The sequence below is a fragment of the Lacerta agilis genome, chromosome 5 (genome assembly GCF_009819535.1).
Source record: "Lacerta agilis isolate rLacAgi1 chromosome 5, rLacAgi1.pri, whole genome shotgun sequence".
NCBI lineage: Eukaryota > Metazoa > Chordata > Lepidosauria > Squamata > Lacertidae > Lacerta > Lacerta agilis.
The window spans coordinates 70056338-70128426 of record NC_046316.1 but is presented as its reverse complement, the minus strand read 5'-3'; the positions used below and the strand labels follow the sequence as shown (position 1 = coordinate 70128426).

Here is a 72089-nt window from a genome sequence, read left to right as displayed (position 1 = left end):
ATTATAAGATGCAAACAAGTGCATTTCAGCTTTTGCACCAACTGCAGATTCTAAGTTTGCCATTAAAAAAACAAAGCCATTTTTTCTTTAATAAAAAATGCACTTCACCCAACTCTTATTACAGTCCAAAAGCAAATAATGCTAATTAAAAATGCACATTAAAACAAGACTGAGTGTTTTCACGGGGCATTATCAAGGTCAGAACAAAAGCAATCAGCACTACAGAACTGTTCCCTTCATTCATTCATCCATTCAGCAGCAATCATGCAGAATGTCCTTTGAACCTATGTCATAATAAGGAAGTATATCTTCCAGCCAAAGTTAAGGTTATTCCAGTAGGTATTTTGTTGGCCACTGTGAGGCTGGGATGCTGGACCAGAATGGACAGTGTTCTAATCCTCTTGGGTTCTTATGGCATTCCTGCAGGATGAGCATTTTTCATGCTGTTGTTTCCTTGAAGGTGCTTATTTTGTTTAGCACACTGCAATCAAGATGGTGACAGGACCCAATGAATTCCTGGTGCACACACTTCTATCCAAGCATAGTACGATTCTCCTGGACAGCACACACAAATATAAAAAACAAGGAGAGGGGAAAATCCACAGGCACTAATCTGGGTTTTATCTATGGACATTTTTCTATAGCTCTAGCAGCATCTCATGTGCACTAGGTGAAATCAGGACATCATAAGAGTTAAAAATTAAACAGGAAATAACAGCAATTTAACATGAATTTTAATATCTAACCAGACCATTAAACCATAAAATGAAAGCAATAAACAAAGTACTGCAGTCACACAATCAATCAGTAGCTGAATTGGGTTCCACACAGTCACAGAAACAAAACAAAAAGAGCCACAAAAACGCAAAATAAATAGCAAAAACAGATAGACCTCAGTGCAACACTCAAAACGGAGCATGTTCAGCTTCAGAAAAAAGTTCACAAACCGGAACACATACTTCCAGGTTTGCAGTGTTTGGGTTCCAAGTTGTTTGAATACTAAGGCGTTTGAGAACCAAGGTACCACTGTAACATGGTGGAGGTGATAAGAACAATGTATTGTCACTTTGAGCTCCTTTGGAGGGGGGGAATGGTATTAAAAATAATAATACAAGGCAAAGAAAGTGGAGGAAAACATAGGATTCATATGTCAAGCTAGAACTTTCCTTAGAGAGGAGGTGATTCTATTCATTTTCAGAAGATGCAGCCCAGTGTTTCTAAGTTTCTTCCTTTTCTTTCTTGACTTTCCTTTTGAGTGCAGTAATTACCCAGGCTTGCAAATGGATACTACATCCAAGCTTGTGTAGTTATGTAATTAGGCTTTTCAGAGCCATCCAGGGGAATCTAGACATGCTCCTTCATTAAAAGTAATGACAGAGATGTGTCAAAATCCCCATAGGTGCTTCTGGTAGAACATCCCAGAATGAAAGAAGCGTAGACTAACAACATGGTTACAGGAAAGGAGCAACCCTGAAACTTCAAAACCACTATTCCACTATTGTTTTAAAGCTGAACAATATGCCACATTTGGGGGGGGGGATGAAACCCCCAAATAGTTTGTACCTTTACCCCACAATAGCCTATTGACATCTACAAAGAGATCCATGTCATCAAGTTGTGTTTCAATTTTGGTTCATGTATAGATTAGGCCTAGCAATAAAAAAAACCCAGCATAGGATGCATAGGTATATCACAATAAACCATGGTTAATGGTTTACTGTGTGAGTGCCTGAGAGGGCATGCAGGGAAGAAACTAACTGCAATCCCTAGCTTTGTGTTACACCTGAATCAGGGATTGTGGTTTCTATCACAAATCACAGCCAGTAAGCCAAGAACAAACCTTGGCTACATATCATGGTTTTCTGGGAGCAAAACAAACCATGACCCGTGGTTCAGATGTAACACAAATATTATGGCTGCGGTTTGTTTTCTCTGTGCACAAGCAAGCAGGAGTGGAAAAAAGCCCTCTTAGGCACATTTACAGTAAACCATTCAATCCAGTTCACCATGACATATGAAGTGGGTCAATGAGTCTTGTGGCAGCTTAAAGACTAACAGATTTATTGTGAAAGAAGGTTTAGTGGACAGGAAGAACTGGCTGCTGCTGCAATAAATCTGTTAAGTTTTTTAGGTGCCACTCTGTTGTTGCTGCTGCAATGAACTAGCACAGCTACCACCTCTTGAATTTGGAAAATCAGTGTCTCTTAGTCATCATCATTCCTGGTCTAAGCTAGGTAACAGGCAAAAGGATCCCCAACTAAAATTGACATTATTAAAAGGCAACCAGGATTAACTACTGCTTTAGAAACTACTTTTGCAAGGAGGAATGCACATTCGCATGGCAGGTTTCCCACCCCTTGACTCAGAACTCACCACCTGAGTCAAGACCATGGACAGGTACATTTCTTCACACCTGCTCACCTTAGACATAAACTGGAGATGGGGAAACTGCTTTCACAGAGACCATGGCACAAGTGGCAAGTCCCACTTCAAAGTATGGCTAGGGTGAGTGGGGATCAACCCATCGCAGTAATTAGAACAAAGTCTACACTACTACTTAGTTGTATTCTTTCCCCACTCAACCCCAGTAATTATGATGCATTTGAACACACATGTTAAAGAAAGAAATCAAATTTAAATTAGACAATCAAACAAAAACAGAGAGTCAGACCACTGATCTGTGTACCTCAGTACTGTCTGCCAGCCTTCACCAGCATGTGTCATAGGCCAGGAGTGAGCTTTGCCTGCTGAACAGCAGCCTGAAGGGGGATAAGGCAGAGTGACTCCACCAGCAGCTTATCAACTTCTCAGTAGCAGCCAGATGCTGGAAACAATGCCTGTAGTTTCCAGCCCTACCTTGCTGCTTGCCACCTGGATTCCCTGGAAGACTTGGAAGATAAATAGAACAAACTGGGAACCTCCAACCCATAGGCCTAAATGGGCCAAGCATGGGTCTTATTGGTTATAAGAGATATTGGTTCTAACCTCCAAAACCAGACAAGATCAATGAGTTGGGCAAGGATAAAAACTGAAATGTACCACTGCTAAAATATTGTAAAGAGATGAATGAACGAACTTTAATACCGCAATGGATAAATTATGTTGGATTGACACAAAATAAAACAATGCATTTAAATGCTTTAATACAATAATACATCCAGATGAATGCTTGATCCACAAACTAGTCTGACAAATGCTAACTTATGCCCAGGACATGTTTTTCTTAATCTTGTGGGGTCTTAATTTAGACAATGAGGCTGCTTTTGTCAAGTCAAGACTACCTGCCCCACGAATGTCATCATAAAATTTATCAGATGTGGGTCAGGTAAAGATGCAGGCATTGCCAATCAAATTGTGTGAGCAAAGAAAAATGAATCACCTGATGCCATGGTGAGGCCAGTTGATTTGTAGGAATTTGCTCACATCCCCACATCAAAATGGCCTATGGGGTAGTGGGAGGTGAGAACCCTGTGCGCCTGTTGGCAAAAGTTTTCCAACCCATCTTAGAAGATCTTCTTGACCTTGGGTGGCACTATGAGGTGGGGTTCAGGAAGCACAAAAATGTTCCCAGTGTTAATAAACTTTAAGGCAGTGAAAGCAATATGAGATTTCCACACCATCTGACCTCAAAGCTGCATAAGAAGTAGCTCTGTCCATTAATGCTATGCAAATATTGCATTTTCAGTGTGCCACGGTTAAGTATAAACATGGGGAGGGAAAATAGAACCTGCCTTCTAAGTGAGTGCTGAAAGAGGGACAAATTTACTGAACTGTTGGCTAAATAAACATATCCTCCCCCCCCCCCGAATTACCCTGTGAATCACAGCAGAGCAAACTCAGCACATTTATTGCTTTGAATGCTCACAAACGAGAAGCTGTGTTAGCTCATGTGTTATGAGAAACTTTCCATCGACTTGATGCTTATTGGATCAGAGCCCTGGTGACTATGAATAGTCAATTCCTCCTGTGTTATTCTCTCCTTCCTCAACAGTACAGAGCACTTGTGCCAGCCCTACCTTTACGGAGGTAACCATTGTCGGCAGCAGATTCTGGTGATGGGGAATGGTGGAAAGGTGTTGGAGGGCAGAGCCATATGACCCGCCCTCCAGCCGCTAAGCTAGCCCTATTGCCTTCTGGTGCTGTGAGAATGCTATCCTGTAACGTGAGTTGAACTAAGAACTTCCTTTTCTGTATGGGGAAAAGGGGTGGGTTGGTAGGGTCGCAATCCTGTCCATCACGCCAAGCAGCAACATCTAATGGGCTGCCAGCAAGCATTTCGACAAAGCTGTGCCCATTGAAAACAGCAGAGTATCTCACAGGGCATAGCTTTTAACCATTTGCATTGCTAATGACCATTTTATACATATCTCCATTTGTTACAGTCATATATAGCATACACCCATTGTGTCTGGTTTGTGGTTAATGAGTGCTGATTCGAAAGTTGGAAGATGCAGAGAGCAGGCCACAGAGCATCCCTTTAAGACTGATTCAGATGCTTTCCCAAATTGCATTTTAATCTTTGCATAATAGTTCCCCAAGTTGTATTTCAGTTTTAATAGCCTGCTCTCCATCCCACAGATAATGGATGGGAGAGTGAATTGATGCACTGCTGTTCACCCACTTAATTATAATTTTAAACAGACACCCACACTGGGATAGGGGAACAGCTATTTTTCAAAGCACTAAAATACAATAATAAATAAATGGAATAAATAAATTTGTTGTGGGGACAGGGTAATTCTGATGCTTCTGGATACCAGTTGCTGGAAACCACAGAAGGGAAGCGCACTCTTGTGTCCAGGTCCTGCTTGCACTGAGAAACCAAGTGTTCTTGCATGCATGATCTTGAACATCTCTCTCTACAGGGCCACAGGTCTTCTATGTTTAGAGTATAGGTTTGTAGCCTGCATCACTAAAGCTACACACCCAAATGTGAGACCCTGGCTGTAGGAGGGTTCCACATAGTGGTGTCTGTTGTGATATTATTACAAACCGAGCTGCAAGAAGCAAGGTCACTTGACTATGAGTCATGTTTTCATCCTGTGGGAAAACCACTGGTCATACTAGCCTTCCCACACACGTGATGTCATTGTAATGTACTGTTGTATCTTTACTTTCTGTTCTGGCTCAGAGATGCTGGACGTATTATGCACAGCTCTGAATATCTGAGCTGGCACGCAGAGACATACTCTGCACTTTATCTACAGTGAAGTAGGTTTTAGCCTTAAGGGCTTGTGTGTGTTGTTCTTCAAGCTGGGGAACAATCACATATTACTAATGTGCCCTGGACTCGAGTAGCCAGGAGTGCACAGAGGCTTCGTTCCGCCCTGGGGGTCAGTCTCACAACTTGCCCCCACGGGAAGTTCTCATAACAGTGTCCTGGGCAAGAGCCTCTCTCCTCCTCCTCCTCCTCCTCCTCCTTCAGACCATTTGAAGGTAACAGTGTGCAAGACTGAATTCTGATGTAGATGTTACCAACTCCCCTGTTCATTTGGCAAAAAATGCTATCCAGATTCACTCTGAGCATGTCATTTTAATGCAGCTTTAAGCATTATTTTCTAAATTGTAAGACTGAAAATCACATTGGGTATTCATGGGCTCTCAGCAGAGGCATAAAATATTTCTCAGTTACAGGCCTCCTGCATGTGTACAGATTGATCTGTACAATCATCACATCACATCAGCCAATATTCCTGTCTTTAATAGAGAATAGCCATATTGACTTTTGCGGAACTAAGCAACATGAGACGGAATAAATGGCTTAAAATGCCTATTTATTAGGCAGTTCTAGTAAATTACATACTGGTCCTGAGCTGGAAGTTTCCTCTTTTGTATGAAAGCAGGCTTGTACTAATTTATACTAAAATGCTTTCAAAATGGCACACTTTTATTCACACTAAGACATGTATATGAGGCTTTCTCCTCTTTTCATTCACTTTATGTTTCACATTAAGTAACTCTTTCCAGTGTTTTATTATAGAATTGTCTCATGGGTCTGCTGGAACAGCGTTATTTTACAATGCAAGTAATGTCACATAAAGTGCGTTATTTTCATGAATATATTTTCATTTCTCTATTTTATTGTCTTCTAAATCAATTAAAAATGATAACATCAAGCCATTAGTATTGGCCAGAATATTTACTGGGGGAAACCTGTCACAAATCTATTTGTCAGCATTCAGGAGTAAGTTAGTTTGGGAAACTTACATATTTGCTGATGGATAACTAAATGTTCTTGATGGAGTGCCAGTTCAACAGACCGATACAGAGATGCTTCAAAGTCAATGAGGTGTAAATCTGGTTATAATTGATTTCTGTAAGTGAAGATGTCCTACATGTAGAGATCAGAAAGGAGGTGAAAAAAATATTTCAAATAGATTAAAAAAAAATGGGTTCAGAATAGTACTTAAATATTCTAAAAGTGCACTAGAATGGAATACCCTAAAAGATCAAACCAAATATCATTTTATTTATCATCCGAGTGGAAGCACAGATTGCTACTAGTATTGATGAGTTGGATGCAGTGTGCTGAGGCCATATCTATTCAAAATGTCTCCATGTTTGTCTCTCTACAATTTTCCACTGTTAATAAAAAGCAGCTTCAGAGCTACACATGCAGGAAAGCAGATCAGGGATAGGAAAATGGCCAGTAAGAAAAGAATTAAGCAGCCTCTTTCTCTCACAACCACCAGCCCTCCACTGCTTAGAAGAAAACAAAACTGCAGCCTCCTGAGGCTGCTTTCCTTAAAAAAAAAAAAAATCACAACACCTGCTAGGGCTTCATTACACATTTGTGTGCAACTTCTAATCTGCCCCTTAGTTTACAAACATGCTTTTATTGCTTGCAGTGTTCCAGAGTCAATATAGCTGTGGAAGACTAAACTGTAATTTATTCTGTTTCATACATCAGCAATCAAATTGCTGGCTGTGTTCTGATGCTAAAACTTTTATTGCCAGCACAGTTTGGCAATCAGATCCAGCCTTCGTTTAACATTTTGTATACCTTGCTCTCAAAGCATAACTTATCAGGCCTAATATAAATTTCTCTTTCACAAAGCAGAATAAAGCACACAATTTGTTGTGTGGCCAGCTGCGACAGCCCCAGCCCCCAGGGAATGTGGGAAAAGAAATAAAAACCCTGACAATGTTATGGCATTAAAATTAGGCAACAACTTTATTAAACTTCTGAATGTAGGAAGACCTTGGCTTAGGGCTTGGGCGTGTATCCCTCCCAGCCCCACAGCCGTGGGAACTGGAGCACATCAGGGTAAATGGGATATGGGGGTGCTCTGCGAGACGTAAGTGTAGGCAGGCAGCCAAGCCCTTATCCCTGCACGCAGGGCCATACCTTTCAGTGTATGGCCAATGACACCCATTTATGTAACTCCTTTAAGAGGACACCCTGGAATCGCCGCCGCAGGGCGGTGAGTCATCACTTCACACACACACACCATTATAGGAGGGAAAAGACTAAAGGAGTCCACCCAGGGCCATAACCGCCAAAGTTGTGATGAATTGCTATAGGGAAGACAAAACCTGCCAATGCAGGAAATTTCTTCCCGGTCCTTCAACAGCAACCAGTCAAAGACCGTAGCAGTGCCCGCTAAACAGGAAGAAGAAGTTGACCTGTAAACAAGAAACATTAACAAAGGGAGGGTAGGGAGAGGGAATCCTAGAGCCGTCTGCTTGGCTAATACTGGCTCCTCCCCCTATTTATAATGGGTCTGGCTCCACTTCCCAGGAAACAAAACTTAAAACTGAGGCTGGGCATGAACCTCTGAATAATACACTGAGAAGCAGGCCAGCCCCCTTTTACTAGCAAGTTCCCTGGGAACTGTAGCACCACACGCGATCCCGCAAAAGGCACCCACAATATAGTGTGAGTACTCATTTTGGGAAAAGTTAGGATCAGTGGCATAGCAAGGAGAAGACATTTTCAACAGAGCCCAGCGATGGAAGTCCATGGCTGCATTGAAACAGCGCTGGATGTTGAAATTTTGCGCCTGGGACAACCGCCCCTGTGCCCCCCCATGCTTTGCCACTGGTTAGGATCAACCAAAGCCTTCCATACCTCTGCGCCTTGAACCGTAGGCATTCACTGCATACAGCTCCAGCACTACCTCATCTTGAAAGTGACATCTCCAAATACCATCCAAATAAACAGGTGATCTTGTGGTTAGGACCCATGGAAGATACAAATCACAGAATGTTCCTAACTTTTGACTTGCTCAACATTGCAGAGATGCAATTCTAAGCCTCATGCTGAATCTGAAACCCAGGGTGGGGCTGAGCAGGGGATACATTTTCTCTTTAGACAACAGTGCATAAAAGAAGGGGCCTCTTGCAGGGACGTGATGTCTAGGAACCTTCAGATGTTAGGGGATCCAAATCCCATCACCCCTGACCATTGGCCATGTTGATGTTAAACAACATCTAGAAGACAGCAGGCTCCACATCCCAGGTCTACTTGATCACATTATTAATAATAATAATCCAGTACCACATCCTGTTTCTTACAGTAGAAGCTCTTGGAAGCTCACAGGTAGGGGGTGAAGGGCTTTTTTTCAGCTGGAACTTGCTGGAATTCAGTTATTGTACCTCTCAGGTGGGTGCCAATGCTGTTGTAAGAGAACAAGAGAGGTGTTCATGGTGAGTTCCAGCACCCCTTTTTCTAGAAAAATAGCACTGATCACAACTATATGTCTGACTTTTGTGTGTACAAACAATTCTAGACTATTATTATTTCTATTATTAATACTATTATTATTATTATTATTATTATTATTATTATTATTATTATTATTATTTCTATACCACGCTTCATCCAAAGATCACAGGGTGGTTTACAATATATTCATCATATGTTGACTTAGTTCACTCTTATCCTTCTTTATGGTTTATTTCTTTGGGTGAGGGAGTCATTTCCTCCACCTGCCACCTCTAAAGCTTGAGAATATCTATAAAAAAAAAATACCCTGGGGTTATAGACGAAGCTTCAAGGCAGACTTGATTCTGTGCGATGCTGAGTTCATCTGTGCTGTGCCAACTGATTGCCCTCCAATCACGGAACCTCATCTCCTGTGATTGAGTTTGGAGTGGGCTACATTTGATTGCTTTTCCCAAAGTGCTCAGGGAGCATCTAGCAAATCTGATGATTTATGCTTAAGCTGTGCAAGGGGAACAAGCCCATGAAAGAGGAGATGAATCTATGTAGGACGTCCTGAGGCTTAATTCATTAACAGGCTTGGTGCATAATTAATCACAAGCCAAGGTTATGTTGAAGAGATGGCTAGTGGGGCTTTGATGGGTCGGAGTGTCCTCTTGCCAGTTCTAAAGGTGAGAAGAGAGTAAGCGAAAGGTGTACTGAATCCCAAAGAGAGTAAATAACACATCCTCGCCTGTGCTTGCATAATCATCAACCTGCAGGAAGGAAGCACATGTGACTGTGGTTTTCTAATAAAAGCCTGCATAATATAAAAGTTGAGATTAATTAACTCGATAAGGACTTTCAAAGGACCCTGCTTAGAATTTCAGCTTCCCTTAGTGCAGAGCCAAAGTCAAAGGCATGCATTAGCTAGGACTCCTGGGTTTATTTTTGTGATGCTTTTATTAGTTTTAAATGGAATGAAGGCATTGTCCTTGAGGTATTGATTAAGAAAAGCAAGAAAGCACTTATAATTAATAGGCGGTAAACATAAACTCTGTATTAGGCTAATCTCTGCCCCACAATAACTTTTTAAAATGCATTTTTGATTATTATTTTTTAACATCCAATAAGGTTTAAGCAAAATAATGGACTTTGTGGTGGAGGGGAATGGGATTGTTCATGCACATAAAGGCAAATGTGTATTTTTTCTCTCTCTTATTGAATTAAGGACTGGAACTTGTGAACAAAAGGAAGAAGTTTTAATCCCACTCTATACATCATCATGTAAATTATTCACAGTATCAAGATGTGCTCTGTATCTTGATACTGTTTGAGAGGAGAAATAGGAAGATTCACAACATATTTAATTGAGCACATTTAAGGCATCTGAAAATATTTCATTAAGGGCACATCCCTTTGGGAATGACTGCTGTGCAAACCCAATTTCACCGAGGCAAGTGCAGGAGAAGTTCGCAGAGGAGGATGCCCTTTGTGCCCAAAGTATTTAATTTCACAATGGCAGGGATCAAGGAAGCCAGATATGTTCAAATGCTACAAAGCAAAAAAGTAACATATAAAGACTGCAATTCTATAGGACAGCCTGCAATTTCAAAACATGCCTCCAGAATTCTCTGCCGTCACCTCACTGCCATCCCCAGTTGAGAAAAATAGAATTCTCTTCTTCCCGTGTCCTCTGTCCTACACGCAAGACAAGAAATAAAAACAGATCATTTCTCTCTCTGCCCCATCTCTCTCTATCTCTATCTCTCTCTCACACACACACACACACACAACAGGCACACTCTGCTGGAAGAGAACGATCTATGCAGACACAACAGAGCAAACAGTCATGTGGTGGCAGAAAGAGGGCTGTGACCATACAGCCCTGCAAGTAGTTTATCTCTTGGGGCCTTGAGGAGTGGCTTCTGAGAGACCAAACAGCAGGACAAAGGGGCCTACCTGTCTTTCTTCTGTATCTGGTGAGTTAGCTGCTTGGGAGGTTTCTTCAGCTGTTTCTTCTCCTTGGAGAAAGAGGTGGGACTCTAGTGATTTATTTATTTATTAATGCCAGGCTAAGCTGAGAAGATGGACAGAAACCTCTCGGTTGTTGAAAATGTACTGATATTATTGTGGGTGACAGGAAAAAGAATGGACTATGGCTTTGGGGGGTCTGGTGGCTTCAGAATCTTGGCAGGCCTACACAAGAGGAGCCTTGACTGTGCTGTAAAAAAAAAAGAGAGAGAGAAGAGGCACTTTAGGGAATTTATGTTTGGTCAATGCATAAGCTGCAACCTGTTTCATCAGATGTGTGAAGTGGACTGATTAAGAGGCTTCCACTAATGCTCCTATATGTAGACCGCATTAAAAAAAAATTAAATGCTACGCAGCCATATTTTTATGAGAAGTTTCTCATTTAACAACAGACATGCAGTGATGTCAAGAAAGGAAACAGAAAGATGCCTAAGACTCCAGCAAAAACCAAGGAAAGCTAAGTAAGATAAATGCAATTTGACAGACAAGTCTGGCTGACTTTATTTTTCAGTAAATATGACACGATTCCTTCAAGGAATTCCATCTCCCCAGAAGGCCTCTGGTGTTTACCATATACTGTATGCACAGATGTCACTCCCTGAGTAGCTTAGTCCTTGTAAGTCCCTGTCACTCCCTTCTTCATGTTTCTGGCTCCTTCTTCCTCAAGACTGCCAGTTCCCTACGCTAGCAATCTGCAGTCAACAAAATGAAGTTTAGCTGTCAGTGGAACTCTATGGTAGAATGCAGCAGAGGCGTCTGAAATTCATCATCCATGTGGAATTGAATGTCTGTATGCTTTTCAATCTAGCACTGGGCTTCAGTAGCTTTGCTCCCATCAAGCTTTGGGAATGATTATTCTAGTTTGGATCCTAAGATAAGTTGGCACACAGGTTCACTAAATAAAGGTTTCCCTTGTCCTCAGTAACTTATTTCCTACTGCTAAGCCTATCCTGGATACTCAAACCAAGTAATAACCACAGGCTGTTGGTTCCTTTTTCCCCAAGGAGTCTTCGCCAAAATGTAAAGGAAGCTGCCATATACTAAATCAGACTATTGGTCTATCTATCTCAATACTGTCTACACTAGGCTTCCAGGCAGTAGTCTCTCCTAATCCTACCTGGAGATGCCAGGGGTTGAACCTAGAACCCTCTGCTTGCAAGGCAGATGCTCTTCCACTGAGCTATGGCCCTTCTCCAGATGTTTCTTGCTGTTTAGATTAAGATGAGGGCACATGCTCACAAGTTATACACATTATCATTGTGTGACATAAAATTTTACAAAATCCAAACACAGTGAAAATGATCATGTAAAGCATTTACATAGTCTATAAACAACTGAACTGCTGGGTGGGTAGTCAAGCAAAGAAATAGAGGATAGATTAAGGATATTCTTTTCCCTGCATGGTCTAGAGCAGCAGCTCATGGAAGCTTTTTACATGTTGCAGTTTGCATTCCCCGAAAGCTGTTTTGATTTATGGTCGGGTAGAATACATTTTTATGCTGTAGTTCAAGCAAAATGCCAAGCACCAGGACACACACCTATAAATCAAAGGGAAAGGCTTACAGACTATAGCATAGTTAAAGAAAACAGACATTTCCATTGCTTAAAATTCTTAAACATGCCATACTGACATGCGTCTTTAGGATTCTGTCCAGTTTAATGAACTGTTTTGATGGGTGTAGCTTAAATGGCTGCTAATATATATAATTAGCATCCCCCATTGGACTGAAACATATATTATGCATTCTGAGCAGTAGGTCCATTTTATTCTTTGCCCAACAGTATTATGCATTTCTCTCTCTCTCTCTCTCTCTCTCTCTCTCTCTCTCTCTCTCTCTCTCTCTCTGCCACCATAACCTCTATGTAGTCTAGGACTAGGGAAACTCTGTCCCTCCAGATGTTGCTGGACTACAAACCCATTATCCCTTACCATTGGCATGCTTCCCTACCACATCTTGCTCCTAACTTACAGGCTTTGTGATTGAGTTACATGAATTACAGCATCTGATGTAACCAAGGGGCTGTTTATATTGACCTCACATCCTCTGTAAATCTATTTCCAAAAATTCCCAGCCCTCAGGTAGAGAAATTGTGGGTTACAAGAACATAAGAAGAGCCCTGTTGGATCACGTCAATCACCCATCTGGGGCCAACCAATGTGGGAATACGTTTTTGGGTTTTCCCGCGCGATAGCCGCTTTACCGATCCTTCCGCGCAACACGCAGCAAAAAAGAAGATCCGGCCGGAGATTGGAGCCTAGATCCCTCCGCGCCTCCCCGAAAGTGCGCCAGGAAGCCTCCTGGTAACGGTCACAAGGCTGGTTTCCCGCCCAGAAACACTCGCTGTTGCTGTATTATTATTGGTTAATGCTTACTTGATGATGCTGTATAATTTGCTAATAAATAGCCCTGCTCCTGTTAGCTCGACGACGAGAAAGACGAGACGAGCAGAGAGACAGAGAGCTCACTCGCATTGAGTGCACTTGAAACCAACGACTGCAGTCTTTTTATTTGGCCTCCTTTCTGCCTTCGGCCACACCTTTTGCTTCGCTTCTTGCTGCCTGTCCTATCCTCTTCAAACCTTTGCAACGCCCGAAAACTCCTCACGACCTTCAAAGAAACCCTCATAACCAGCCGGAGCAGGTTCTCAGATGACTGGTTATCCCAGAAGCTGGTTATCCTGACAAACCAGATGACTGTGGGCAAACTTCAAGCAAGAGGACCTGAGTATAAGAGCACTCTCCCCTCCTGTGGTTTCCAGCAACAGGGATTTCAAAACATTACTGCCTCGGACTATTATACTCCATATGTATTTAAGTTTTGCCTCTGGAAGTGTTGCACTTGTGGAACATGCTAGATTGGTCAAATGTTGGAGTGGCTGAGGGCAGGGGTTCAATCATTTTGAACCACCCAAAGATCAGAGAAAAAGAGTGCTATGCATGTTCTGACCACTTTAGAGCAGTGAGACATTTCAATGGTACAGCAGTCATTCAGTTTAGATTTGTGGCATTTGGTAATAGTTATGTATATTTTTTTACAAATATACAAACATAATGTGGAGGTTTGCCACAATAACTGTCATACAGATACTGTTTCTTCATCACATGTACAGAGGGAAACATCACTCTAAAGGTGCTTCCAGGGCATCAGGCTCAGCTCTGTCTGACTCCAGCTGCAACTTTGCCTAGCTTAGTGCTTTGTTTACAGCCTACACAGACCAAATCAGCACATGGGAAAATGGGAAGAGAGAAAGGTAGTCCCCTTCCAAAATAGACCCCAGCCATTGCTGAGGACAGCCATCACTCAGCTAATTTTCAAAACAGTCAAGAATCAACCAGGTAAAACTTGTCCATTTGCTCTGACCTCTTCAGCAATCAGAGCCACATGGTGAGGGTCATGTAATCCTTGAGCAATCATTCAGACCAGCCAACTCCCTGTTCCTTCAAACATCACATTACAATAGGCACACATTCCACTTGATACCTTTGCTGGTATACCAGACTTTGTTTGTGACAGAGGTCAGTCGAAAATGGATGCCTCAGCATTAGAGAACACAACATGAGATGCACAGGACTTCTGCCCTACATTCGCTGGGCCTCTACAATAGCATATGCTTCTTGTTACAAGGACAACACTTTCCTAATGCTGGCAATAGATTGCCGAGAGTGATATTGGTTGCTCTGCTTGAAAGCCCCACTAGAGATTTAGTGTTTGAATTAAACCATAACCCACATTGCAGAAGCAATTCACTATATGGCTCTAGGCAAGAATCATTGCAGATTCTTAGTTAGAAATATTACTAACATAGTCTGATCTCAAGGTCACTTCCAGAGCTTTCTAAGAACACCACACAAAGACTCTATCCCCTATACCTATTGTTAAGTGTTCTAGCAATGGGATAAGTATTTGAGGAACATGTTAAATTAAAAAAAAAAAATGACATGTGAAAGAGTGTTCCTAGACTCAGCACTGTCTATGGAGGAATAGGGGAGTTTCTGGGGGTGCATGTGAAACAGTTATAAACTAGTGAGGGATGCTTTCACAACCAGGGAAGAGGGTGTGGCAATGCAGACTTTTGCCCCATATGGCAAAATTTGTAGCTCTGACACTGGTTCCCACTGCTCACTTGTGCATGTGAGAAACAGGGTGAACATAGCCTAGTGTCTTAGCTGGTACAAGACATCTGTCTCACAACCTTTTCTACTGGTGTAGTGCCCTTTATACCAGTTTGTATCCCTGTGGTTTGTCTCTAGCCTTTTGTAATCAGATATGCCATCTCCAAAGACATTACACATACTAACAAAATAAAAGCAATGCTTGCTTACAGCTCCTGGCATGTTTTAGGTAGTGGTAGTAAATGCATTTTTCTTTATAAATAAATGTTTTCTCATTACCTGCAACCTCCATTAGGATCTAGCAGACCATGAAATAGTCTTTGGAAGATCACGCCGTATGCTAAGGATGAAGGGGGGGGTGAGGAACATTATTTTGTTTTCCAGCATCAGAAATTATGGGAGAACTGAAGCACTACATTCAAGTCTGGAGCACAAACACTATATAATCCTTTCCACTCAGAAGAATTGCTAAAGAGACTTGCATATTACTCATGACTGCAAACGATAAATCTAGTTTGGTTGCTACCTCCTTCTTGGCCCAAACCTTCCATTTAGTTTTTAAACTTATTCCAGACAAATCGTTTTTTAGAAGAAAAGAGTTTGCTCTGATTTTGTAGCAACACAAAACACAGTAGATGTGCTCAGATTTGTTATTCAAGGCAACAAAAGCACACAAAATAGCTGGTGTGCTACGGGTAGTAAAATGTTGGTCTCAGAAGAGTTGGAACACCCAAGTTGCAATGAGCCCTTGTGAGTTTGGACCAGTCATTCTGTGTAAACTTGACCTATGTCACAGGATTTATTATTATTACACTAATATAATGTTGTTGTTGTTGTTCAGTCGTTCAGTCGTGTCCGACTCTTCGTGACCCCATGGACCAGAGCACGCCAGGCACACCTATCCTTCACTGCCTCTCACAGTTTGGCCAAACTCATGCCAGTCGCTTCGAGAACACTGTCCAACCATCTCATTCTCTGTCGTCCCCTTCTCCTTGTGCCCTCCATCTTTCCCAACATCAGGGTCTTTTCTAGGGAGTCTTCTCTTCTCATGAGGTGGCCAAAGTACTGGAGCCTCAACTTCAGGATCTGTCCTTCCAGTGAGCACTCAGGGCTGATTTCTTTGAGAATGGATAGGTTTGATCTTCTTGCAGTCCATGGGACTCTCAAGAGTCTCCTCCAGCACCATAATTCAAAAGCATCAATTCTTCGGCGATCAGCTCTCACTTCCGTACATTACTACTGGGAAAACCATAGCTTTAACTATACGGACCTTTGTCGGCAAGGTGATGTCTTTGCTTTTTAAGATGCTGTCTAGGTTTGTCATTGCTTTTCTCCCAAGAAGCAGGCATCTTCTAATTTCGTGGCTGCTGCTACTTAATTAATATAGGGTTGTATTCAATGTAGTGTTAAGCCTATCTCTCATCATACAACAGGTTGTACTTCCACTCCTCTTCTCCGAAGCACCCCATAAATCTGGAACAGATTTGGAGACAGTGCAGGGTGCACACAAGGAAGGGGTGATTAAGCTACAAAAGCTGAGGCTGATGGTGATGCTACATGCCATCTTGGCTGTCTCTTAGTGCAGAATCAAGTCACTGAGCCTGAGCTTCCACAGCCGCCATCTGCAATGAACCACCACTGGCAGGATCGGCAACAGCAGCAGCAGCAGGTATGTTCTATGCTTATGATAATATTTTATTCTCTTGCTAATTATGCTAGATTCGATTAAGTAGCCGTGTTGGTCGGTAGTAATCAAAATAAATTAAAACAATTCTTTAAAAAGATAGTTTAAAAGACTAATTATACTGCATTTTATATTTGACCTTCTTGAGTCATACTTTCTTTTGAAATGTTTAAGATTTTTTTTTTGTTAACTTGCTATGTTAAATGTGCATTCTGTAGTTGACCTTTGCAATGTGTTTGTTTGTTTGTTTTTTGAAATCTTTAGGACAATATTTTAGTTAATTATGTTGCTTTCGATATATCTTTATCTTTGATTTTCTTCAGTAATGTTTTGTTCTGGACTGTTTTATTTGATGATTTAATGTAGGTTGTAAAATGCTTTAAGATTTTCCCCCTTAAAAATATGAAACGGTAATGAAATGAATAATAATAATAATAATAATGCATTTGTGCAATTCCCTATAATATCAACAATTAATAAACATTTTAACCCACTCTTCCTCATAACTGGAGCTCAAGGTGCCATGCAACAACCAAATATCATTCAATTACAATAATTAAAAAGCTTTGTATAAAACTAAAAGTGTTGCGGAGGGTGGGGGTGATTAAAAAAAACAATCCTCCTGTCAAATTAGGAATATCACTCACCCATTTTAGGATATTCCACCATTCTTCAGCAGTTTCTTTTCTTTCAGCAAAGTAAGCGGCTCATGTATATGTCAAACAAAGCTTTAATAAGAAAGAAAATTGTAACACAATAACATAGTATCAGAGAGAAACTAAAATGACATCATGAGGTAAGAATGACAATTGGTTCCTCCAGTCTAACTGAAGTTAACTGAACACCTGAAGGGAGGGGCCAATTCCAGAGCACCACAGAAAAGCCCCACCCACCAGATGCCAGACATTCTACTATTCCAATTAGGCCCCAGTGTTTTTCTAACAATCCCCTTCTCATTGTGCCTAATTTGAATTAATCTAATTTAATTTAGCACATAACCTTTTGTGACTGTCTTACTGGCCCATGAATCTCTGGGGACTTGCTCTCACCTTGAGGGACAGTGAAGATGTTGTCTTGTGGTGTCAAATCTGGTTTCCCTTGGAGAAAGACACTGAGCTCATAGTATTCCTAGAGAGCTGCTGTTTGGATGTGAAGCTCACAAAGTCCTTTGTTCTGGGGATATTGGATAACCCCCTGCCCAAGGATAATCCTTGGAGAGAGTGTGAAAAGGGGCCTAATACTGGCAGGCAAGAAGTGAGGTGAATTACCTGTTTGATGATATAAAGGACAATAAGGGTGCATGTTGGTCCTGTTTGTGCCTCAGAATTATGAAGCAAATCAGGGTTAATTTGAGGTTCTCGTATTCTCAAGTCAGATCTCACCATTAATAAGGCATCTCAAGGTAGATCAGGGACTGCCATTGCTTCCAGGTTCTTCTGTGGCTCTAGCTGTCCAGTAATAAAATAAAATGCATGGCTATTGTTTATTCCCCCCCCCCCCGAGAAATGAAACCCAACTGACTGAGCTTGAAAGAAGGGGGGATTGTTCACTTTGATTGACACGTCTATCTTTTAATCCAAGTGAATTGTGTTTTTTTAGGGCACTCCAATTACAGTGATTTGGGTGATGGATCAAAACTGTTTTCCATGTTGATCTATGTCTTCTCCTATACAAGCCAACGGAAAGAGTCCACAGTGTTCCAAAAAAAAAACACCCTGCGGCACAGGGGCAGAACTGCATCAGTGTCCCTTGGGATAACAGAATTATCCCATACTGGGGTTGGGGTAACACCTGTTTACTTATTGGCTAACAACAAATGAAAATACATTTTTAATTTTATTTTGCTAAGAAGGAAACAAACAAACAAAACCACCAATATACCGCATTACTCTTTCATCCTGTTACATTAGCACCCTAGAACCAAAACATCCTCAAAACAAACAAGGGTGCCCTCAACTTGCAGCCTCACATTTTAACATTTTAGCTCTAAAACTGACCACGAATCAATCAATTAAAGCCTGAGATGATGAATTTATTCCCTGAACCAAATAAAGATTCCAGCGTTAGAAATAAAGAAATAATAGAAAAGAAAGACAAATGTTCTTAACTAGACTGAAAGAATAAATGTAAAAAGTCACCTTGCTATCAACTGTGTAATTTGTAATGCCGTTCAAGAAAGTGAATCAAAGCTCATATTTGCTGGGAAATGATCCCGATCTCACAGAGAATATCAACTATCAACCCAATGCAATAGTAAACAGCGAGGCCTTTGATTGGGATTTAAACTCAGTAGGAGATGGAGTGACAAACCTCTGCACAAACTTCTGCTCTCTTGACTGGCCTTAGAACTGGCAGACTTCCAGAAACAAGGGGTAGAAAATTTCATAGCAGAAATGTTTAAATTGGCAGAATAGAAGGCATTAAGAGGGATGGCTTAAAAAAAAAACCACTAGTTGCTATGCATGGATATTTATGGCTTAAGATCTTAGAAGATGCTCAAGTGACTCACAACATGCAAGACTGAAAAAAAAATATTCCCAAGAGGGAAGCCCTGCTGGATCATTTAGGCCACGGGTGTCAAACACAAGGCCCGGGGGCCTAATCCGGCCCGCCAGACCTCGTCATGTGGCCCATGTAGCCGCCGCCGGCCACCAGCCTTCATCTTTTATTCTCGCTTTTTTTAAAAAACAGCTTCAGCCGGTAGCGATTTTTAGGCCGTTCTAGGACTCCCCTTCTCTATAGACCGTCCCTTCCTCTTTCCCCCGAGTGCCGACCCCCTTTCTTCCTCGTCTCTATGATCCGCGCGACCTTTCGGAGGCGATTGGCTGAGGGCGGCTTGGCGGAGCTCTCGGGAGAGGCGCGGCCTTCGAGAGGCCGGCGGCGGAGGTGTGGGGGGGGAGCGAGAGCGGCGCTGGGAGGAGGGGGGCAGAGCAGGTGATGGGGCCTGGTGTTGAAGGCCTGGCGGAGGAGGCGGCGGCGAGCTCGGTCGGTGAGTAAAATGGCGGCGCCGGTGGGGGGGAGAGGGTCACCTGTGGGTGGGGAGAAAGGCGGCGGCAACCCGTGAGGGGCATGGGGGCCTTCTCCGTGGCGGGATGCGGCGGTGTCTGAGGGGAAAGCAGCCATTTTGGGGCGCCGTGAGGTCTGCCTGGTGGCGCTGAGGGGTCCGCCCCAGCCTGGGCCTGCTCTCGGCGGGCGAGAGGAAGGAAGCCCCGAGACGCGGCTGGGAGGAGCGGTGGGCGGGCAGCTTCTTCCTCTTCTTCCTGGGTTTTTTTTCCTTCTTCTCTCCCCCTCCCCCCCCAATTGACACGACGCGGCCTCATCTTCGCGCCTGTTTCGGAGGCCAAGCTTTTGGGGTTTCGTTTCTTTTATTGTTGTTATTTATACACTGCTCCCCCGACACGCTCGTTTTTATTTCAAAGAAATACAAGCTTTCGTGGAGCACTTCTTTTGGGGAGAAACTGGATCCGATTCCTGCCTTGCGCAAAACGGATTGTGGCGCCTCTTCTTCGCAAGCTTTTTTTCAATAAAATCATTTTTCAATAAATTGTACAATAATTGTACATTTGAATATCTACTTGCCATTATTCTGACTATGTTTCTGCTTTCAGTGCTAGTTATTACCTACATTATTACAAAAAACAGTAATAATTGAATGCAGTGACAATAATTTATGATAATAAAGAGTGGACACATAGTCCTACAGATACAACCGGCCCTTTGAGGGTGACCAAACTGCTGATGCAGCCCCCGATGAATTTGAGTTTGACACCCCTGATTTAGGCCAACATCCTGTATCTAACATGGCCAGCCAGATGTTTATGGGAAACCTACAAGCAGAATATTTCCCCACAGGCCTACTTGTCGCTAGCTGCCCAACTTACTCCTGATAGCACTGCCTTAGCCCCTCTACTTCCCAGAGATAGCAGTGCCCTCAGTGAGTGAAGCTGGGAAGGAGAGGGGGTTGTCAGTGGGACCATCCAACATGGATCTAATGAAGTTAATAATGCTGATGATAATGGTAATAGTATTTTTGTAACCCATCAGTCTGAAGTTTTAGAGAATATTTCATATGTGCAATTCATTACGTGCGACCCCCGTGGAGCTCCTCATATAAATATAGCATTTTGGTTTTGATAGCTGGAAGCTCAAACAATCTGGGTATTTGAAATATTTGTCTGGTCAAAAATAAATAAATCTATAAAGCTGTGCAAAATATGCATTTTCAAACCTGTCCATGTGCTAAGCTGTAGGGCACTGTCAGTGCAACTGCTGGAAATGTTTTACTATGCCTGCTTTTGTAAAACTTCTTGCAAATGGAACAAACAAGTGGGCACTGGAGCCCGGTTTATGTACCTTACTGGTCAAAAGCCTTGAAGCAAATCCCATAATTGATTGGATAAGGAAGGCATCAGTCCTGGGCAGCCTTGCCTTTTCCTATAGCTTAGTATAGTCCTGACAAGAATGTCATATAGAGGAGGGTGAAAGGTTGTTTTCTGCTGCTCCAGAGAAGCGGACACGGGGCAATGGATTCAAACTACAAGAAAGAAGATTCCACCTAAACATTAGGAAGAACTTCCTGACAGTGAGAGCTGTTCGGCAGTGGAATTTGCTACCAAGGAGTGTGGTGGAGTCTCCTTCTTTGGAGATCTTTAAGCAGAGGTTTGACAGCCATCTGTCAGGAATGCTTTGATGATGTTTCCTGCTTGGCAGGGGGTTGGACTGGATGGCCCTTGTGGTCTCTTCCAACTCTATGGTTCTATGATTCTAAGATGGGGCACTGAGGCAGGTATCTGCCTTAACAGGATATCCTTAGTTTCTTTCATGCTGATCAGTTGATATTTTGCAAATCTTTGGCTGGTATAATTAAGTTTAGACTCTTGATTGGGTTGCATTATCTAAGCTATGTTTTGTGCACATAACTTGTGACATCATTATTTTGACATATTTTCCATGGTGCCTCTAGCCTACTGACTTTACCTGCTAAGGAAACTGGCCCTGAAGCCATTTTAAAGCCATATTGGCAATATTGGAACAAATCATCTCACAGGTTGCTGTCGGCAGCAGCCTGCTAACAAGATCAGCCATCCTCAATCTGCTACATTCCATATGCTATTGGACTACAGCTCCCATCAGACTGGCCCTGTGTTGTACAAGGTGCTAATGAAAGGGGGGCAATGCTGGCGCCGCCACTGCAATCAGATACGGCAACGATTCCTGGGAGAAAACCGGGAGGAGGGTGGGACAGAGGAGTCCCAAGGGGACAGCGGGGTGGTGAGGCCTGTGGAACAGGAGGGGTGGGCAGGGGCGGCAGAATCAGTAAGTACAGAGGGGACCCCCGAGGCCGAAAGGATACTGGAACCAGAGCCACAACTGAGCGAGCTGGTTGTGCCAGACCAAACAGCCCCATCATAGCCAGCAGCCTTGGAACATGAGCCAGAACCAGAACCCCTGACCAGGGAACACCCCAGGCCGCAACGCATACGTAGTCGGCCAGCGTACCTTGAGGACTATGAATGCAACCTCCCGGGCAGGACTGGAACTTAGAGGGGAGGGGTGTTATGTACTGAGCTGAATCCTAGAATAATAGGATCCAGAATGCAGCAGTCTGATTGGTCCGCAGGAGCCACCCAATCCAGCTCCAGGTGGAAGTGAATCAGCGACCTGATTGGTCTGCAAGAGCAGACAATCAGGATCCTGGAGGAAGAAGAAGAAGAAGAAGAAGAGTTTGGATTTGATATCCCGCTTTTCACTACCCGAAGGAGTCTCAAAGCGGCTAACATTCTCCTTTCCCTTCCTCCCCCACAACAAACACTCTGTGAGGTGAGTGGGGCTGAGAGACTTCAGAGAAGTGTGACTAGCCCAAGGTCACCCAGCAGCTGCATGTGGAGGAGTGGAGACACGAACCCGGTTCCCCAGATTACGAGTCTACCGCTCTTAACCACTACACCACACTGGCTCCGCAACCTGATTGGCCTACAGGAGTAGCCCGGACCTGATTGGCCTACAGGAGTAGCCCGGACCTCCGCAACCTGATTGGCCTACAGGAGTAGCCCGGAATTAGCCCATCACGTGGGGCCCATTGTGTAAATAATGTATATATAGCAGACGTTTTGGGGAAAGATTCATTCATTGCTACTATGAGCTGAATAAAGAGCATGAAATTCACACTTGACTCCGAGTATATTTCAATGACCATTGGGTTTTCTGGCTGGGTCTGAAGGGAATCCAACAATTTCTGGAGAGCAGCAGGTTGGGAAAAGCTGTCACAGACCAATTCCATCCAGTTTGAAAGGTATACACAATTGGCCATTGCTTGTTTGTTCTAGTCAATTGTAAAGCTCAAGTAGAGTTATATCTGCTTTTTTTGTTTGTCAACATCACATGAAAGTGTATCAGAAGGAGATGTGCTGCAGCAGAGCAACTGCAGGCAAGCTACATACACGAGTGGCTATCTAACTGTGTCCCAGGATCTATGGAAGCTTATTGGGGGGTTATCAATGAATGGTCTTAAAGGCACACAATGCAAAACCCTTGCTGCAGCTAAACAGGCCTGCACTTGATCAGTTCTCGGATGGCAGACCAGCTGAGAATCCTATGCATGCTACTTTGAGTTCCATCATGGAAGAAAGCAGAGATATAAATGTAATACAGTGGTACCTTGAGTTACAAATGCCTCAGGTTACAAATGCTTCAGGTTACAAACTCTGCTCACCTGGAAGAGTTACCGCGAGTTGAGAACTTTGCCCCAAGATGAGAACAGAAATTGTGTGCCGGCGGCACAGTGGCAGCAAGAGGCCCCATTAGCAAAAGCATGCCTCTAGTTAAGAACGGTTTCAGGTTAAGAACGGACCTCTGGAACGAATTAAGTTCGTAACTAGAGGTACCACTGCAATCATCATAAATACAATATACTGGTAAACTTCATTGAAAGGTACTAATCTACCACTACTAATCCAAAGATGAGCAGCCACAGGGAAGTGTTGAGTGTGTTCTGTAGCCCACTCTCTGGATGTGCAGAAATATTTTCAGTTCAGATTTTAATATGAACCAGCTTTATTCACATTTCCCAAACTAATGCACTAATCAAAACAGATATCCCTTGAAACATGCTCTTTTATGGATTTCACCAAACCCAAAGAAAAAGAAAAAAAGCACACAATAAAGCAATAGTTCTCCAGTCAAAAATATGTGTATAATAAAACATTTATTTGGGGTACATGTGCACAAGAATGCTTATACTGGTGAAAAAAATGTACAAAATGCATTATATTAGGGACACTAGCTTGCAAAAATGTGCCTATTAGTTGAAACATGAAAATGCATACAATTTTCAAGGGCTTTAGAGAAATAAATTCACAAACTGATGTGGAGATGAAGAGAGATGAATGTAAGATTTAATGAAATGAAAAGAAATGGAAAACAGAGAGAAACTCAATGACAGATCTGCCCAGCCCCATCAATAGGGTTGGTTAGCGACCTGTGTAAAATAGGCACTCCCCCTAGAGGGGGTGTGTGGGGGTGTTATACTCCAGAGTGTATGGGTTTTATATTCCAGGGCTCAAAGTGGCTGACATACTAAAACTCAATAATAAAATATTTTAGTAAGATCAATACACAAACACAAAACACATCAATAAAATAACAGCATGCCCCAATAACATTTGTGCAATTCCAGGGGTCTTCCAGGGATTCTTTGGCACATAAGAGAAAGTGTTCCACGAAGGCGGGAAGTTCATCAACCACTGAGCTAGTTAACCCACTGGTGGGTCGATGGGTGGGATTGGGACCTTTGGCATGCAAGCAATTATTCTGCCACTGAGCTGTTTCCCTCAGGCTGGCCAACGTTGCTTATAACCCTGGCAGCGACAGGAAAGAAGAGGCCTACATCTTAAAGTTATCCAGGCTGCTGCAAGTGGAAGACACAAAGGAACAGGGGCTGAGGACACAAACCGAGCTCCCCAAACCTGACAACAAACCTGCTTCTGAAATTAGTCTGTGTGGCCTTGTGTTTTCCTCGGAAGCTCTGCGTAAGAAATTCTGTTTAATGGAAAGATTTCAAAAGCATGTTTCTCAATATTTTTTGTTTTGCAGTATGTTTGATGTTTATTCTACCTCAAATCCTTCGAGAAAATCAATGGAAGCAAGCATTTTAAGAGTATCCAAAACAAATTGTAAAGTCACTTGAGGTTACCAATGAGTGAAGTAACTTGAGGTGGAGACTATAATTATGACAAGGTACACAAGAAGCGCCATGATTCAGCAAAGAACCTAGAGCAGGCCTGGAGATCTGTGACTCTCCAGACATTGTGACGCTACAACTACCATCATCCTTGACTATCAGCCTTGGACTGACAGGAGTTTGAATTCAACCACCACTGGAGGGCTACAGGGTCCCTCATCCCTGAACCACAGTATTATTTGCTGTGTCAAAACGCAGTTTGAGATTTCAATGTTTAATGTGCTTCACCAGGGCTTGTCTTGAACATTCATTTGAATTTTCTGTAAAGGCTAATATGTACCAGTGCATTAATCCATGTACATGTTATCTTAATGTTTTTAAGGATGCTCTAACTCACATTTCTGAGTAGAGAGGAGAGTTTTTGAAAAAAGAGATAATGCAGCATTTATACAATGTTTTCCCTTAAAGAAAAAACTGGAAATGCCTATAACATCTAATCGCCTATTCTTAGTAACTCTACATGACAATACATTAAATATCACTTTCACACAAGTTCTCAGAACCCTGCGATTAAGCTTTTAATGCAGGGACATTTGTCACAATAGGTGCTTTTTTTCCCCATTGAGAAAAAGAAATACTCTATTGTTTGTTATCCCTAGGAGCAAAAGACAGGGGAATAATTTAACTTATGCAAAAGAACCAGCATTTTAAATGCACATATGCTATAATAGCTCCTGCCTTTGACAAAATAAATTTCCCAGACAAATGGCAGAACAGATGCATTAGTCATCAGTGAACTGAACTGTCACTGAGAGGCTTTAACTCATTTGTGAAATCTCGGTTAAAAAAGAACTTTCCATGATCTAAGAACCTTCTTCCCCGCCCCCGCCTTAGGATATCAATCCAAAATTAACTGATAATTTAGTTCTTAGATGATGTTTTACACTTGGAATTCTGCAGTAATGTGGTGGCATGTGTGCGAGAGGGATAAGGCATCTGTCTCACCATAAGACATTGGCAGAGTATAAACATTTACTGTGCTGCCAGTCCTTAAGCTACTTTATACTGTATTATGAGGGACCCAGGTGGCGCTTTGGGTTAAACCACAGAGCCTAGGGCTTGCTGATCAGAAGGTCTGCAGTTCGAATCCCTGCCACGGGGTGAGCTCCCGTTGCTCGGTCCAAGCTCCTGCACACCTAGCAGTTCGAAAGCACGTCAAAGTGCAAGTAGATAAATAGGGACCGCTCCAGCGGGAAGGTAAACGGTGTTTCCGTGCGCTGCTCTGGTTCACCAGAAGCGGCTTTGACATGCTGGCCACATGACCCGGAAGCTGTCTGCGGACAAACGCCGGCTCCCTCGGCCTATAGAGCGAGATGAGCGCCACAACCCCAGAGTCGGACACGACTGGACCTGATGGTCAGGGGTCCCTTTACCTTTACCTTACTGTATTATGAGCTCCAGAAAAATAACCTGTTGTTTCCTACATTTATTTAGTCTGTTCCCACACTTTGTCATGTGGCCAGGCCTACACTGCTGTCTTCTCTTTTTCTGCTACACCCTTTGAGCACGGGTAACCACAATAACACATTTTTAAAAGATGACAAACTTACGTTAGGATTGCAACCATCCATGTGTCTCTGTTTTCCAGGGACATCCCTGATTTAGAGAAGCCATCCGACTTTCTGATTTCATCCTGGAATATCCCACATTTCCTTACGATGTCTCTATTTTCATTGGGAAAATGTTGGAAGGTATGGAAATATCCAACCCCTGAGCTGTCTGAACGCAATCCTGTATAGGGAAGCTTTTTAATGTTTAATGTTTTATTATGTTTTTGTATATGCCAGAAGCTTCCCAGAGTGGCTGGGGCAACCCAGTAAGATATGTGGGGTATAAATAGTAAAATTATCATTATGGAATGGGACGTCCCTATTTTCATCAGAGAAATGTTGGAGGGTATGAGGTTGGGGAACCGTTTTTTAGCCCAAGGTTTAAATTACCCCTGTGGGAATCTGTCAGGAAATGCACTCAGGCAGTAAGCAGGGCAAGACCTAAAACTGTGCAGAGTAACCAAAGTGCCTCATACCTTTATTAAGTGCATTTCATCACTGTCTGTATGTGGTCTTCAACTTCCCTCCAAACCCTTTCCAACCATTCAGTTGTTTCTTGGGATTTTGCACAAAACATGACAGAGAATTTGGACTCTTGAGAATCTAGACTTTCTTTTTTATAACAGTGAAAGGTACTGGTACTTTTCCCACTGCACTTGTGGCATGGAAGATTGCTATAGATAAACTTTCCTGTCTCGGTCTGGAAAGTCCAGATTCAATGTAAATGATTTAGCCAGTATGTAACATCTCTGTTCCACATTGCAACTGCAGCAAAAGAAGCATGGCATGAAAACATCAATCAGCAGTCACAAAGTTTCGGCTCTTTCAACAAGTCTTTAGGGCATAATTCCAGTTGATTTTATTATAATATTTTATTTTTAGATGTGGAACTGTTGGTAATTGTATGTGCATTTTTCCTGTTTCTGGTTTTGGGAAGCTGGTCTTAAGCACGTTTCAACACACTATTAATGTAATATGAAATCTGGTCCTTTGGTGTCAAACATTACATTCTTAGGTGCAAAACTAAAAATGCAAGGCGTGAAGATAACTGACAAAATGAGTATTCAAAAACACACATATTATATAGATAGGCTTGGTCAGCAGCTGGGCTTGGACCATGGTTCCTTGTTGAATGTGCACACAGGGGCAAGCCCAGGTTTGTTGCTGTGTAATGTGCTGAGATGAGGAGCGAAAAGAACTATATTATTATCTAAATGGCAGCATTTAAGAAGGAGCAATTTCCTCCAGCAATTGAAGTTTGATTTTACTATAATGGAACAGCATATCGATCAAATAGCTAATGCCGCAGAAGGCAGAATCAGGATTCCAAATGACCTTAACAGATTGGGGAACTGGGCTGAAACAAAATGTTGAGTTCTACACTTAAGCAGTAATGACTAGCTGCACACATATAAGATGTGGGACAACTGGCGTGTCCCATTTAAAAATCCTATCCTTCTTTCCTTCCTATTAGTTTCCTTCTTTATCTTGGCATTTAACACTGTTGTCTGCTAAGACCCCTAGACCTTTTTCACATGTACTCCTGGCATTGAAACATGTCTATCCCTCTGAAATTTCAAAACAATTGGAAGTACTGTATTACAAGCTTGTCACTTAAAAAAACCTCAAACCCTTATCTGACTTTATTTCAAAAAGTAAGACAGGAAAACCCAAAAACTGTTGAGCTTTTTTTAAAGAAAAACTTGAAAGTTGTTGGGCTTTTATTGGACAAACTCCAAGGTTGTTGAGCTTTTATTTTACAAAAATGTGATTTTTCTATTGACTTGCTTAAGATCCAAGGCAAAGTGCCACATTTTGGAAATTCCCACCTAGACGTCATTTCTGCCTTTGAAATCCTGGTAATGTCCGGAGAAATCCAGACGTATGGCAGCCCTACTTTATGGCTTTCCTTCCCCCATCTGTCTGAAAACAAACTAGCAGAGTGGTCTTTATTCCATAGTACTTTTATATCTTGCTTCACTCACCACCAATATGCCTAATCTCCCAAGATTCTTCTCAAAGATGATGTGACCCTTGATGGGGGGGGGGAGGTTCCAAACCCCAATTTTCTAATTTAAGTTGCAAGATTTTAAAACTCAAGAATAAAAGTTGCCCTGATCCAGATGGGAGATTTAACCCTTTTATTCTAAACTAGTGGTTTCAGCCCGTTAAAATAACGGGCGCTAGAACATATGTGGTGAATTTTTTAAAAAAACTCACTTTTAAAAAACATTTCTTCTTTTTTTGGGGGGGGGGGGTTAGAAAATCCACCAACCTGGTTTCCCAGTCCTGCCATGCCTTCACACATCCTTCGCCCTGCTTCCCCTTTTCTCTTTCTGTCCCTTCCCTCTTTCTTCCTGGCACTCTAGTTCTCTCACAGCCTTCATCTCTCTCTCTCTCTCTCCCCGCCCCCCCCTTATACAAACACACACACAGAGAGAGAGAGAGAGAGAGCGCTGCTGAAGTGTGTGGAGAAGAGACAGGCCACTTTTAGTATTGCTTGCAGAGGATTCCCTTCTGCAAGCAGGGATCCCCGGAGGAGAGGTGTGGCCCCCCACAACTCCCTCTCGCTCTGGGCCAGCGGACGCGCCAGCAGCCTCCTCCTCCTTCCCCCCTACCTCCCTCTCTCCCTCCTTCCCCCCTCCCCTCCTCCCTCCCCCCTTACTGTCTCCGAACGGCCGAGTCCTCCCCCCGCCAGCTCCGGGCCTCAGACTCTTCCTCTCCCTCAAGCGAGGCAGAGATTTCGCCGGCCAGGCTGGGCAAGCCCCGACGTCGACGCCCGCCATGGACGTCCAGCGGCTTTGCAGGGGCCCGGCCGGCTCCGAGCCCTTCTGGGTGAGAGTGTGGGGTGGGGAGGGAGAGAGATGGGGCAGCATCCCTGGACCCAGGGCCTGGGCTTTGTGGGGTGGGAGGGGGGTCCCCCCTTGCCCGGCAGCGGCGAGGCAAAGCCCCTTTGTGTGCGCGCCGCCTCTACCCTCAGCAACTGGGATTCAATGGGGAAACTGGCAGGGTGGGAACGACGACAAAGTTGAAGCGGAACATCAGCGCTCCACGGGGCGGGCTGCCCTGTGCTGTTCCTGTGCCGCTAGCCTTCGAGGCTCGGCTTTCAGCGGCAACAGCAGCAGCATGGCCTCCGTCCTCAGCCTCCCCTCTCTTCTGGCGCGCCGACGTTCCATTTCAACTGCCCCGCTTGAACTGCCGACGCTGCTCGCGGCCCGATCTCTCTCCATCCAATCCCTGTGTCCCTGGGGCACATGCGCAGTAGCACAAACCCAGAGACACAGGGACTGGACGCAGAGACACTTGCATTTTATATATATAGATAATTTTTCTTGCCGAATTAATCCCCCTTCAAAATATGCCTCTTGTAGCAAGTAGCAGCTTTAGGAGCAATTTTCATCAGGAAAATGGTACAGATAAAATATTTTAACCCACCACAGTTTGATGCAGGCATGGGTGTTTTTTGTTTTTGGATTTGTTTGGGTTTTTTTAAGAACGAGGTCTAAACATGCTATGAACATGTCAGGTCAAAATATATGACCCACAGCTGGGCTGTGTCCTACAATAATGAGCAGTCACACCAAGGTGCGTCCACCATTTTCTATCATAAAAAATAGACAAATTTGAGGGAGGGGGGAGATTAAGAAGTGGAGCCCATATTCTAAGGGCTTGGCTTAAAGGCAAACTGTGAGCCCAAGAAGACAGAATGTTATTTCCATAGTTCTTCCAGAATAAAGAATCCGAAGTACGTCTGCCAGTTGGCCTCTAGCTCATTGCGGTACTTAGTAGACTTTAGTGCTGGTGCAAAAAAAGGCAGGCATTGTTAGAGAACTCTCTAGTTTTCCCAACAACTTTTGTTTTCAAAATACTTGTATAGTACTATGCTAAAATGTTCCTTGCATAATGCCAGTTCTCAACCCACATCTAATTATGGTTTTGGCTTTGATGCATTTTTGTGGGTGTGTAGAGAATGAGACATAAGTAAAAGGTTAGGTCATGTAAAGCAATGATCAAAGTCTGCCTTGATGTTTAGAACATGTTTCTCTTTAAGGTGACTATTCCACAACTGCCATTCATCCTGAATATACCGTAACATGCAGAGGAGTCAAACTCCTATAATTGATTGCAATCAGCATTGTTCTCTGAGACTGAGCAGCTGCAGGGGCTAGCAAACCTTTTGCCAAAACACGAAGTGAGAAATAGCTAGAAAAAGCAACAGCTAGTTTCAAGACCATTTATTAGCATTTCATAAAGCATTTTGTAAATTAGTTAGCTGATGACTTCTAGGACACTTCAACATGTGGCCTAGAGTGGCAAATCAAAACTTCTTGTATGCTTTCCTCTTAAAACCAAATAGAGAAAATTGTAAAGAGCTTGGCTTAACGTTTTTTCCACTTTCTGAAACCACAAATACTAGGGCAATTTCAAAACTGAGCTGCAGAATCATAAACCTCAAAATCACACACTCAATTGGCAGGATGAATCTGGCCATCTTGACTACATCCAAAAGATATATATTTTCTAACTCAGTAAAACACTGACCCCACTTCAGTGGATCAAGACAAATTTGTCCTAACTGAAACACTAATACCGTGTTTCTCCTAAAATAAGACACCGTCTTATATATTTTTTCGCTCAACAAAACACAGTATGGCTTATTTTCAGGGGATGTCTTATTTTAACCGTGTTGCATTGGTACGCTGCATAGCCACGCCTCTCCAGGCTGTTTTAATGGGAGGTACCACATCACTATGGCTTATTTTAAGGCTATGTCTTATTTTAGGAGAAACAGGGTAGCACATCAACAAAAGGCAAACAAGTATTTGGCCATTCTTTTGCATCCTTTATATTACGTGTATATTATGAACAGGTGTGTGTTAACTCTCAAGGAATATGGATTTCTGAGAAATTGTCAGAATAGCCATCTTCTGCTTAAGCAATCCCCCAGTTCCTTGCAATTCTCAGTTATACTGAAGCCATACAAATAGAAGCAGCCATAGAGAAATATCTTCTGAAACAGAATTAGTCCTATCTATGATCAATAGATGCAGTACCACCGTAATACTGAGGGGTCCCTGCACCCCCCCCAGTGTTGCCCCATCCTAACTAAAGTTATTCAAATTAATAAGATTAATATTCAACCTACAAATCATAAAAAGAGCAGCCCATTCAACTATCTCATGTCCTAAAGTGGCCAGAGTCTGAAGCCAATGGAAGCTTGCATTGCAACCTTCTCATAGGCATTTGGTTGGCCACTTAACCTGCTGGATTAGATGGGCTTTTTCCTCATCCAGCAAACTCGGCTCATGTGTTCTTCAACCCCCAAAAGGAGCAAACAGGCGACAGCCCTTATGCCTTCCCCATAACTAGTAGTAATCAGTGACATACTGCCTCAGAATATAGGGGCATCATTTAGCCATGGGGGGGGGGCAATAGCTGCTGATAGAGCTGAACTCCTTAAGTCGGATGCCCTCTCAAAAGTTATCAAAGCTAATTGACAGGCATGGTAGAATATGCCCCCCTTAATATCTAAATATCACTGCGGTATCAAAAAGTGTGTTCATTTAAACATGGTCAAGAAAATTTTCTTAAAGTACTTTTTTATTAATAGTCAAGAGAAGTTGTAAAAACAACCTTAGTATAAAGGCACAGGAGACAGTTTTGATAATCAAATTAAACAGTAACTTACAGTACAAAAGACAATTTTTATGCACATACAAACCCCAAACATCTCATTCAAAAAATATTTCACCATTATTCGTGGGCAATGACTAAAAATATAAATTGTCCTTGTACAATAAATACTTGATAGGTGCAAATTGAAGGAAACTTATTGCTTTCCACATAGGTGTTTTCCCTGTAGACTGAGAATTGTGGACTCCTTTTGTCATTGGAATCCTGCTTCATGAGCACATTTTCCAAGGGGGAACATGGACTCCAACCCCAACCTCACAAGGAACATTTGGCAGTTGAACTGCCTCAATAGCTGGCAGTGGTTTGTTTGTTTTTTGTGTTGTTTAAAGCCTACAGCAATCATCCATCTCATTCATCAGAAATTGTGGGTATTAAATTAATATTGTGATTAAAAGGCTTTTCATGGCAGGCTAGTGTTTAGTCTCACATTTAGGTTTTGCTCGCAAATTGAATCAAAATAAAGCCAACATAAATGCTATTTGACTACGGGCAAAAGAATCCAGGGGGAAAAACCAGACAAAATTATGCTTCCTGAAGTAAATGGGATATAAACACAATTAAATCTAAATCGCTTCTGTAGGATTTGAACATGCCTTATGTGCTATGGGGTTGTGCCATAATATCAAAGGTGAAAAGGGGATCCCACAGCAAGAAGAATTATTCCAGCCCAAGAACAAACTGGAATAAATTTACATTGTAGAAACACAATTTGAAAATGAGAGCAGCTGTATGTTAGGACTACGCAGACCAAATAAAAATGACATTTGAAAAAAAAAAATCATTTCAAACTTTCTGGGATAGTCAGCATGCTTTCACAGTTTTGAAACAGAATGGTTTCATCATCCCTTTTCTACTGTTCTGCTCCATCTGTCCAGATGAATTTCTTGACACCAAACCGATAGTTCACAAAATGTAGAAACCCCTCTTATTCCACCCCCATCACTGCTGTCATAAGAGAAGCACTCTCAATGGTGCCTCTTGCTCCTGAGGTCTGCTCTAAAAACACCAGAAGCACAGAGTTCAGTGTTGAAGCACTTCCACAATGGAACTGCCTGTCAATTTTAGACACTTGCTTAAGACTTTTGTCCACATGCTTTTTCTGAAGCGTGCCCCCCCCTCATCTGTACATACCACTGAGCAATGCGATTTATTTTTATACTTTTTTGTAGTTTTTAGTGTACATATTGTATTTTTATGTTGTACACCGCTTCGGTAATCTTTTGTTAAAGCGGTATATAAATCTGCTTAGCAAATATAAAACAAAAACTGTAGCTAGTCAGTCACTTCCTATAACCAGAAGCATTTGAACTTTATCACACCAATCATGAGAACCTCTGCAATTGCTACCATGTGTAAAGAAAAGGAAAACAAGCTGGGGGGGGGAGGAATTAATTTGAGCAGTGATCCAATTTCTCATTCAGGTTCCGATCTGTGGGAGCAATTTCTGGTGCACGGTAACCATTACAAGACTGAACTGAAAGACTTAATGCAATGCAAGGCCTCTACAGTAAACATGAGTACTATTAAATAGCCAACCCTATGGTTGAAAGTTCCGTAAACATCATCACATTGCAAATTCAGCAGAACTGTGAATAATGCAGAACAAATGCTAGCCTGCTAGGCATTTTCTCATTCACATGTGGAGTTTCCTAAGCTTTTAACTAGTAGCAAAGTTTCTCCTAAAGAATGATCTACAAACCCACTGAAATCTAAGTCAATGGATTAGTGTCACTACAGTACAGATTTAGGTGACTAGAGACTGATACACAACCATTTTCTTTGGCTTATGAATTACTATACTAGCAAAATGGCATTATTTTGTCTTCATTTTAACTAGTTGTACTGCTTTACTCCAAACTTCCATCTATCTTTGTTAGTTCTCAGATCATGATTCCCTGCTGAATAATTATTTTCACCTAATGGAATAAAGATGGAATTTTACAGTTAACCATCTTGTGAAACATTACCCGCAGTAGAATTACAAAGAATTCAAATGTAATGGTTATGTCCACACAATATTTAAGACTGCTTTTATAAGCATATCCTTAATAAGGCATACAAACAGTAAGAAACAGTGGAAAGAACTCAACATTAGAATAAGCAGAGGAATCCTGTACTCAAATAGCGCACAGTATTCAAACAAAGACCTACTAGTTTTTAGAACTATGAGAGAGACCTAGGGCTTATTAGTATGTATGCAAATACCAGTTTATTAAGTTGTATGCAAGGGAGGGGCAGAGAGAGAGAGAGACAATGACATCAGAAATAAAAGCCTTTAAAACAGGCGAATATAACTTGACTTTCCAAGTTACGTCATCAGTTTCACAAAATTGTGGAACTGTCTCAGATTTATGTGAAGTCCTATGGATGAGAGTCACTTAAGTTGTCAATCTTGTCATTTGACCCAGTCAAAAGCAGCTCAGGTTGCAGTGGGATATGTAACCTTGCCTGTTTATATAGAGCATTCCCCATATACCGGTAACAAGTTTTTCTTTGATGTCCATAACTTATTTTTTTCCATGTGCCTTTTCCAAAGTTTCTGGCCACTATGAACTACCTCACATTATTACTTAGTCGTCCAAGGTATTCGCGCAATTCTTTTGCAGCTAGGAATCTACCATATCGCTTCTTTGGATTGGCACACTCATCCAGCAAGGCCTCAAGTCGACCATCTTTGGCAATTTCAGCTGGAGGATCATGAAGAAGACCTCCAGAAGTGCCACGCCAGGTGGCATGTCTTGATAAAAGGTTCTGGCAAATAGCATAGTAGTTGTGGTCCACAGTGACACGAGTGCACAAAATCTCCTTTGAGAAAGAAAGGCAAGCTTCCTTATCACAGTCATCAAACTTGCTTTCATACCAAACATCCCAGTTTTCAGGTTTATCTGTGAAATGCATAAAAAGAACAAACAGTAAGAAGCCCAGAAAGCAAAGAATTTCCTGATTCTAAAGCCTGAATATGAAAATCTACCCCAAGTTCTTTTATACCCTAATTGTCTGAAGGCAATTTACAGAAATAGTGTACTATTTACCACTAACATGAAATAAAGCTTGCACGTGAAATATTAGCTGTTTAAGGGGGGAAACTTCAAAGAACCTTGAGGCAAACCTTCTCATAGGGATTGTTCTAAGCATTATATGTTTCAGAGAATCCACAAAGTGTGATTTCTAAGATTGCTTAGGTACATGCATATTACTATGAAGGTAAGAGCAATAGTGTGAAAGTGACCACAGGCTACAGGGATTAAAAATGTATTAAATAAACTTGTCAGAAGTGACAACTTGCCTTTTGTCTTGTACAGGATGGAACAAAACTCAAGTTCAGGTTTGTTCAGTGTGCCCATGTAGTAACGGATTTGTTTGTTTCAATATGTTCAAATATGAGCTGCTACATTTGTTATTTAATAATTAACTGCTGAAGTAGTTGAACTGATAAATTCTAAAGCATTTTTTTAAAAACCTACATCTTAAACTATTCATATGCAAAACAAGAACCAACAGTCTTGGGGGTGAAAAAGAAACCAACTTACTTTGCTTGATTAACCTTTTATCTGCCACCAAAACATTTTCAGCATCCACAATGATGACCTTCCCATCTCTAGGGCCTACTGCGAAGTTGTCAAAGCTGACATCAAGGAGGTAGAGTGCAAATTCAAAGTCATTATTTGTCAGCTGCTCAGCTATTTCCATTAACTGCCATGCCAGGTCCACTCGTTTTTCCCATGAAGCGCTGAAGTAGCTCCAGAGTTCTTCTCCCACGTAGTTTACAGCCACCATTCTTCCACATGCTCCTAAATACTTTGCAAATGGCCAGCCCTCATCAGAAGGAAAACTCTGCAAAGGGAAATGCATTTAATTAATATTAACCACAAATACATTTGCAGCTTAAAAATATGTGATGTTTAGAAGCATTTAGCTATCTGAGATGGCAGTGTTGTTCATTGCCTATGAGGAATTATTCATTGATTCCCCCAAACACTGGGGTGGGGTGGGTTGGAGAACACACAGTGGTCTGGTTTTCACCAAGTGCTAAAGAACAGGCACAGTGTAATCTTGCATATCTATAAATTCTGCACCAATCCAGCAAAATAACACATTTGTCTCAAACAGGCCTGGGATTTGGTGAGCGGCTGGCACACACTGGTGGTGTCACTACGTATTTGTTTTCACTTTGCAGGTGATGCATCTTGTTTTGGTCCTTCAATTTCTCTAGGAGACCTGCATGAAAATGCCATATTAGTAAAGCAATTAGGTGAACATACCAAACACCTACACTTGCTCTCCAAGTTCTATAGGATTTTATCCCACTGTGTCCCAGAGGCTCTGTACTAGTTTACTTGAAAACAAAACTCCATGAGAACAGGTGGTGATCAGGGATGATGGAGTTGAAGTTCTGCAACATCTGGAGGGACATAAGTTAGTTAACCCTGGTGTAACCTGTTAAAGGGCTCCCCACCACCACCATTGTCCTCTCACATCAAGAGCTCTGTTCTTCAGATGTTTGCAAAAAGTCCCCAGATGCTTGGTGCTGTGTCTCATTTTTTGTATGTCCCAGAGGTCCAGCAAAGAAACCAAGAACTTCTATGATTCAGATGTGCTCAATAAGTGGCAGTTGCCTGGATGACGTGCTCCCTGCTCCCTTTACTTCAGAGCTGCTTTCAATTTATAACTCCAAATTATTCACACAACGCTAACTGTGTTCTGTATAATAGTGCTGTACAATTGTTCTAGAACAGAAAGTGAATATAAAACATACCAGGTGTTAGCATACCATTATGTGCATTCAGCCACCTGGCAGGTCTAACATCTACTTTACTTGATCAGATGTAGAAGTGTGGTAGATTCGCTGTACTACTTAGCAATCCATTGCAGACTTCCAACTTGCTAAGTCAATGCTGATCACAGTTGATTGCCACTTGTCAATTACTGGTATTATTCACAGACAATGTAGCATATTCAGGCATTAATATCAATACAAGCATATTGTCATTGCATTACACACACACACACACACACATATATGACGAAAGTTCCAAACAACTAGAGGCACATTACAGCTGCTCTGTTAACTCAGAAACAACCATATTTAACATTACTCATCAGTAGCACAAGCAAGCACATGTACATTTCACATTGTTCTTCTGTTTATTGTATTAAATAGCAGCAGTAGGCCAAATATCATGCATACTCAGAACTAGGGGCACCTCCTTAATTGTAAGTGCAACAAATCCCAGCAACAAATTGAGATGCCAAAGAGCAGCTTGGCAGTTTGGCTCTGGGAGCTCTGGGTGAACCACCCAGGAATTTCCTGGGTTTTGAATTAGTGCCGAGTTTATATAGCCACATACTTTTGTAATACAGCAAAACGAACATTGTCATTCTTTGCATGGCCACAGAAAGCCACAGAGGCCTATTTTTTTTTGCTCAGTTCAGCCAGGTGGCAAGAGCAACTAACAAGCATCGGCCTTTAACATGTGTTGAGCAGAGGAAAACTACATTCCACCTTTAATGGAAAACTCTCTTGGAAGAAGTCCGCATCTGCATAGAGCTCATGGCTCACGGCTCACATTAATAACAGTTCTGATGACATTTAGCTTATATCTGTTGCATTTGAATGATTCCTGAAGGCAAGTAAGGTTAAAAAAAAAGGGTTGCCAACTAAACAAGCAAGCATATAGCTGGAACACATAGATGGGGAAGAAGGCAAGAAGCAACTGCAGCAGGTAATTCCATGGTTTGCATAATCACACAATTCTGGTGCAAATAGGCATTCTGAAAACAGAGAGGAAGGGTGTCACACGGTATAGGCAGCCTTGTAAATAAGCTTACAAAAGTTACTAGCCAAAGAAAAGTTAATATCCAAAGAAATTAATGTCATGTTCAGATCAGCCTGTTGACACCAACCTCCATAAATATGGCACACGTAATGCATTATTATGGGCATCCTAGCAGCAGGGAGTAGTAACCAAATACAAGCTCTAAGTCTAAGAGGCAGCATACTGCATTTCACAAGGATCACCCAGCAAATCATCTGCATGACCTCTTAACTCCAATGTGATGCCAACTGCCTGAGCAAGCAGGGTGCTGTTGTATGCTACTCAGGAGATTGCACTTCACTCTTCTCTGGCTTCTTTCTTCAGTGCTCAGATTGAGCGAGCAAAAGTTTTAGTTTACTTCCTAGGTAGTAAATAAAATATATGACTGCATTTATATCAGTTAGTTAGCATATGCTTCTGTTTAGGATATAGCTATATTACAAACATTATATTTAAAAAAGTTGTATTAGTTGTTTGATTCATTTGTTAACTTAAATCAGGGATGCAGAAATGGATGTAGCCATAGAATCATATTGACAGCAGAGCAGGGCTGCCTAGCTGTCAATCATTTGACATTGCGTGATTCACAGTTAAAGTACAGTCTTACCTTGGTTCTCGAACAGAATCTGTTCTGGAAGTCTGTTTGACTTTCGAAAAGGTTCGAAAACCAAGGCGCTGCTTCCGATTGGTTGCAGAAACTTCCTGCACTCAATCAGAAGCTGTGGAAGCCGCATCAGACATTTGGCTTCCGAAAAACATTCACAAACCGGAACATTCACTTCCAAGTTTGCGGCATTCGGGAGCAAAAACGTTCGACTCACAAGGCATTTAAGAACCAAGGTACAACTGTAATGGGAGCAGGCAAAAGTTTATCTCCAATCTCAGTGCTAGTCTTCCCTTATTTCCAAACCTAGCATTTAATGTTTCCGTTAGAGATAACAGATATCTATGCCTGTCACTGTATGATTGATAGGTGGGTGTGGCTTGCCCAAACTGACCTTTGAGGCCAAATTCAAAGACCCGGCAGATGCTAATTAGGCCCATAGGCTCAAAGCTCTAAAATTGCTGATTCAAATCAATCCACCCTGCTTGACTAGTTGTACACTTGCTCAATACTAAAGTTGATCTGACCTTAAAACAAGCATCCTTGTAGAACACACTTTGCAGTGTTACAATCTTGAAATTAAGTTCTACAACAGCTCTGGTATCTGATGAAATCGGCATCATGGTAATTTATTACTCACTATTATGAAAGACACAGCTACGCTTGCAGAATCAGATGTAAAAACTGCAAACCATATCTAGTGATACCTAGAAACATCTCATATTTAAAATATGAAAAATCAGGAACAAGAGTATTATAAATAATAAAAATACAAGCCAATACACTTGGTCAAAGGAAAGGAAGTTAAAATTAAAAATGTACTCCAAGGCACTTGTGGCAGTAATGCTATTTAAATTTATTTTGGAAATTTAAATCTCAGTCGAAACACACCTACATTGTCTTGCTAGACAACCAAATTAACGGCTCTCAAGCAAGAAATCATAATTACTTTTCCACTGTGACAGGACATGATCAGATGAAGAATGACGGCTAAGAACAAGGTAAAAATACAGCAAATTGAAGGACCAACTTTTTTTCATAGAAAAAAACCTGTACAATTTTAGACAAATACTTACAATCCTATATAGTAGCAGAACTGTAGTTTTATGACAGTTTTGGATTCCTAGCTATAATAGGACAAAGAATATTTATTACAGATCCTTGTTGCAGATCCTTGTGAGTCATTGATCATTTAGATTGGAATACCCAACAAATTCCCTCCTTAAACTGTCCCTCACCCCCTGTGGCAGGCTCTTTTCACCCACAGAAGTGTGTACTGTTTAGTAATATAAATATGAAATGTATTTAGGTACACAGATTAGTAAAATTAACTAGAGCACTGAGCTTCTATCTCAACACTTAGGGATACAGATGAGACACACTGTTGAAAGATGTTTCTGTAATAAAGCTTTTCCTCTGGTCTTGACAATCTCTTCAAATGTAGGTCAAGCTTAAATAATCTCAAAACTGGCTAAAATAAAGGCTGTCTGTTGTGGCAATGTGCATTTCATAAGTACTGCCACTTTACAAGTAATCCATACTCCAAATAGGCTTCAAACTAAGCTTCCAATCTCTGATAAAAAGTCTTATAATCCAAGAATCACTACAGTTTAGTGGATTATTCGAGACACATTTCCCATTATAAAATCAAAGATCAACCTTCTATTTAGCGCCCAGTTGTGCATCATTTAGTCTGATTACAATATTTAACATGTGAATCACATTCAACTTGCTCCTTAATCATCAGCCATCTCTTACATTAATCCAGGGTTATCAAGATTTTTACCCTAGCTTTTTATCAGTGCCAGTTACATTATTTAAACAATACTAATAGGTATCTGTACAACAGTAAGTCATTAACATTAGCTAGCTCTTGTAGTGCAAACAGTGCCAACTTACACACCTATTAAAAGTATGTTTATGTGACAAGCAATGGGTCTTTAAATGAACTACACTATGTAATTTTAGCAGGATTTCAGCAGATCAAAACCGAACCCTGGAAATATTTGAAAGCAACTAGACTTTTTTTGCAGTGGTGGTTGGAAGAGAACTATGAGCTACAAGAACTGCTGAGTCATAATTTGAATATTAATTAAATATTGTAACTGATATTGCACATAATTTGTGACAGAATAGAAAACCTGTTCTTATAATCCACACATGAGAAGGGCTAATGGAATAGCTATTACTTATGTATATTGGGCTGTAATCCTGCATATTTACCTGAAACAATTCCACTGAAGTCAATGAGACTTATACATGCATAGGATTGTATGGCTAGTATAATAATTGACACCTATTGATCAATGCACATTAGTTGTAATTTTAGAATCACGGAATTATCGAGTTGGAAGGAATCATGAGAGTCAACTAATCAAGCCCCCCTGCAATGCAGGAATATTTTGCCCAACATGAGTCCCATACTCCTTTTAAAGTAGCACGCAATGATTAAATGGAACTTTTACTCATGCGGGGAACTCGAGCTAACTGTAAAAGGTTTCACTAAATTATATAATTTACTCAATGACATATGACATTACTACATCAGTTATGGGTTGGATTGCTAATATCCAAGATGTGTACATCTTTTAATTCATGTTTAACCTCCTTATAAACCAGAGTTGTGCTACAGAAAGAGAATTACATTTTCAAAATGGGAGACTCACAGTGAATTTCCACCAAATAAAGTTCAGTATGTAGACCCAGGAAGTGATTATATCTTAGTCTAGTTATCTTACAGAGCTGGTTACAAATTGTAGAGCACTTTGTATATCAAACACTTTGTAACCAAGAATTATATGCACACCAACTGTAGCATAATCTATGTTGTTCTGTTTTATATGCAGTTACATTAGTTTCTCAGCAAAATATATTCTAAGTGGCGCAGAACATTTTTATGCCGTTCTGTTTAGTGAAGGACATGAAATGCCACTCCTCTTTAAACTGTATTTGTATTAAACATTCTCTTCACCTACAAATATGCGTTATCAATTTATTATCCATGAACACAAGCCATGTGAAATTCTAACAGAGAAAACATAGACAAACCACATTACACAGAAAGCTGCAACTGAAGCCATAGTAGACAAAACCATCATGTCAGTTATCTTTGGGGGGGAAACAGTCTAAATTTCAAGTTAATGGCTCTCCTTTAAGAAACTTTAAAGGCATACACCAGCTGGTACATACCAAGTCACTAAACAGTTCAAGAGAGCACCAGCTGTTCCAATAGTCTACTTGATACTTCTATGACAACCATTCTAGTTTGTGGAAGCAACTCAACTGTTCTTTTATCATATTTATTGATATTTGCCAACAGGGCTGGCAACTATTTTTATAGCAAAGATAAGAGCAGTTGTAATTCAAGGTTACTTATTTTATGCAAACATTACATTGCTCATAGAAGGCACTTAGAAGGTGCTTGAGGAAGGCACCTGTATTTATGATGAAACATCATAACAATATTTGGGCTTAAGGTAACATGTTCAGCTGAAATATACCTTCATGAAAAAATTATACCATTAACATGTGAGCTGGCATAAATATATTAACCTGTCCCAGATTGTTAGGCTACAGTGCCAGGTCCAAGTTTCTTTTACTGTTGGCTATTAAATAAAAACATACTTTTTCTTAACCAAGCCAACCAAAGTTGTAATATGGCACTGTCCTCATAACATTGTTCTGATAGATACCTAGAGAAAATCTGAAATAAAATTAATCAAATTGGTTAAAAATTATCAACAGATTTTTACGTTTAATTGTCTAACATTATTGACATGAATGCTAGGTTAAAATTACTGAAAGCAGTGAGTGTGTTGACTTTCATTACAGTGCCAACAAGTCTTCATTCTGACATACAGCAATTTCAATGAATGATAACTAGAAAGAAAATTCACCAAAAGGAGGAATACCTTTTTTAAAAAATTAAAGAAACAAGATAAGAGATACTTGCTTGCCACTATCATCTACACAATGAGACAAAGTAAAAACAGGTTGATACAAAAGTTACCAAAAAAAATCAGCAAAAGAACAGAATAATGTAAAATGTAGCACCACATGTACACCTTTATGAATAAAGGCTTTTATGGTTGAATTTTAAATGCATATAGATTAACCTACAACGGGGAAAGAGATAACAATTTTACTATTCCTCTAATAGCACCTGAAGAAGGCAATAAGCAGCTGTTGTGTATGCTCAGTTACTAAAATTAATTTTTAAAAACATTGAACTCATATCTTATGCATGATTAGTTTTTGAGTTAGGTCCCACTGATTTCAGTGACACTTATTCTGAAACATTAAAACTCACACCACTGCACCTTTGGGCTTTACTTTGGTTGTATATGTTTTCAGGGAAAGTCCTGCCTAGTTTTGCAGACAACTGAGGACCCCAGCTGTTAGTGCATGGGGTGTTTGCTTTCCCCTGTTCTCATGGCTACTGGCAGTCCTGGAAAAGGGCTTAAGGAGCTACACACTACACAGCCCAATCCACAACAGAGCTCAACTGTCCAATTTCAGCTGATTTTGTATGGCTGATTGTACAGGAATGCAAATCTATTTTGTTATCTGTATGTGAAGAAGTGTGCATGCACATGAAAGCTCATACCAAGAACAAACTTAGTTGGTCTCTAAGGTGCTACTGGAAGGATTTTTGTTTTGTTTTGTTTTGACTATTTTGTATCTATTTGCTTAAGCTACACGAAGGAAACTTGAAAACAGCAGGCTGAAAGCAATTTTTTAAAATAATAAAACTTACAAATTCTATTGTAAGTACTTCACACTTATAAGCATTCCTGCATGTCAGCTAATGCTCTAAAACCATGCAACGAAGAAAGACTTCACTGGGAGACAGTATCCGCAGCTTTAAAACCAACAAAGATCCCTCTGGCACCTTAACGAGTCTGCTGAAGATTGGGACACGATACACGTGTCAGTCTCCTTAATGTACTTATAGGACTTTGTTAAACACACTCTCTCTCCGTGCAAGTGCTTCAGAAGGGATTCAGACACACATTTATTTTTAGGCAGGACCTACGGTGGCAGCGCACAGGGAGGAAGTGGTCTCCATCTCTAGTGATCGTGCGATAGGCACAATGCTGGAATAGATCGAGCCTGGCCTGATCCAGAAAAAAGGAGATTTACACGCTAACCCTAAGCAAGCACAGCCCCGGCGATCTAGTACACAGCGCTACGTGACGCGCATCGTGCGATCCCGCTTATACGGCGGGGCCACGCGGTCTAGCGAGGATGGGGAGGGGAGAGGCGGCGTCGGCGGCGTCGCCTTCTTACCTGCAGCACGAGGGGCTCCGGGTTGAAGGCGAGCGTGATGAGGAGCTGCATCCGCTCGGAGTCCTTGAGGTTGCGGAGCAGGAAGCTGCCCGAGTCCTTGGTCTCGGCGTAGCGGCGGACGAGGCGGTCGAGGAGGCGCTGCGAGGGGCAGTGCACCAGGTCCGACCAGCCCTCCACGACGTCGGGGGTGAGGAGGCGCACGTCGCCGTTGATGCTGGCGAACTCGGTGGCGTGCAGGGCCTGGAGCAAGTCGCAGCGTCCCCTGCCGGTGGCGCGCCGGCAGATCTTGGCGTCGATGTCGGCGAGCTCGCGCGCGGAGCCCAGGCGCTTGAGGACGACGCGGCGGCTGCCCTCGCGGGGCTCCCCGTAGCGCGCGAAGTACACGTTCTTGACGTTGAGGAAGTCGAGCAGGCGCAGGCGGCCCCAGCTCTCCAGGCGCAGCTGCCCGTTGAGGAACTTGCGGCACCAGCTCGTGCCCCAGCAGGCCGGGCACTTGTTCAGCTGCAGGAAGCGCCGCTCGGCCAGCTCGTTGCGCTGCAGCGAGGCCAGCAGCGAAGGCGAGTTGAGGGCCAGCGCCGCCGCCAGGACGCCCAGCACCGCCAGCTTCACGTAGCGGTAGAGGCGCCCCAACTTCAGCGACACCAGCCGGAGCATCGTCCGTCACCGCCGCCGGCGACCGACCCACTGGCCGGCCGGCCCCACCAGCCGGCGGGGCAAACCCCCCTCGCGGCGGCCGCCGCCTCCCCCGCCCCCCGCGCGCTCCGTTGCTCCCCGCGCTGCGGCTCCGGCACCAATAAACTCTCCAGCGCGAGGCTCGCCCGATAAAAGGGAGCCAAGTTACCGAGGGGAGGGAGGTAAAGGGGCGGCGCCGCAGCCGCTGCGAGCCTGCCGGACAGGGCCGCCCCGCCCCCCTCGAGGGGGGAGGAGCTACAACAATAAGCGCCGCCGCCACACTGTTGTTCGCGGCGCGCGCCTGCCAAGACAGGCGCGTGATTGGGGTGGTGGTAGTGCGCTCTCGCGGTCCTATTTACCACAAAACGCACCTGGGGAGAGGAAGGAATGGAGGAAGAGAACCGCCGCGGGCACACAGCCGGCCAGGCCGGTTCGGTGACAAGAAACTATTGTTGGAAGTGAGGCGGAGCCAGCGAGCCGGGAGGCATTTTTTTTATTTTTTGAGGGGGATGGTGAAGAAGGGAGAAAGAGGGCGGGGCCTGGTAAGCGCGAGCGCGCTAATAACACGGAATGAAAAATGGATTGGTTCCATCTGCGTACCCCACCCCCACCCCTCCCACTCGCCCTATCCCGCCTCCCTCTGAGAAAGGCTATATAAGCTCCCGCCGGCGACTGGAGTGCTTGTTACTGATTTGGGAGGGAGAGGGGAGTTTAAACCGGGGAGACTCCGCTGGTCCGCCATGTTGTCTTTATTGTAGTGAGGGGAGCGAGAGGGGCTGGGGGAGAGGGGGGGCTTCCTGGGGAATCTTCACTTACGGAAACAGTTTTTGTGAGGATGCCAGAAAGGGACTGTGTGTATGGTGCTGCTTTCCACAACCGCTTTTGTCAGGTCAGCGAGCACGACTGATGAAACATGAGTGAGAAGTGAAGCCTCGGAGGCTCGCTTTCGTCAGTTAAAACCCAAACCTCTGTAGCGAGACACAAAGCGCGGCCATAGTCGAGTGAAAGTCGCGGCAGCTGAAACGCAGCTCGCCTCTGCCCCTCAGCGTCCGCTCCTCGCAGGCTCCGACGAAAGTCTCCCGAGCAGGGATTTTAACTACGTACACCGAAAGCGGGATTTCCAAAAAAAAGGGGGGGGGGAAACACCACGATATATTTCTGGGAGCAGGAGTTGTGGAGGTGTTGATCATGGAGAAGCGGGAGGGAGGGGACGCGACAAAAGAATGCTCATTTAGAATTTGTCCCATCCTTTGCTTGTTCCTTGACAAACAAGAGCCATTTTATTTGAGAATAATGAGGTCCTTGGGGTTCAGATTTGAAGGAGACAAATAGGTTGGCATAAGAGAGGAGACAGAAGACTATATATGAAAGCAGCATATGTGGAAACTATGTTTCAAATATACTGCACCCTCATCTTCAAAACTTGGAAGTATTTCAGTGGAACTGACATAATTAGGGGTAGTATGATGTTAAGAATGCATTTTAGTTCAGGGATGTGTAATTTTTACAGAGGTGGAAGAATACTGATATAAGTGTCACTTGTAAAAACACCCTTAGCTATTTTTGGAAGTGCTTACCAGACATGAATTTGTTTACAGCAGAACAAGGTTGTTCCATTAAGAAAGTATATTGACATCTACTGTCTTGCAGCTTAGTAAAGTTTGCTTGAAACAACTGTGCTGAGACATTTCAACATTAATGTGCTCAGCATTGTGACTATCCTGTCAGTGCCTGGTACGAGCCATATTTATGCAATCATTCTGAGGACAAGCCATTGATAGTTTGCTAGTATGGTGTTTAAGGAAAGCTGGCACCATTCTGTGTTTTCGAATGCCAGGAGATCGGGGTGGATCCTGCATCAGTGTTACGAGGTTGTTAAGGCTACAGTAGCTGTATCTTCTTTCTGATTTTGTGGGGTTCTGTGTTAAAAGTCTATATAGACAACAAAATGCACATTTTGAGAGGTCAGTTACTAGACATGAGTATATATGGGGAGCTGGGTGGCGCTGTGATCTAAACCCCTGAGCCTCTTGGGCTCGTCGATCAAAACATTGGAAGTTCAAATCCATGTGATGGAGTAAGCTCCCGTTGCTCTGTCCCAGCTTCTGGCAACCTAGCAGTTCGAAAGCATGCCAGTGCAAGTAAATAAATAGGTACCGCTGCGGCAGGAAGGTAAATGGCATTTCTGTGCACTCTGGTTTCTGTCAGGGTGTCCCGTTCCACCAGAAGCAGTTTAGTCATGCTGGCTGCATGACCCAGAAAGATGTCTGTGGACAAATGCCAGCTCCCTCAGCCTGAAAAGCGAGATGAGTGCCTCACCCCATAGTCGTCCGTCTTTGACTGGGGTCTTTTACCTTTTACCTACCATATGTATAAGGCATACAGTCCAAAGCTAACCTGAGACAGATAACGCCTCTGCAATTCTCAGATTAAAAGGGGTTTCTGTGGTACACTACAACCATCTACTGGATATTGGATGAAGCAACAAGATTGCCTTTTAGAGCACTATTTGGCTGAGAACCAGTGAAAGACAGGAAGTGACCTAATTCTCCTAAACCAGGGGTGGGAAACATTTTTTGCCTTTGGGGCAAATTTCCTGGGGACACACACCAGTGCATGAAGATGCCAAAGGCAAAAGTTAGTGGAACAATTCAAATTTTACTTTTCAACAATATTATGCCTGACCAACCAAATATAGATTCAGCTAGTATGGAAAGCACATTGAAGTCGGTGCTGGCCATGTCTCCAAAGGGAGAAAGTTTCATATGTGGAGGGAGGTAGAAGCAAGGCCAATTCTGTCTGCAGTTCAGATGCCATTTCACTAATGCATTTCCTCAAAGAGTGTCTGGAATTGGATGGTCACAACCATCCACTGCTATCCAATTGCATTGACAATTGCATAGCAGGGTTCACAAACCTCCGGGTCAAGAGGGCTTTGGGAGGGGTATATGCACTATCACCTCTTCAAGAGTGGCAAAGACACATTCACCTCAGTCTAGACCCATTTGGTCATCTTTACCCTGACTAGTAGGGGCGCGGGTGGCGCTGTGGTCTAACCACAGAGCCTAGGGCTTGCCGATCAGGTGCTCGGCAGATCGAATCCCTGCGACGGGGTGAGCTCCCATTGCTTGTTCCCTGCTCCTGGCAACCTAGCAGTTCAAAAGCACATCAAAGTGCAAGTAGATAAATAGGTACCGCTCTGGCGGGAAGGTAAACGGTGTTTCCATGCACTGCTCTGGTTCATGGCTTAGTCATGCTGGCCACATGACCTGGAAGCTGTCTGCGGACAAACACCGGCTCCCTCGGCAAGATGAGTGCTGCAACCCCAGAATCGTCTGCGACTGGACCTAATGGTCAGGGGTCCCTTTACCTTTACCCTGGCTAGTACAAATCAGCCAAGAGAGGCTATTTAGTCAGGCAGAGCCAGACACCATGCACACATCTAAAGCCCTAAATAACCAAAACTGATTCCATAATACCAGAGTAGATGGTGTTTAGACACCTCATCAGGGACTGTCATACCTATGTTGTCTAATATGCCATGGGATGGTGCCTCACAAGATTGTCAGAGCAGCCAATTCAGAGTGGGGACAGTTGTTATGAATTCCCATACCTCTCAGTACATCTGTGCTGGACAACTACTGTTGCATGCCACCCCAGTCTCTGAGTGGTGTGAGATTCCAGGTGCTTCCCCAGGGTCCCTGTTTCCTTTTGAAAATGATGCACAGCAGAGATTGTGGTGTCCTTATGATACATGGTTTATTTACGCACATATATAACCTGAGCCTATGATGGAGCGGTTCACAACATTAACATCCCAAAAGGGTCTTGTTTCTCCCATAGCCACAACCTTGTATTCAAGGAGAAACTGATGTGGAACTGTGGAAAAGTGAAGATTAGAAACATGAGAAACCGAGAGAAACCAAAATTGATAGGTGCATCCATTCTAGTGCTCTGTTAGAGCTGATCCATCTTTGTGCAGTCCCAAAGTAGTTTGGATTTTTTGATACTTTGTTTAATTTTGTTGGTTTTATGGTTCTTGTATTGTTTTGTGTTTTTAATATACTCTTATGCACAGCCTAGGGAGCCTTTGGGTTCAACAATGGAGTACCAAATTTAATATAAAAAGGTGTTAACTTGTACATAAATCTTCCTTGAATCCTCTTTTAGTAAGTCCAACAGAAGTGTTCTAAGGGAGATTTAAAGCAACATCCATTATGTATCTGCCTCTTTTTACAGAAACGTCATACCCCCTGTGAACAGGGAGATCTTACTTGGTTTCTGTACTGTAATTGTAAAGAAAGTATTTTATGAGCAGTTTTCAACTGCATGCTATGTTGTTGTCATCACCCAGGCACATGTGCTTTTACTTCAAAGCAGGACTATAGCATATTTTTGATTGATGAGCTCTGGAGCTTAATAAATGTTTATCAGTTCATTTCTTCACTTTACATCCAGACACCTTACCATATATATCCCCCCTTCCAAATCTGCACTATGTTCCCATAAATGACACTCACTGTGATATGTCTGATTAAAGCAGGGGTGGTGTAAGTAAACTATGCATAAGTGGTGGGCCCATTGTAGATGCTTTAGGTTGGATAACTAATGTGGATGATTTTATTTTTGTAATGATATAGAAGCAGATAGGAAAGATGACCTTTGCACAGATCACTTGCAGTTATTAATTTAAAAATACCTCTTATTAACTCTGAATGTTGTGCTGGTATAGAGGGTATTTGCCTGATGACCTCTGTGGTTTCTTCCATGTTCCATGTCACCATCTTTAGACTACCTGGCTCAGCTCTGGTTAGTTCCAAAAAAAAGACAAGCCTGGCTACTTTGCTTTGAAGAAGATTTCATTGTATTTTGTGTTCTGTTTCATGAAAAGATTTTCATGGATGGAATGAAACACTGAATTCCAGCAGAGTGCAGATGCATAAAATTCACCATCACATTCCAAACCATCATCACAGGCTTAGCTGTTTCTCCTCAGAGCTAGCTGAGCAGGAGTTTCATATCCTCCTCTGACATTATGAACAAAACTTAACATGTTGTTTGCTGCCTGGCTGCATAGCTACTTCCGTCCTGTTGCTTCACCTTAACAAGCTTCCAGCTATGAAAAGGATTTGGCATCTTTGAACTTTGTTTAGTAGTAGATTTCCCTGCCCTTGTGATGAATATGAATGTGAATTCATTCTAACAGCCATCACAGATCAAACACCAGACAGCTATGATGGTTACCACACCAGCTCAAAGTCAATACCCTTCTGTAGAAGAAGTATACTTGATCAGTTGCAAGTCATCAATAGGTGTGCAAACATGTACGAATCAGTTTTTGTTCCTGGGTGTTAAGTACTAGCAAGAACATGGGCTCCTAAATGTCATAATTCCCAAATCTAATGAGAAATCAGATTCCCATTTTGAACAAGCAGATTAACTTTTGTAGGAATGTGTGTTGCATTTTTTATATATGTTGCAGCTATTCCTTTTGCTGAGATGTTCTTTCTGGGAGGCAGGAGCTGCATGCTTCTCTAGTCAATCGTATCTTTCGAAAGAGGTTTGATTGGATAGCATGCAAACTCAGAGGCAACTTTCATGGCAAAATTAAAGACCTTGAGTGATCTTCTGATGCAATGGAAGGCCTGTGGAACGTAGCCGTTCAGAATATGGCAACCATATCGCGCCCCATCCCAAAGAGACTTGTAACACAGAGAGGCACAGCAGTCATTCAATTAAAAAGTCTGGCAAAGAATCTGGTCCTAAAGTTTTCTTTTTCTAGCAAATGAAACTGTCCGATAGGGTTTGACTGTCAGATAGGGCTCAGTGGAGATAAGGCTGTCCTATCTCTCCTGGCAGCCATGTATCAAAGCCAAAAGCATAGTAGGGTTTCTACAGAATCCAATAATCCCCTTGGATAGCGGATCCTTACTACATAATTCTGCCCCAAATTATTGTTTGACTATGAAGCCATTTGTACAGACTTGATTTCTCTTCAATGCCATTTTGCCAAGTCAGCATCTGAGGTGCTTTGATGCATTATCACGAAAGGTGCATAGCTTTGCTGCATAGACAAGGATTTCAAAATCTACAGAAATGTGTTTGATGTTTCCAGTTTGTTCTTTTTCTCTTGGCCCTTCAGGCTTAGATTGTGGATGATCATTATTATTATTTTTGCCCTGGAAAGTCTGTGCTTCTTTCTTTAGGTTGTATGCAGCATCCTTTTAAAAACCCATTTGCAGTGAAGGCATAGAGACTTGTTTGTGGGAAGAGATCTCTCATAGTATTTTCTAGTGGAAATTTGGTAACATCTGTCAAATAAAGAAACATTGTGTTATATGGAGAAATACTTCCTTTTATCTGTCCTATGCCTTCCAACGTTCATAGTTACCCATGGCCTCTTTTTCTTCCCTTGATCCAAGCATGGACATGGGCATGACAATGTGGGGTGGGGGAATTAAAGGTGAGGACAAACAAAGACTGGTGATATGCATGTTTTCTTGGGAGCATCAGTGAGTTAATTGGAATTTTGTTGCAAATCACTTGCTGCCAGATTTGGATAGTAACTAACTGAAGAGGGAATATGATGAAATGAATATTCACCATGAATAGCTTTGCAGTTTTCATGTGTCATCCTAAAATGCACAAGGTAAAGAGCTTTATAGGGTCACAATGGGAGGATCTTGATAAGTAGTGGAGATGTTGTTCCAAGACATCCTGCTCAAATGAGATAGAAACAGTAACCTTGTTTGAGAATTCACACGTAAATAATCCCATGAAGGTCTAGGGTCTCCAGCTTATTGTGTATAGGATTGCTCCCCTAATGCTGCTGCAAATTTGTTGGCAGAAAGCATGGTATACATACCATATAGCTTAATGAAAATTATGCAGGTCATTTGGCACAATGGAAGCCTGCATTTTCATATATGTATATATTGGGGCATGCACAACCTTTATTTTTTGAATATTTCATTTAAGCTTTACAGATGCAGCTGGAAAGCGGCAGAAAAGGTAAGTGACAGACAAACATCATGGTATTACTAAACATCCATTGATACATTATCCAAGTATGAAAATAATTTCCAGAGCATAACAAATCATGTGGCCATCTTTTTATTCATCCTTGAACTGCAAGCTGAATTTATTTTACATGCAAGTTTCACAAAAGTGCCTTCAACATCTGCGGGGGTGTATAGGCAAATAACAGCTCTTCAATGTGACTGAGAGGCCCATAGTCTAGCCCTCCAGATGAACATCTGTTCTACAGCAAAGATTCCTCACTTTCTTTTAAAACAAGGACAGGGGGGTGGGGAATGCAACAACAACGTCTGCATTCACTTAAAACTGCTGTTATAAATGAACAATTAAGTAGCTATGGGAATATATTACTATAGTTACCATGAGCCACAATAGCAGTTACTATTTCTTCATTGTTGCAGATTAAAAATTACTACACCCCCCCCCCCACACACACATTTTAATGTTCCCGGTTTGAAGACGTGGAGGAGGAATAAAACACTTCAAAAGCTACTTCATTATGAAGAATAAGGATGAGAGACAAGGTTTGTTTGGATGTTCAGAATTTGCAAAATTAGTCAAGTGACTTTTGTTGTTGTTTAGTCGTGTCTGACTCTTCGTGACCCCTTGGACCACAGCACGCCAGGCACTCCTGTCTTTCACTACCTCCCGCAGTTTGGTCAGACTCATGTTAGTAGCTTCGAGAACACTGTCCAACCATCTCGTCCTCTGTCGTCCACTTCTCCTTGTGCCCTCGAATCTTTCCCAACATCAGGGTCTTTTCCAGGGAGTCTTCTCATGAGGTGGCCGAAGTATTGGAGCCTCAGCTTCAGGATCTGTCCTTCTAGTGAGCACTCAGGGCTGATTTGCTTCAGAATGGATAGTCTCCTCCAGCACCAGAATTCAAAAGCATCAATTCTTCAGCCTTCTTTATGGTCCAGCTCTCACTTCCATACATCACTACTGGGAAAACCATAGCTTTAACTATACGGACCTTTGTCGGCAAGGTGATGTCTTCTTTTTAAGATAAAGTGTGGATGGGGAATTTGGAGATCTACAGATGTGTTAATCTTGTCAAGTGAATGTGTGGAAAGAAGACCAAGTGGCTGCCCTACAGATCTCCAAGCGTATCCTCTGGTGAAAGGCTGCTGAGGTTCCAGCCTCCTTCACTGAGTAGGTGACAGGGCTCTCTGGGGGCTGAAGATTGGCTGAGGTGTAAGCTAGGTCGATGCATTCTCTTAGCCAGTAGTTCCAGTTACAGGTAGGTAGCCATGTTGGTGTGCCATAGTAAAAAATAATAAAAAATCATTCCAGTAGCACCTTAGAGACCAACTAAGTTTGTTCTTGGTTTGAGCTTTCATGTGCATGCACAAGCACATGGAAGCTCATACCAAGAACAAACTTAGCTGGTCTCGCAGGGTGTTACTGGAAGGAATTTTTTTATTTTTTATTTTGTCTTAGCCAGTAGGATAGAGAAGCCTTGAAGAGCTTTTGCCCAGGCAAGAGGATCTGAGATACAAAGAAAGTGTTCTGCTGCCTGTGGGTCTTGGTTATGCCAGCATAGGTCCTGGCTACTCTAAGTGCATCTAGCATGTGTCATGCTCTAGGGGCAAAGAGATGTAAGGTGGGCAGAATCAGCTCCTGTGCCCAATGGAACTCTTTGTATGAAGGGTAGAGAACTGCCCTATCATGATGAGAAACATACAGTATAGCTGCTCCTCTACATAGGGAGCTCCCAGTTCTGACACTCTCCTAGCTGAGGTTATAGCAACCATGAAATGCAGTATTTAAGCATCTCGATTGAGGTTTGGTGAGGGCTCTTTGACCTAGATTCAGATCCCAGGAAGGCGCTCTGTGAGCTGGTGGATGACTGGCTGTGACCACTGCTCTAAAAATATTTTGATATTGGGGTGTGGCCAGGAGTGTGTCCTTTGCCTGTCCCATGACATTGGATAGGGCCAACACCTTCCTCTGGAGGATGTGGAGTCTCAAGTCCATCCCACGTCCCTCCTGGAAAAATTCCAGCAGCTCCACTGCCCCTGTGTTCTCTGACTGCAATGGCAACTTGCAAGGCAGGAAAGCCAAGTCTGATCTTAGGTCCTGGTGGTAGACTGCTTCCTGGAGGCCAAGATAGTCTGAACCACTCCTCCTGAGTAGCCCTTGCTACTCATCATGCTCAGTTCAATCTCAGACAGATAGTTTAAAAAAATAATAATCTGGATTTTGGTGCAGAATGGGAATCTTGGCAGGAGGTCTGTTCAGGACAAGAGGTCCCAAGGATCCTTGACTGATAGTGACCCCAGGTCCACAAACCAGGGGTGCCTGGGCCATCTTGGGGTTATTAGGATGACATGTGAGCCCTGCTCCTTGATGGTCTGAGCACCCTTGGTAAAAGTGGGGTGGGAGGAAAGGAGTAGAGCAACTTGCCCAGCCAGTCTGAGGACCAGGATTCCACTATCTCAACTTTCCCCCCTCTGTATCTTTTCTGGAAGTAGGGAAGCTTTGCTTGGCAAAGCAAAGAGATTTACTGTTGAAATCCCAAAGTGACAGATTATCCTCTTGAAGGCTTGATGGTGTGTATGTGTGCAGGTGTTGGGGTGAAAGCAGCAAGCTGAACTGCCTCTCCTGCCCTTCCTGGAGCCTCCGGAGTTGCTACCTATGTGGCATGGACCAGGGGCAAAAATTGAGGGAAAGGAAGCCTGCTTACTTCTTTGTTTATAGAGTCTCTTGTGAAATGCAGGAGCTGCTGAAGATCCTGGCAATAATGCTGGAATGGAAACAGTTCAGATAGCCTGATGGACCAGGCTGTCACTAGGCAGCTGGTCTCTCAGCAAAGGCAATACCCCTACTTTTCCTTTCTACATCTCCTCTGCAGCCATTGGATATATTTCTGTGCTGCTGCCTCTACTAATGGTTGAATGTAAGATTGTGACTGCATTAAGACAGCACTAGTCCTGAAATAATGACTGTCCACCTCAATGGGATCATTGGATCATCCTGACCAAGTCCTGCAATATTTGCTTCTCACGCTTGGCCATATTTGCGGGTGGCACTGTGGTCTAAACCACTGAGCCTTTTGGGCTTTCCAATCAAAATGGAAGTTCAAATCCGTGTGATGGAGTGAGCTCCCGTTGCTCTGTCCCAGCTTCTGCCAACCTAGCAGTTCGAAAGCGTTGTGACATATGCATATTTCAAGTTAGAAAAATAAACAGTAAGCTGCAGATTAAAGCAATGCAAATGGGGACCTGCAAGGAATTCAAAGACATGGGTTGGGCATGTAGTATTAAGGCAGAGGGAGGAATATTCTGTTTCTCTTAGGTCCTAATCATAGGCAGCATGTTGAGCACTGAGACCTCGATGTTGGACTAGACTTGTGGCTTGCACTGTCCCCCTCTTTTTTATGTCTCCAATTTCTTCCATCAACAGTGCTGGGGCAGAGCTTAGGGGCAGACACTCTTGACATATGATGTGCCAATGGTGGAGATAACCCAGATGATGGTTGATCCAGAAACTGAACTGATTGCGAAGCTGCAGGAAATTCACAGGGTGAACCAAAGCTGCTTTTTGTGGACCGCAAAGAGTGACTCTCTCACTCCTTCTCTTCTCATGGCAAGGGAGATCTGTAGGCCTAATATCCTACAGCCCCAGGATACCTTCCCAGGTATCATAGGATTGCTCCTTTAAATGATCTGAATATGACTGGGGAGAAATAGCTTGTATCAGAAAGCTGTTGGTCCAGCTCTGACTTCACAAAAATTGGTGGCCAGTATTTTTTATTGATATTCATGGAAATAGCCATGGGGAAAAGCAAGAATATTAGGAGAGTTGCCTCAGCTTTTAACAAGGATACTTATAGATTAGCGTAAGTGAGGCAAAAAATGAATAATGGAGGAAAATATATTAGAAGAAATGAGGGGCTTAATTATTATAAATATTACATCCACTGGTGGGAATACTATTGGCAAGGAAAAACTGAGATCTGGAAAGATAATCAGTATACTCATTAGGAAAGATAGAGAGAAGTTTAAAAGTTTCAGGGCTAAGCCCATTAATTTGCCTGAAAGCTAATTTAAGGCTGCAAGAAAAAGTCTTAAAGCAATTTTTGAATTTTGTGTCAGCACTTACAATCTAATATAGGTTCCTCCCTCAGCCATCCCAATTTAAAACCTACAAAATCTGAGAAGCAAAATTAATTAATTTGTTTACTATTAAACAGATGCTTCTGTTATATCACACCATACTTCCAAAGCCTCTTGTCTTCATCTTAATTCAACTGCTGTGACCCCATGAATTGCAATCTAATACTGTTGTGACGGAGCAGTGATAACTTGCACTGTTAAACCCACACAACCATGTTCTCCGTAATTCTTTCCCTCCACCTCAACAAATAGCAAAAGCAGCAGTGTTTAATCCATAACAAATAGTTGCAATCAATAAAACCCCAATCCTAGCTGAAAACTTTTCTAAATAATACACTTTGCAGCCTAGGAGGGATGTACTCAAATGAATCTCTACCATTAGTTAAATCAATCTCCTCTGAGAGGTTATTTAAGAACCCTGGGGCCTTAGCAGTAAAGGCCCTGCTCCTTTGAGGTGACATCCTCACATTGTGTAGAGATGGTACTCTGAGCAGGACTCTCCCTGGATTCTTTGGGGGAAGCCAACACAGTTTGAAGTGCTATGATACTGCTTTAAATGTGTGGTGTAGACAAGGCCTTAGTGTTGGTACTACTATGTGAGCACTATAAAGTGGAATTAGAAGGGGGCCCAGGCATTCAACCTAACCACCCCCAAAGCTCTTAACACTATCTTCCCCGTGCCCAGAAACCAGACACCTGTCTCCAGATGTACAACAAACAGCAAAAATACAGCTTCCCTATAGAGAAATAACAGACAAGTTAGCATACACCATCAAAAACACAACAAAATACAATTATACTTTTAAACCAACCTGGTACAGTAACACCTTATTCCTTTGTCCAGCAAGTTCCAGTTCCTAAAGATCTCCCTGGTGCACTGTCATGAACTGGCAGGACACTCAGGAAGGGGAAGACCTAGGGTTCATGTTTCCTTTTGGAACGAGGCACAGCAGAGCCTGTGGTCTTTATGATATATGGTTTATTTGCACATAAATGCAACCTGAACCTATAATGGAGAAGTTCGCAGCATTAATACCCCAAGATGGTCTTGCTTCTCCCATAGCCACAGCCTTGGATTCCAGCCAAAATCAAGCCTGCCTCTCTCTCTCTCTCTTTCTCTCTCTCTCTCTCTCTCTCTCTCTCTCTCTCTCTCTCTCTCTGTGTGTGTGTGTGTGTGTGCGTGCCTTTCCAACCCATAGTTTTTACCTTCAGTTCACAAAAATCCATTCTCCACTATGGCCTTTTATCTTTCTAACATACAGTTGGAAAAGGCATGCCCCACCCATTTGTCCTTTGGCACAGAGCCACTCCTTTGTTTCCCTTAATGGCCCATAACCCAGGCTGACATGGCTATTCCAGCAATTGAAACTGTGCTGGACCCAGGAATTAGAAGAAGAAGAAGAAGAAGAAGTGGTGTTTGGATTTGATATCCCGCTTTATCACTGCCCAAAGGAGTCTCAAAGCGGCTAACATTCTCCTTTCCCTTCCTCCACCACAACAAACACTGTGAGGTGAGTGGGGCTGAGAGACTTCAAAGAAGAGTGACTAGCCCAAGGTCACCCAGCAGCTGCATGTGGAGGAGCAGAGACGCGAACCCGGTTCCCCAGATTACGAGTCCACCACTCTTAACCACTACACCACACTGGCTTAGGCATTCAGCTTGCCCCCCAGCCTCCCAAAATTCGCAACAATATCATTATATAGTTTAGTCACTAGCTGGCACCTGCCTTAGTTTTATCTGAGTGGAGTCAGGCAATTTTTTGTGGCTGTGTTGTCTTGTTTGAAAGACAGTTCTAAACTTCCTGATTGATGTACCCTTTAAGCCTCCCATGACTCTCACTGTACTAGTAAGCCCATTGCATTTGAGTAAGGTGTCACAAGACTGTAATTTGCACAATGCTAGGTCATTAATACAGTCCTAATGGGCATCTTCATCCTATTGATTTTTCTCTAGTGTGAATGCTTTTAGGAGGAGAAGTTCAGAGGAACGTGCTCCCTATTGAATCAATAAAAGAATTTATATATTTTCAAGGGTGATTCCTGAAGCAAATACCCCCTCTTGCTTCCCCAGCCCAAAGACGAGTGATGAAAACAGCATTGCTCTTAACATGTAATTCTAAAATGAAATTAAATGCAGGCTTAGTATGAATTTCAGAACAGCTTTTCCTATAACTTTGGCAAGATATATGAGAACCAACCGTGTGCTGAACATTATTGGCAGGATTAACATGGTATGTTTATTAGGTGTAGCAATCAACCACATTTCAGAGAAAGTTCAATAGTTGTTTCCCCCATCCTCCCCTCTTCCAGCCAGTCATTGATAGATCTTGTGGTAGACAGAGAAGAAAATGCAGTGAAGAAAATGGCTTCAACTAGGTCAAAACATCAATAGTTTCATCCTTCTTGGTTTGAATCAATTTGCAGAAATAAGGTCAGTAAAGTCACATATTTTTGTAGTTTATTTTGGCTGACAATCTGCTGGTTATAATGCACAAGAACATAAGAATTCAAATAAGGGTTCTTCCCCCCCCCACACACACACAAACACACTAGAATGCCACCTGCCACTAGACAAGCTTAGAAATGTCAATTCTGTGCTTTCCTTTTGCAGACTTGGAGACAATATAATTGCAGGCCTTCTCATTTTTTACTAACATAGTTAGCGATGGCAGAACCTACCTGGGCTAAAGGTATTAGTTTCAGTATACGGTAGATACATGCAGATATTCTGCAGCCTCAGACTATCATTCAGGGGTATTATCTTGTGGAGGCAAGGTTCTGTTTTCCATTTTTTGGTGACACAGCAAATTGTGGGCTTCCAGTTCTGTTCGGTCTTAATGGGGGCAATCCCCACGGCAGCGGGAGATTGTTCATGAAGGAAAAACAAGGATGATTGAGGATAAATCATCCTTGCAAATCCCCCCCCGGGATGTGGGGGGATGGGCTTCACTTGTAGTTCATCTCAGTAGCTGGCTCTTGCTCCGGCATGGAATGTGGGGGGCAGAGAGGCACTGAGTGCAAAAGCACTTCACCTGTCAAAAACCCTCCAATGACGCCATTAAGAAGCAGAGGTTCTCCTGTTAATTAGAGCTTAATTGGACTAAAGTATAGGCGCGTGCTAGAAGACATGAGATCACAATCTGCCGAAGAAGCCAACTGCAAGGACTTTAAGGTTTGAACTTGAGATAAGACTTCATTTGGTGTAAAAGATGGGGGATTGGAGCCTACGGTTTCATTATTTAAAGTTTTCTTCTCCACATTTATGATTCGGCAACCCTCCTCTGAATGTTAGTTTAAATTATATTTGTACAAGCAAGGATGGAATAAATTTGATTATAAATATGGAATATAAAATCAAACAAAACTAGTTACAGGTAGGTAGCCGTGTTGGTCTGCCATAGTCAAAACAAAATAAAAAAATAAAAAAATAAAAAAATCCTTCCAGTAGCACCTTAAAGACCAACTAAGTTTGTTCTTGGTATGAGCTTTCGTGTGCATGCACACTTCTTCAGATACACTGAAACAGAAGTCACCAGACCCTTATATATAGTGTCGTTAACAGTCATCAACAGGCTTTCCACACCCATCAGCCAATCACCCATTCCCACCACCCTTCTGAGTAATACCCCTCCTCTATGTATAAGGGTCTGGTGACTTCTGTTTCAGTGTATCTGAAGAAGTGTGCATGCACATGGAAGCTCATACCAAGAACAAACTTAGCTGGTCTCTAAGGTGCTACTGGAAGGATTTTTTTTTTTTAATCAAACGGAACTGTGTGTAAAAAAAGGAAAAAAGGAGGGAAGCTCTATTTTGCAAAAGGTTTACGATGGAAACTTAGAGTTGACTGTTCCCCATCCTTTATTGTTTATGAAGTGAACTGAATAATGCTAAGAGGACTTGGAATTTAATTTAATTGGAAGTATAATTGTTCATATATCTTCAGTTGGAAGGAAGGAAGGAAGGATGAAAGGAGTCTGTGAACTGCCAAGGAACTGATAAGGTTCTTTATTGAGTCATCTGTAGTTTGACAAACAGCTCTTCTTCCCAGGCTGAGAGGACAAATTGTGACAATAGTATCTTTATTGGGGCAGAGCAACTTTTGCAGCTGATGTTAAAGGTCTCGGTGCAAAACAATGAAGCACAGGAGGGAGTGATGGAGAAATTTCTGTAACAACAATGGCATATCAGCTCTGCCTAAGGCACGACAGATAACAGCAACAGTCAGGGGAAAGAAAGACATAACATCTTACAAGGACAGGAAGAAACACCATGGACAGAATAATTGCCACACACAGGAAGAACAAGGATATAGTTTGAGTTCCTCACTTGCAGTTTTATAAATCATTTAATGTGTCAACACGAATAGAAGTTATTAATATTGCCGTTGTTGTATAAGGGATTAATATTATGACCAGAATGTAATTGAAACTATTAAGATTTTGGAATGCAGAAATAAAGAAAGCCATCAAATCTAGCACGCGGTGGGCCACTTTATCTAAATTATATAATTCGGTATTTGAATGATCGGTATTCATAATTGTATTATAATGTTATAATGAAGCTATTATTGGACTGTAATTGAAAACTAATATTATTATTTATTTATTTTTAAAGACACAGCAAATTGTGTGATGGAATAACTGCTTTGAATTGTTTCCTTGAATGAATCATAGTCCTGGCTGGCTAGCCACAGGCATGTATTTTAAGTGCCCCAGCTTTGACAGGGAGGGAAATGAAAATAAAAAGTGCTGATCTTTACCTGTCTCAATATCAGTGTCCCAAGTTTTTGCAGGTGGCATCAAATTATCCCAGCACCATGATGGTAATGAGTTACTGGCAGGCATAGTGATGTGGACAAGTTTTAATGCCATGCAGAAGAGTATGGAGTTATGTGAGATAAGTAGATACACAATCTCTAGAAGACATCTGAAGGCAGCCCTGTACAGGAAAGTTTTTTTTTATCATGTTTTATTGTGTTTTTATATATGTTGGAAGCCATCCAGAGTGGCTGAGGCAACCCAGTCAGATCAGTGGAGTACAAATATCATCATCATCATTATCATCTAGGATGTCCCTATTTTCATTGGAGAAATGTTGGAGGCTATGCTAGGAAGATACCAGTTTTTGAATGGAAGTAGAAAATCAAAGCAGCAGGGAGCAAGCTGGGCCATATGCAGTCTAAAATGGTCCTCTTGTTATCTCGGGACTCTTATCATCTGTTTCTGACCTCGTCCTGCTGCATGTGGAGACCCAGCTTTAAAAGGACTTAGATGTACCTTTTTATATTTGTAAAACTAGTAACAGTTTTTGTGTATGTGGATGACTTAAATTGGAGAAATAATATGGGTGGTGTGAGCCAGTGCTGCTCATGCTCTAGTAAAATCCCAATGCCCTCCCCTCCGGTTTTAAAATTAAAACAAAAAGTCAGGAGATCTATCTGATCAGGAATGCTTTGCAGTTTGGCCCTGATGTACTCTGAAGTTTGGAAGTGTGAGAGACATGAATCACCCACAGTTCTTGTATAAAAGCAAATAGGACAGTTTCCTAAGCAGCTGGAGTCTATTCAGTCTGGAGTAGGAGAGGGAAAGTGACTTGGCACTTCACTCGATATGAGTGCCAGTGCCTCCTTGCCTTTCAGGGACCAACAAGAACAGCCTGTGAATCTCCTATTGTATACACATTCTGTATGAATTAACTGCTGACTTACATTAAAAAAAAAAAGTGAAGTCCAAGAACCTCTTTGGAGAATGGAGTGTATTTCTTTCCTCTTCCTTGCATGTTTTGTAGTTGGATTTTGCAAACAGTCTTTTGTTGCAGCGCTCATGGGATGTATGAATGAAGAGTCACACTTGTTGGGCCTGAAGACAGGCCATTTATTAATATTACTTTGCCTCTCGCCTGCTAATTAACTTTGCTGAGAATGTAACAGTGTTAAGCTGCACAGATATATCTGATTTTCACAGTTCCTCAGACAGCTAACCAAGGGTTTACAGAGAAAAATCAGAGGTGGAGCAGAATAAAATCTGAACATCAGTAAAGTTGTTTTATGTATTAAAGCACTACTTCCATGGTTTAGAGTCAAAATTTCCAGGGTAATTGGAGACATTTATGCCTGTATATTAGCAGCTGCTTTTTTCTTAAATGATGGAAATGCCAAAATTCTAATAATTTTCCGAACAAGGTAGAATGGTCTGACAGTTTAGTTTCATCTATAGGTAATGAAGGAAACATAAGTACTTCCTTTACTGAAAATGCAGTGTTGGAGATAATGCGTAAGGACAAGAGAATATACAAAATCAGTTGAGATATGCATATTGCATATTCCTCAAGACCTGTTGGAGATTATGCATATTGACTGGGTAATGCGCACAATTCCTTCTTCATGGACGCATTATGTGCACATTTTCCACAAGCCCAGGGGAATGAACATATTTTGCTCATTGTGAAGCATAATAAAGGTTTGAATGAGGCTGATAACATTTGTTCTTGGAACTTTTGGGATTTAACTTTTAAAAAAAGATGTACATACAGAGATACAAAATGCCTGTATGAATGCCAAGAAGGACAAAAGGTAGAGGAAGGTGAGGAAGGGAAGGATTGAGGGTAGAGACAGAAAAAAACCCCCACCTCAGATCTATTCCATCATGTTCTGCCTACCGCTGTTAGTGGCAAGTGGTGAGATAGCAGTGGTTGTGATGACTGAAAAAAGAGGAACATGTGGAACCTCATTTGCCCCACACAGAAAAATCAGGTCTGAGGGGATCTGTTGGTCCCCATTTGGATTATTTATACAGTTGATCCTACAGTCTTAAAGGATGATGTTTCAGTATGGAGAACTTTCTTTCTGAAGACCCTAAATAAATCTTTTGGTGAGCACAATGAACCAAACATTCCTATAGGATACCATGGTCACAATTTATTTCTGACGATGAATTCACAAAATATAATTACTGTGAAACAACAGCTGACTGAGAAACTTGAGTTCTGCATTCGCCACTGTGTGCTTCACAAGTAGCTGGCTGATTAAACCTGAAGTGGAAAATCAGGGCCAAACTGTGACTACACTGAAGCTAATGGCAAACCTTGTATTGACTTCAAGGCCATCTAACTTCTTTTCCTTGCTGCCTTGTCCAGTGCCAACCTGGAAATGAAGCCTAGCTGGCTGGTTCTGTGTCTAGAAAGAGCTATGCTGGCTTTCTTCCAAAGCAAGGTTTCATTGAACCCATGGCCAACAGGCATTGCTATGGCAACCAGCGCACGCTAACAAAAGTCACTGTATATGTAATTGCTGGGTGTCTCTATAGCAACAGGAGCATCCAGGAAGAAAAAGGAAAGAATTTAAAAAAAAAACACAACCACTGCCCCTTGGATGAAAAGCGGCTTGAGGAGAGAAGAGGAAGATTGGTCTGAAAAGGTCACGTAGATAAAGAACTGGGTTAAAGCAATGAAAAGTGAATGTCTGGAATGTGCACAAACAATGGTTGAAAGGAGAAAGACAGTAAAGAAGTGCAAAGGGCAGACAGTGACTTTGGAATTTCAGAGAGCGAAATGAGCTGAAAGCAAAGGGAAATAACCTGAGTAAACTTTCACAAATGGCCAGCTTCTTAGAAACTGAGCTCGGCATCATCACAATATGTTTACAGCGTGTTTCCTGACAGTTCCTTGAACATTAGCAGCAACAAAAAGAACTGTGAATTATTCATAATTGCAATGAAACTTTTCCCATGTATAGCTTGCTTTTCAGCTCCTACCTCATTTACCCAGAAAGAGAGAGAGAAAGAGAGAGAGAGAGAGATCCAAACTAGATATGACATGTAGTCCTGTGTATGTTTTCTACAACATTTTTGAAAATACAAAAGCACCCTGAGGAGGCTTTGTGTGAAGAAATTGGCAGGGGGTGCTGCTTAACCCTTTTCTCTACTCAGGACTTTTTTTCCAGCTGGAACACTCTGGAAAAGCGTTCTGGCACCTCTCAGCTGGCCCTGGAAGTGTGGGGAGAGACCTGACCAGTCTCAGCAAAGCCCCACTGCACCTCCAGCTCATGAGGAAACCTCAACAGGCTCTGGAAAGGGACTCCTCGTGAGCCAGAGGTGCAGCGGGACTTTGTTGAGACTTTTCAGCCTCCCAGACTCCCAACATCTCAGTTGAGCAAGCCCCTAGCTCTTGTTCACAGGAGCTGCTTCAACACGCCTCTGGCTGGCGAGGAGACACACATACCCCAGCCCAAAGAGATACTCTTTGGACTCGGGGTGGATGGAGGTGTATTCTGGCTAGGGGTGGAGGAAGGGGTGTGTGGTGGGGGTGGACAGCCCAGGGTGTCTTCACTGAGAGGGTGACATTTGGCGCGCCACCCACCCACAACTCCCAAGCCTACCCCGAGCTGTTGGGGGAAGGAGGGAGCTGTGCCACTTTGCCAGCAGCATTTCCCCCTTCCCCCTTCATTTTGACAGGTCGGGGGAGGCTTGGGAGTCGGAGGCAGGTGGTGTGCCGAATGTCCGCCATTGCTAGCTCGCTCTGAGCACCCAAGCGGCTATCCCACGCCTGGAAGGCCACTCTCCATGTCCCGCCCCCCGCCCCCTCGGGAGTGCAACCACAGCACGGGCATATGTTCCATCACTGGTCCTGGCACCTTTTTCTCTAGGAAAAAAACCACTGTCTCTACTGAATGTACAGTAGATGCAGTTTTGTTCCAAGGCTGCAGCAGGTACAGAATGCAGAGGCAGAGCTATATGTGGGGCAGCTTGCTGGAAACACATTTCACCTCTGGTCAATGGCTAGGGATGGAGGGAGTTGTAGTCTAAATTATCTTAAGGGCACATGGTTGGGGAAGGCTGAATCATCCTATCATGGAGCAGCGATGGAAGCACACCTACAGATCAGGAAACAGTAAATCAATCAACAATTACTGCGTTTTTAAAACTGGTGATCACTACCCCTCCAAAGGTCTAGGGAGAAAAATGTTCTATGGCAAGGAACATAAACCATCATAACTCCAACTGAATACAATTACTGGATTAGTATGTATGTTACTGAAATGCAAGTCAGAACAGCACCGATTATACTCTACAAAAGCCGAAAAGATTTCAAATAGTTATTGATGTATCTGTTGTCAAGAAAATAACCATAATTGCTTTATGCCTGCTAGCGATTCCCCCCCCCCCACACACACACCTCAAGACATGCATCCATTGTTCCCATGCTTACTTAAAAATATGACTATTTTCTCTGAAATACAGGAGGGGAAGAATAGGCAGGGCTTGAAAGTAGGCGAGCTAACTGTTCTTGGATTGCTATTGTGTGTGCAAACAGAGCCCCCTAGTGGAACATCTCTCCTTAAGACTGCCTTTCTGGATTTTTATTTTTAATCACATCACAACAGAAACCTTGGACTTTAAGGATGTATTTCAGCTTTTCTTATGCAGCCTCATATATATATATATTCTAGAGTGACGGTAAGACTTGGCTTCTAACAGCACAATCTTGCCATTTTCAACTAAGAGATCCTACTGAGTTCAATGATATCTATCCCCTAGGGGTACGCAGAGGTATGAATACCCCTAAACATTTTGTGAATCTTTGTACTTTTGCCCATTTACTGTATTTGTTTTTCCCAATTTGAACTATAAAATGGTGTTTTTCTTGAGTCAAAATGAGAGTACCCCTAAACATTTTTAAAGGGGGGGAGCACTGCCTGTTGATTTAAGCCAGGATCTATCCAGGTCTTGTGCCCCACTTCGTGCCCCGACTGGGCCAGGCGATAAGACTGGAACACCTACAGCTCAATCATAAATATCTGGACTCAAGACTGTCTGTCATGAGCACCCTCACTTCCTCAGAGGTTGAATAAAGCGCTGGCTATATTAACTTGAAACAGTTCTTCTTTTATTTTCTAAAAGCTACAATATATACATAACTATACAGCCTGTGTGGCTAAGTTTCTTCCACACATCTTATCTACAGAACGAACCCTGTCTAACACACACAGTGAAGGTTACATTCTGTCTGACACAGAGAAGTTAATTAAGAGATCAAAGACTCAGTTCCCTCCCCCTTCTCTCAGACCACAAGTCACACGATTCTCACAAAGGGAGGGGGTGAAATACTAACATACTCCCCCATTTCATCCCGAGGTTTGGGAGAATCTAACATAACTGTAACTGTTTAACATATATACCAAGTTGTTCCTTGTTCACAGCCTTAGTCAACACATCAGCAGGAATTTCCTTCCCTGGTACATATGAAACCTTCACAACATTTTTCTGAATACATTCTCTGGCGCGTTGTAATTTTATCTGCAAATGCTTTGTTCTTTGCTTGCAACCTTCAGAATGTATCAGTGCTATGCAAGATTTACTGTCCTGGTATACATTAACTGGACAAGTAACTTTCAGTCTAATGTCTTGGCATAGCTGCAGTAACCACTCAATGTCCATAAGTGAGTGAGTTAATGCATTGAGCTCTGCTTCGCATGAACTCAAACTTACAGTCGCTTGCTTTTTACATGCCCAATCAAAAACACATTGGTTGTACATATAACAGATACCTGAAGTGCTTTTTCCATCAACTGCGTCACTTCCAAAACTGGCATCCGTGTAAATTTCTAGACCACCTGACTTCTGGCTAGAAAGACGCAAGCGATAGTGCATAGTACCTTTAAGGTAGTTCACAATGCGTTTGAGCGCTTTAAAGTCTTGCACTGTGGGATTGTTTGAATATCTGCTGAGCAGATTTACACTAATGGCAATATCAGGCCTGGTACATCTAGCTATGAAACTTAGCTTGCCCAATATGCTCCGAAACAATGTGACATCAGGAAACATTGTAGCAGTTGTGCCATGTTGGTACCCTGTGACCATAGGAGTGTCCACTGCATTTGACTCAGTGAGTCTCAATTTCTGGACCAAATCATTAATTTTGCATGTCTGGTGTAACAGAACATCACCTTTGTCATTCCTTTCAACTTCTAATGACAAGTAATTAGTCACATCTCCCAGATCTTTCATATCAAAATGTTTCTGCAACTTCGTGAGTGTGTCTTTGTAAATATTTACATTTTCCCAAAAGAATAAGAGATCGTCAACATAAAAGATGCAATACAACTTCTGTTGCTTGTGCTCCTTTACAAAAACACAGGAATCGGCCTTTCCTTGTTCAAAACCTAAGGAAAACAGTATTTCAGTAAGTTTGGTATACCAACAGCGAGAACTTTGCTTGAGGCCGTACAAAGACTTTTTTAACTTGCACACCATTCCTTGCTTTACTTGTACACCATCTGGTGGTTGCATATAAATGTTTTCATCTAGAACACCGTATAAAAATGTGGTATTCACATCGTGGTGTGAAATTGTCATACCTTCCTCAGCAGCAAGTTTCATCAACAGTCTGACACTTTCAAACCTAACTGTTGGTGAATATGTCTCGTGGTAGTCTTGATCAGGAATTTGAGAAAAACCACGAGCTACTAGTCTAGCTTTGTGTCTGACCACTTTACCATGTTTGTCAGTTTTGGCTTTGAAAATCCACCTGCTATCTATTAATTTCATGCCTGGTTCTTGTGGAACCAATTCCCACGTTTCATTTTGCTTGAGGGAATTCAATTCAGATTTCATGGCATTAAGCCAAGGTTCTGCGTCTTTGGCTGACATGTTTTGAACCTCTTTGTAACTGGTTGGTTCAAACACAGAATCTGAATTACTGGCAGTAACAGCAGTTTTGGCAAACTCAATGGAAAAACGCTTTGGTGGTTTTCCCTTGGTGGTTCTTTCGGACCTTCTTACAGTCTCCTGATCATCTGGATCCACTTCCTCCTTAGGAGAATGAGGATCTATTGTGAACAAAGGTTGTTCATCTGCACCAGCCTCTGGCTCATCTTTAACTGAGGCCTGGGCACTGTGAAGGTCTGTATCTTAATCAGACTCTCCACCATCACTAGAATCAGCATCATCAGACTCAACCTTTTTCTTTTCTGGTTTTGGTTTTACATTTCCATCATCAGACAGTGGGTAACATTGGAAAATACCAACTGTGTCCCATTTAGGATTGCAGTCTATGCTCCTGGTCAACCTTATTGCTTTTGTGTCTGTCATCAGAACACGATAAGAACCTTTCTCATATCCTAGAAAGATACCATGTTGACCACACTTACTCAATTTGTCATTTTTCACAGTGTGTACCCAGACTTCTGAACCAAAAATTTTCAAATGTTTTACAAATGGTTTCTTCTGAAACAGCATCTCATACGGAGTACTCTTAATACTTGAGTGAAATCTCCTGTTATAGACATAAGTGAAGCAAGACAGAGCTTCCCCCCAAAAAGAGTTAGAGAGGCCTGAATCATGCAACAGAGTTCTTATCCCTTGTTGCAACGTTTGGTTCATTCTCTCACACAGGCCATTTTGCCATGGTGACCTGGGTGTGGCGGTCAAGTGTTCAATTCCCTGTTCAGAGAGGAAACTTTCAAATTCTTCTGAACAAAACTCACCACCCCGGTCAGTAAAAAAACAGCGTACATGTTCATTGTGCACATTCTTAAGCCATGCACAGAATTGCTGAAATCTCTGAAAAGCCTCTGATTTCTTTTGCAACACATAAACCCAGACATATCTGGAAAATGAATCAATCAGAACTAGAAAATACCGTGAGTTTCCTCTAGATGGCGCTAGAGGTCCCACCAAATCAGCATGAATTACTTCATAAGGTTTTGTAACCTCCCTTCCTGATTCTGCAACTTTGGAGGCCTGTTTGATTTTGTTCTCTGCACAAGAGATACATTTCATGTGGTAAGGACACTTCTTAACCTTCATACCATCAACCAAATCTTGCATTTTTGTTAAAGCCTGAAAATGAAGATGGCCAAACAAGCGATGATAATCATGAATACAATGGTTATGCAACTTCTCATTCTTATCAATTTTTATGTTGCAGTGGGCCTGTTTAGTTTTCTTAGCTGTACCAGCTGTTGCACCTGTAACAAAAGGCAATACATATAAACCATTAACACATTTGGCATATAGAATGAGTTTGTTGTCTCTAATAATGTCACATCGGGACTTTGTGAACACCAGCTTGAGACCTTGAGAAGTAAGCTGAGAAACACTCAACAAATTGTCCTGCAAATGAGGTGCATACATAACATTCTTAACTGTTGCATTAAGATTCTGCAGAGAAATCGTTCCCTGGCCAGGAGACTTTATCTCTGACCCATCGGCCTGTTGAATTCGGCCTTCTTGTCTCTGCAAATTAATGAAAATGCTTTTATCATTAGAAACATGGCGCGTGGCCCCAGAATCGACAACAAAGACAGAGTATGCGTCCTTATCAGTACAACGAGAGATCAAAGCCTTTTGTGCAGCTGGCCCTTGAGGTCTGCGTCGTCCTCCACCACCTTTGAAGTTGCCCTTCTTCTTTGAAGCTTTCTTGCAATTACTCCGATAATGACCTAGCTCTCCGCAGCCATGGCAACGTACTGACTTCAGTGCCTTTGCAGTAGTTTCACTTTCTCCTGCTGAAGGCTTAGAAACATTTTCAACAGCTTTGCCCCGGCTTTCTTTAACAGTCTGTCTGCGGTCAAACTCATTTAAGAGCACACTAGATACATGATCCGGTGTTAAACGATCATTAGGCAATGCTGATAACTGAGAAGCAATAGCATCATATGACTCATCCAGGCTATTAATCATTAGCATAGAAAAAACAGCATCAGAAAAAGTCAAGTCTCTTTGGATGAGGTCTTGTCTAAGACGTTGTAATTGGGACAGATGGCTGGGCAAATCGCCATCTTTCTGCAACTCCAGTCTACACAATTTCTTGAAAAAAAGAATACTGCTCCCTGCTCCCTGCCTAAGATGCAAATTACGAAGTTTGTCCCAAACAGCCCTTGCCGTTTCAGCATCTTCTAAACTAACCAACAGGGTATCACAAACGCCCAGAACAATAGTCCCCCTGGCTCTTTGATCAGCTTCATGCCAGGCATCCCAATCATCGTCATCTTGCTGTGGGGGATCATCCTCAATGGTATGGAAAAGCCTTTCCCTTTGTAAAAGCGCTTTCATTCTAACTTGCCAGGTAGGGTAAGTCTCTGGCGTGAGAGGAGGAAAAGAGAGAGATATCTGGCCAAACTGTGCAGAAGACATGCTTGCGTTTTTAACTGTAGCAAACACCACTTCTTCATACAACAAAATAAGCCTTAACTCCCTTTAACTTCACTCCTCCAAACTGAGCGCAATTAGCAGGAATCTGGAAAAGCGTCTCTGCTATCTGTTCTGGCAGCTAAACAGCATACCATTGTAAATCAATTCTGTAGCTTGAAAACAGCTCCGAAATGAAGCAGCCGAACTGTCTCACCAAACACAGCAGCAGCACGTCTCAGCAGCCTTCATCTGCAGAGGAACGAAAACCAGCCGGTCTGCAACACAGGAGGAACGCCAACCAGCCGCTTGCCACCATAGGAGGAACGAAACCATCCGCCTCTGCTACCATATGTTGATTTAAGCCAGGATCTATCCAGGTCTTGTGCCCCACTTCGTGCCCCGACTGGGCCAGGCGATAAGACTGGAACACCTACAGCTCAATCATAAATATCTGGACTCAAGACTGTCTGTCATGAGCACCCTCACTTCCTCAGAGGTTGAATAAAGCGCTGGCTATATTAACTTGAAACAGTTCTTCTTTTATTTTCTAAAAGCTACAATATATACATAACTATACAGCCTGTGTGGCTAAGTTTCTTCCACACATCTTATCTACAGAACGAACCCTGTCTAACACACACAGTGAAGGTTACATTCTGTCTGACACAGAGAAGTTAATTAAGAGATCAAAGACTCAGTTCCCTCCCCCTTCTCTCAGACCACAAGTCACACGATTCTCACAAAGGGAGGGGGTGAAATACTAACACTGCCTACACCCAGGTAGGTGTTATAGGGCTGCAGCCAAAGCATTTTAGCACACTGGCTATCTGCTAAAGACACCCTAGTGGTGGCTTGGGAGAGCAAGAGGAGTGGAATATAGGAAGGTGACATCTACTGAGACAAGTATTGTCTACAACAGGAGTGACTAACCATCAATTTGGGGCCTACTCCAGTCCTGAAAACATTTTTCTCCCTGCTTCCCTTCAAAGATTCCACCAATTTAGATTGATGAATATATTGACCAAGTGTGCAGCAGCTGTAGAAAAGGCAACTCCTGTGTTGGGGTCCTTAAGAAAGAGATTGAAAGCAAAACTGGCAATGTCGTGGTGCAAATCTATGGTGCACCCACACTTGGGAATACTGCAGTACAGTTCTGGCTGCTTCATCTCAAAACAGACATTGCAGATCTGGAAAAAGGCTCGGAAAAGGAGAAGCAAAATGTTAAAGGGGTTGGAGGAACTCTGCTATGAGGAAGGGTTACAATATTTGTGGCTCTGTCATTTAGAGAAAAGATAGCTAAGAGGAAGGGGGGACATGATAGAGGTGCAGAAAAATTTGCATTGTATGGAAAAATTAGAGGAAGACATATTCACCCCCTCTCTCATAATACTAAAACCTGGGACCATCCACTGAAGATGAATGTTGGAAGAACTGGGACAGATGAAAGGAAGTACTCCTTCACAGAGTAAATAGTTCCACTATGAAATTCACTCCTGCAAGTTGTACTGATGGCCACCAGCTTGGATGGCTTTAATGAAGAATGAGACAGATTCATGAAGAGAAAGGCTATCATTGGCTTTGATGAGCAAAGAGGGGGCAATAACTTCCTCTTCAGCTGACCTGCATGGATCACCTGACTACCATGTACAAGAAGACTTGCTTTCCAAGGAACAACTGGGAGAAGACTTTGCAGCTGCGTCTTTAACTGCCCCACACCTGACCTCACATTAGGCCTTATCTGGCTATCAGATTACAGCAGACACCTCCAAACTACAGCTCGCGTGTGCGCATGCATATGGGCGCACTCCCTGCCCTCTGGCCTGCCGCGCGATCGGCGCTGGAGACACCGGCCTGAGGCCGGGTAAATTTGCCGACCCCCGTCTGCAGGTTCCCCACCCCTGGATTTAGACCACCAGGGAGGACAGATCTATGTGTGGTTTATTTCATAGTATTGATATGGCACTTCCATGCTCAGAGGCAGTATACCTCTGAATACCAGATGCCCCACTTGTAACCTTTTTAGAGGTCTGCTGATGGCAGAAGCAGGACCTAGGACTATGTGGCCTTTTCTTCTGACCCTTATTCTATTATTCTGTTCATATAGCAGATTTTGGAGCATTAAATGGAAACAAGCAAACTAAAAGTCACAAAATAATACTGGTATAGGCATCGCTACGTCACACATTACTGGTGTTATCCAAAAGGTGCCTGAAAAACCTCTGCAAGCTAGTCTTACATTCATTGCAGTGGTAACAGAACTTACTATCTGAAGGAAGAATTACATTCTCTCTCTCTCTCTCTCTCTCTCTCTCTCTCTCTCTCTCTCTCTCTTATTAAATGATAACCTTTATTATCAAAGCTGCCCTTTATCCCTACATTTATATTTCTGCATTTCTTTGTATATACTTTGTTGTGTAGTGAATAAGGGGAAGGAGGGAGATTAGTTGGGAGGGCTGCTGCTTGA

At 42.5% G+C, this 72089-nt stretch overlaps 1 protein-coding gene across 1 annotated transcript; it reads right to left on the bottom strand.

The window, feature by feature from the left end:
- Window positions 1-33356: 33356 nt before the first annotated feature.
- DIPK2A (divergent protein kinase domain 2A) lies at window positions 33357-44386 on the bottom strand. The gene is made up of 3 exons (XM_033150390.1): window positions 43669-44386; window positions 35490-35793; window positions 33357-34844 (listed from the first exon to the last, which is right to left on the bottom strand). The coding sequence occupies exons 1-3, from the start codon at window positions 44320-44322 to the stop codon at window positions 34513-34515; spliced, it is 1290 nt and encodes a 429-aa protein (XP_033006281.1). The 5' UTR covers window positions 44323-44386; the 3' UTR covers window positions 33357-34512.
- Window positions 44387-72089: the final 27703 nt, after the last annotated feature.

Excerpts from the sequence above, each read along its gene's own strand:
- DIPK2A (XM_033150390.1), bottom strand. The coding sequence starts at position 44,322 with ATGCTCCGGCTGGTGTCGCTGAAGTTGGGGCGCCTCTACCGCTACGTG. Across the intron at positions 35,794-43,668 it reads CGGAGCCCCTCGTGCTGCAG|AGTTTTCCTTCTGATGAGGG; the intron begins GTAAGAAGGCGA and ends TTCCCTTTGCAG. Across the intron at positions 34,845-35,489 it reads TAAAAGGTTAATCAAGCAAA|ATAAACCTGAAAACTGGGAT; the intron begins GTAAGTTGGTTT and ends TGCATTTCACAG.